Source organism: Rhinopithecus roxellana, chromosome 7, assembly GCF_007565055.1.
Source record: "Rhinopithecus roxellana isolate Shanxi Qingling chromosome 7, ASM756505v1, whole genome shotgun sequence".
Classification (NCBI taxonomy): domain Eukaryota; kingdom Metazoa; phylum Chordata; class Mammalia; order Primates; family Cercopithecidae; genus Rhinopithecus; species Rhinopithecus roxellana.
The window spans coordinates 96,212,342-96,284,430 of NC_044555.1; the positions used below are offsets into that span (position 1 = coordinate 96,212,342).

The 72,089-nt window shown below is 38.9% G+C and overlaps 2 pseudogenes; both read right to left on the reverse strand.

Moving 5' to 3' along the window:
• Positions 1-25,942: 25,942 nt before the first annotated feature.
• On the reverse strand, positions 25,943-26,242 carry LOC104662566 (annotated as a pseudogene).
• A 16,079-nt stretch (positions 26,243-42,321) lies between these two features.
• On the reverse strand, positions 42,322-42,488 carry LOC115898944 (annotated as a pseudogene).
• Between the last annotated feature and the right edge of the window lie 29,601 nt (positions 42,489-72,089).

A 72,089-nucleotide genomic window follows, 5' to 3' on the forward strand; every position in this document is an offset into this window, starting at 1 on the left:
ACTAGCCATCCTAGTTGTTGTTAAATGATATCTCATTGTGATTTTCATTTGCATCTCCCTAAACACATTTCTTGAGCTTTTTGGCCATTTGTATATAATTTTTGGAAAAAATCTCTATTCAGAACCTTTGTTCATTTTTTAAAAATTATTTTTAATTTTTCTGGGTCCATGGTGAGTGTCTATACTTATGGGGTACATGAGATATTTTGACACAGGCATGCAATGTGTGATAATCATATCATGGAAAATAGGGTATCCATCCCCTCAATCATTTATCCTTTCTGTTATAAACAGTCCAATTATATTCTTACAGTTATTTTTAAATGTACAATTACTTTTTTAAATTTTACTTTATGTTCTGGGATACATGTGCTGAACGTGCATGTTTGTTGCATATGTATACATGTACCATTGTGGTTTGCTGCACCTATCAACCCATCAACTAGGTTTTAAGTCCCGCATGCGTTATGTATTGGTCCCAATGCTTTCCCTCCCCTTTAACCCCACCCCCTGACAGGCCCTGGTGTATGATGTTCCCCTCCCTGTGTCCCTGTGTTCTTATTTTTCAGCTCCCACTTGTAAGTGAGAATGTGCACTGTTTGGTCTTCTGTTCCTGTCTTAGTTTGCTGAGGATGATGGTTTCCAGCTTCATCCATGTCCCTTCAAAGGAGATGAACTCATTCTTTTTTTATGGCTGCATAGTATTCCATGGTGTGTATGTGCCACATTTTCTTTATCCAGTCTATCATTGATGGGCATTTGGGTTGGTCCCAAGTCTTTGCTATTGTAAATACTGCTGCAATAAACATATGTGTGCATGTGTCTTTAGACAGAAATGGGATTGCTGGGTCAAATGGTATTTCTGGTTCTAGATCCTTGAGGAATCACCACACTGTATTCCACAATGATTGAACTAATTTACACTCCCACCAACAGTGTAAAAGCATTCCTATTTCTTCACATCCTCGCCAGAATCTGTTGTTTCCAGATTTTTTAATAATTGCCATTCTAACTGACATGAGATGGTATCTCATTGTAGTTTTGATTTGCATTTCTCTAATGAGCAGTGATGATGAGCTTTTTTCATACGTTTCTTGGCCGCATAAGTGTCTTCTTTTGATAAGTGTCTGTTCATATCCTTTGCCCACTTTTTGATTTTTTTAAAAATTATTATACTTAAAGTTCTAGGATACACGTGCAGAACATGCAGGTTTGTTACATAGGTATACACATGCCATGGTGGTTTGCTGCACCCATCAACCCATCATCTACATTAGTCATTTCTCCTAATGCTATTCCTCCCCTGGCCTGACACCCCCTGAGAAGTCCCAGTGTGTGATGTTCCCCTCGCTGTCTCCAGGTGTTCTCATTGTTCAACTTCCACTTATGAGTGAGAACATTCTGTGTTTGATTTTCTGTTCATGTGTTAGTTTGTTGAGAATAATGGTTTCCAGCTTCATCCATGTCCCTGCAAAGGACAGGAATTCATCCTTTTTTATGGCTGCATAGTATTCCATTGTGTATATGTGCCACATTTTCTTTATCCAGTCTATCATTGGTGGGCATTTGGGTTGGTACCAAGTCTTTGCTATTGTGAACATTGCTGCAAAAACATACATGTATGTGTCTTATAGTAGAATGATTTATAATCCTTTGGGTATATACCCAGTAATGGGATTGCTGGGTCAAATGGTATTTCTGGTTTTAGATCCTTGAGGAATGGCCACACTGTTTTCCACAATGGTTGCACTAATTTACACTCCCACCAACAGTGTAAAGCCATTCCTATTTCTTCACATTCTCTCCAGCTTCTGTTGTTACCTGGTTGGTTGCTTTTACTTGTAAATTTGTTTAAGTTCCTTGTAGATTCTGGATATTAGACATTCGTCAGATGGATAGATTGCAAAAATTTTCTCCCATTCTGTAGGTTGCTTGCTCACTCTGATGATATTTTCTTTTGCTAAGCAGAAGATCTTTACTTTAATTAGATCCCATTTGTCAATTTTGGATTTTGCTGCAATTGCATTTGGTGTTGTAGTCATAAACTCTTTGCCCATGCGTATGTTCTGAATGTTATTGCCTAGGTTTTCTTCAAGGATTTTTATCGTTTTAGGGTTTACATGTAAGTCTTCAATCCATCTTGAGTTAATTTGTGTATAAGGTGCTAAAGAGGATTCCAATTTCTGTTTTCTGCATATGGCTAGCCAGATTTCCCAGCATCATTTGTTAAATAGGGAATCCTTTCCCCATTTCTTGTTGTTGTCAGGTTTGCTAAAGATCACAAGGTTGTAGATGTGTGGCATTATTTCTGGGGCTTCTGTTCTGATGCATTGGTCTATATATCTGTTTTTGTACTAATACCATGATATTTTGGTTACTGTGGCTTTGTAGTATAGTCTGAAGTCCGATAGCGTGATGCCTCCAGCTTTGTTCCTTTGGCTTAGGATTGTCTTGGCTATACGGGCTCTTTTTTGGTTCCATATGAAATTAAAATCAGTTTTTTCTAGTTCTGTAAAGAAAGCCAATGGTAGCTTGATGGGAATAGCAATGAATCTATAAATTACCTTTGGTAGTATGGCCATTTTCAAGATATTGATTCTTCCTGTCTTTGGGGATGGAATGTTTTACCATTTATTTGTGTCCTCTCTTATTTTCTTGAGTAGTGGTTTGTAGTTCTCCTTGAAAAGTTCCTTCACATCACTTGTAAGTTGTATTCCTGGGTATTTTATTCTCTTTATAGCAATTGTGAATGGGCATTTACTCATGATTTGGCTCTCTGTTTGTCTGTTATTGGTGTATAGGACTGCTTGTGATTTTTGCACATTGATTTTCTAACCTGAGACGTTGCCAAAGTTGCTTATCAGCTTCAGGAGATTTTGCGCTGAGACAATAGGGTTTTCTAAATATACAGTCTTGTCATCGGCAAACAGAGACAATTTGACTTCCTGTTTTCCTATTTGAATGCCTTTATTTCTTTCTGTTGCTCTGGCCAGAACTTCCAATACTATGTTGAGTAGGAGTGGTGAGAGAGGGCATCCTTGTCTTGTGTCAGTTTTCAAAGGGAATACTTCCTGCTTTTGCCCATTCAGTATATTGGCTGTGGGTTTGTAATAAAGAGCTCTTATTATTTTGAGGTGTGTTCCGTTAATACCTAATGTATTAAGAATTTTTAGCATGAAGGAGTTTTGAATGTTATCAAAGGCATTTTCTGCATCTATTGACATAACCATGTGAATTTTGTCATTGGTTTTATTTCTGTGAAGGATTACATTTATTGATTTGTGTATGTTGAACCAGCATTGCATCCCAGGGATGAAGCTGATTTGATCATGGTGGATAAGCTTTTGGATGTGCTGCTGGATTTGGCTTGCCAGTATTTTATTGAGGATTTTTGCATTGATGTTCATGAGTAATTTGGGCCTGAAAGTTCCTTTTTATTGTTTGTCTCTGCCAGGTTTTGGTATCAGGATAATGAGTTATGAAGGAGTTCCTCTTTTTCTATTGTTTGGAATAGTTTCAGAAGGAATGGTACCAGCTCCTCTTTGCACATCTGGTAGAATTCAGCTGTGAGTCCATCTGCTCCTGGGCTTTTTTTTTTTTTTTTTTTGGTTGGTAAGCTATTAATTACTGCTTAAATTTCAGAACATGTTATTGGTCTTTTCAGGCATTTAATTTCTTTCTGGTTTAGTCTTGGGAGGGTGTATGTGTCCAGGAATTTATCCATTTCCTCTAGATTTTCTAGTTCATTTGTGTAGAGGTGTTTATATTATTCTCTGATGGTAGTTTGTATTTCTGTAAGATCAGTGGTGATATGCCCTTTATCATTTTTTATTGTGTCTATTTGATTCTTCTCTGTTTTATTCTTTATTAGTCTGGCTAGTGGTCTATCTATTGTGTTAATCTTGTCAAAAAACCAGGTCCTGAATTCATTGACGTTTTTGAAGAGTTTTTCATGTCTCTATCTCTTTCAGTTCTGCTCTGATCTTAGTGATTTCTTGTCTTCTGTTGGCTTTTGAATTTGTTTGCTCTTGCTTCTCTAGTTCTTTTAATTGTGATGTTAGGTTGTCAGTTTTAGATCTTTCCCACTTTCTGATGTGGGCATTTAGTGCTATAAATTTCCCTCTAAGCACTGCTTTGGCTGTGTCCCAGAAATTCTGGTACATTGTCTGTTTGTTCTCATTGGTTTCAAAAAACTTTGTTATTTCTCCCTTAATTTTGTTAGTTACCCAGTAGTTATTCAGAACAAGGTTGTTCAGTTTCCATGTAGTTGTGTGGTTTGAGTGAGTTTCTTAATTCTGAGTTCTAATTTTATTGCACTGTGATCTGAGAGGCTGTTTGTTATGACTTCCATTCTTTTGCATTTGCTGACAAGTGTTTTGCTTCCAATTGTGTGGTCGATTTTAGAATAAGTGCTATGTGGTGCTGAGAAGAATATATATTCTGTTGATTTGGGGTGGAGAGTTCTGTAGATATCTGTTAGGTCCTCTTGGTCCAGAGCTGAGTTCAAGTCCTGAATATCCTTGTTCATATTCTGTCTCCTTGATCTGTCTAATATTGACTTGACAGTGGGGTGTTAAAGCCTCCCTTTATTATTGTGTGGGAGTCTAAGTCCCTTTGTAGGTCTCCAAGAACTTGTTTTATGAATCTGGTTGCTCCTGTGTTGGGTGCATATATATTTAGGATCGTTAGCTCGTTGTACTGCATTGATCCCTCTACCATTATATAATGCCCTTCTTTGTCTTTTAAATATTTTAAATATTTAAAGCAGTGCCATAAAGATGTGCATCCCACAAAATTATTTATATGTTCAAAACAAATGAAAGCTTAGAGAGTCTTAGCAAAGAAATAGAAAGCCTCAGCAAGACACAGAAGATATAAAAAAGAACCAAATGGAAATTTGAAAACTGAAAAGTGTGATAATGTAAAAGAAACTACAGGTGACCTCAAGAGCAGAATGGAGGGGGCAGAGGAAGGAATTAGTGAACCTGAAGAGAGAAAAATAGCCTTTGATAAAATTCAACATCCCTTCATGTTAAAAACTCTCAATAAACTAGGTATTGAAGAAACATATCTCAAAAATAATAAGAGCTATTTATGAAAACACCACAGCCAATATCATACTAAATGGGAAACACTTGAAAGCATTCCCTTTGAAAACCAGCACATGACAAGGATGCCCTCTTCCACCACTCCTATTCAACATAGTATATTGGAAGTTCTAGCTAAGGCAATGAGGCAACATAAAGAAATAAAGCGTATTAAAATAGGAAGAGAGGAAGTCAAATTGTCTGTTTGCAGATGGCATAATTCTATATTTAGGAAACTGCATCGTCTCAGCCCTAAAACTTCTTAAGCTGATAAGCAACTTTAGCAAAGTCTCAGGATACAAAATCAATGTGCAAAAAACACAAGCATTCCTATACACCAACAATAGACAAGTGGAGGGCCAAATCATGAATGAACTCCCATTCACAATTGCTACAAAGAGAAAAAAATATCTAGGAATACAGCTAATGAGGGAAGTAAAGGAATGCTTCAAGGAGAACTACAAACCACTGCTCAAGAAAATAAGGAAGGACACAAACCAATGGAAAAACATTCCATCCTCATGAGTAGGAAGAATCAATATTGTTAAAATGGTCACATTGTCCAAAGTAATTTGTAGATTAAATGCTACTCCCATCAAACTACCATAGACATTCTTCACAGAATTGGAAAAAACTACTTTAAATTTTATATGAAACCAAAAAAGAGACCATATAGCCAAGACAATACTAAGCAAAAAGAACAAAGCTGGAGACATCATGCTACCTGACTTCAAACTATACTACAAGCTACAGTAACCAAAACAGCATGGTACTGGTATCAAAACAGGCATATAGACCCATGGGAAAGAACAGAGACCTCAGAAATAACACCATGTATCTACAACCACCTGAACTTCAAGAAACCAAACAAAAACAGGCAATATGGAAAGGGTTCCCAATTTAATTAATGTTGCTGGAAAAACTGGCTAGCCATATGCAGAAAACTGAAACTGGCCCCCTTCCTTACACCTTATGCAAAAATTAATTCAAGGTGGGTTAAAGACTTAAATGTAAAATGCAAAGACATAAAAACCCTAGAAGAGGCCAGGCGCGGTGGCTCAAGCCTGTAATCCCAGCACTTTGGGAAGCCGAGACGGGTGGATCATGAGGTCAGGAGATCGAGACCATCCTGGCTAACACAGTGAAACCCCGTCTCTACTAAAAAAAATACAAAAAACTAGCCAGGCGAGGTGGCGGGCGCCTGTAGTCCCAGATACTCAGGAGGCTGAGGCAGGAGAATGGTGTAAACCCAGGAGGCCGAGCTTGCAGTGAGCTGAGATCCAGCCACTGCACCCCAGCCTGGGCGACAGAGCGAAACTCCATCTCAAAAAAAAAAAACCCCTAGAAGAAAATCTAGGCAATACCATTCAGGACATAGGCATAGCAAAGACTTATTTCATGACAAAAATGTCAAAGGCAATGGCAACAAAAGCCAAAATTGACAAATAGGATCTAATTAAACTAAAGCGCTTCTGAACAGCAAAAGAAACTATCATCAGAGTGAATAGGCAACATACAGAATGGGAGAAAATTTTTGCAGTCTACCCATCTGACAAAGGTCTAATATCCAGACTACCCATCTGACAAAGTTCTAATATCCAGAATCTACAAGTAACTTTAACAAATTTACAAGGCAAAAACAATACAACCCCATCAATAAGTGGGCAAGGCATATGAACAGACACTTCTCAAAAGAGGACATTTACACAGTCAACAAACATATGAAAAAAAGCTCATCATCACTGATTATTAAAGAAATGTAAATCAAGAAACCAAAGTTTTTTTGATTTGAAGCCCTAAAACTTCTTAAGCTGATAAGCAACTTTAGCAAAGTCTCAGGATACAATGAGATACCGTCTCACACCAGTAAGCATGGCAAGCATTAAAAAGTCAAGAAACAATAGATCCTGACAAGGCTGTGGAGAGACTGGAATGTTTTTACACTGTTTGTAGGAATGTGAATTATTTGAACCATTATGGAAGACAGGTGGCAATTCCTCAAGGATCTAGAACCAGAAACACCATTTGACCTAGGAATCCCATTACTGGGTGTATACCCAAAAGAATATAAATCATTCTACTGTAAAGACACATGCACACATATGTTTACTGCAGCACTATTTACAATAGCAAAACCTGGAATCAACCCAAATGCCCATCAATGATAGACCTGATAAAGAAAATGTGGCACATACACACCATGGAATACTAGGCAGCCATAAAAAGGAATGAGATCATGTCCTTTGCAGGGACATGGATGAAGCTGGAAGCCATCATCCTCAGCAAACTAACACAGGAACAGAAAACCAAACACTGTGTGTTCTTACTAATAAGTGAGAGCCGAACAATGAGAACACATAGACACAGGGAGGGGAACAACACACACTGGCACCAGTTGGGGACTGGGGGATGAGGGGAGGGACAGCATTAGAAGAAATAGCTAATGCACGCAGGGCTTAAAAGCTAGATGACAGGTTGATAGGTGCAGCAAACCACCATGCCACAAGTATACCTATGTAACAAACCCACACATTCTGCGCCTGTATCCTGGAACTTAAAGTATAATTAAAAGAAAGAAAGAAATCTACTCTAGTTAACAGCATTCTGATCAAGTCTACAGATATGAATGAGGGCCATAAAATAAATTGTATTTGTCTATGAGAAAAAGAAGATGTAGAAAATATCACATCTAAACAACAGACAGAACACAGTCTAGAAAAAGGAAAGTGAATAGTCTCCAATCCAACATACATGTTACTGAAGTGTCAGAGGAAAGAATAAAGAGGTCAAGACAGAAAAAAAAGAACCTATAAATAATGGCTGAAAACTTGCCAGATTTGGCAAAAGACATAAAACTACAGATTCAAGAAACCAACCGAACTTCAAATAATAAAAAAAAAATAATCCCCAGTAAGACACATCATAATCACACTTCTGAAAAATAAAGACAATGAAAGCATATTGATAATAATGAGATGAATGACATCTTACTTGCAGGGACAAACAATTTGAATGATATGTATTTTTCATATAAATCATGGAGAGCAGAAGGAAGTGACAGTATTTTTCAAGTGCTAAAAGAAATGAACTGTCAATCCAGATTCCTGTATTCAGTGAAAATACACTTCAGAAATCAAGGGAAAATTGAGATTCTCATATGAAGGAAAACTAAGAGAATTTGTTGCCAGCAGACCTACCCTAAAAGAATGACTAAAGGAAGCTCTCTATACAGCAAGGAAACAATAAAAGAAATATTGAACTTCAGGAAGAATAAAAAATGGAGAAAAAATGGATAAATACAATAGACTTTCCTTCTCATTTTTATTTTTCTGATTATGTTTTATATTTGAAGCAAGAACTATGGCACTGTTTGATGTGGTTCTATATGTATACTGTAGTAATCCATAGTAGGGTGGGGACAAGAAAATAGAAGAAAAAAACAGAGAACAAACAAAACAAAAAGTAAATAAGCATACATAGCCCTAACATAACAATAATTACTTTAATTATAAATAATCTAAGTACACCAATTAAAAGACAGATAGTGAAAGGCTGGATTAATAAACACTACTTAACCATAAGCTATCTACAAAAACAACTCATGTAAATTAAAACACTATAATCAAGCTTAAAATAGAAGATTGGAAAAACATACATCATAGTACATCAATCTAAGGAAAACATGAATGGCTATATTAATATCAGACATATTAGACTTCAGAGTAAATACAATTACCAAAAACATACAGGGACACTATGTAATAACAGAAGGGTCCATCCACCAAGAAGACATGGATTTTAAATGTACATGCATTAAAAAACAGAGCTGCAAAATATGTAAAGCAAAATCTTTCAAAACTAAAATGAGAAATAGACCAATCCACAACTATACTTGTACACTTCTACACTCATCCTTCAACAATTGTTACAACAACTAGACTGAGAATCAGCAAGAATTTAGAATTTAACAACACAATCAATCAACAGTATCTAAAGGATATGTATAGAACACACCCCCCAGCAACAGTGGAATATATATTCCAAATACATATTATTTTTAAGGTCCCATGGAACATTCCTTAAATTAAACCATATCTAGGGCCATAAAGCAAACCTCAACAAATCTGAAAGAACTGAAATCATACAGAGTGTGCTCTCCAATGACAAGTGGAATCAAACTAGAAAATGAACAAGAACTTTTTCAAGCCCTTGGAATCTAAACAAGACACTTCAAAATATTAGTCAAAAAGGATGCTTGAAGGAAATCTAAAAATACATTGAACTGAATGAAAAGGAAAACACAATATATTTATATCTGTGAGATATGGCTAATGAAATACTGACAGATGAATGTACAGCAACAAATGCTTACATTTGCAAAAAGGCAGTCTCTAACCAATAATATAAGTCCTACCTCAAGAACCTAGAAAAAGAAGAGCAAAATAAACACAAGCTAAGCAGAAGGAAATAAACATAAAAGCAGAAATAAATAAAATTTAAAACAGAAAAACAATAGAAAAAATCTGTGAAAAAAAGTCCTGGTTCTTTGAACGATCAATAAAATTGACAAACCTCTAGCAAGGCTGAAAAAATAAAGGGAGAGAAGACATGACTTACAAATATCGGGAATGAAATACTGGATATCACTGTAGACTCTGCAGGCATCAAATGGATAATAAGAGAATGCTAAGAACAGCCTTACATACTTAGATGAAATGGACCAATTCCTCAAAAAATTAAACTACCACAACTCCTTCAATATGGAATAGAGAATTTGAATAGCCCTATAAACTGTCAAATAAATTGAATTCTTAGTTTTAAAGTGTCTAAAAAAGAAATATCCAGACCAAAATAGTTTTACTGCAGAATTCTACCAAACACTTGAAGAATTAACATGTTTCTACAATATCTTGCTGAAAATAGAGGCTATTATTCTGAAGCTACTATTACCCTGATACCCAAACCAGACAAAGGCAGTACAAAAATAAAAATTACAGAAAACATCCCTTATGAAAACAGAGGTGGAGGGCGTTCCAAGATGGCCAAATAGGAACAGCTCCGGGTTGCAGCTCCCAGCAGGATCGATGCAGAAGACAGGTGATTTCTGCATTTCCAACTGAGGTACCTGGTTCGTCTCATTGGGACTGGCTGGACAGTGGGTACAGCCTATGGAGGGCAAGCCAAAGCAGGATGAGGTGTCTCCTCACCAGGGAAGTGCAAGGTGTTAGGTGATTTCCCTTTCCTAGCCAAGGGAAGCCATGACAGACTACCTGGAAAAATGGGACACTCCCGCTCAAATATGGTGCTGTTTCCCAAGGTCTTAGCAACCGACAGACAAGGTGATTCTCTCCCTTGCCTAATGTGCCAGCTCCCATGCCCACAGAGCCTTACTACTGCTGGTGCAGCAGTCTGAGATGGATCTGTGAGACAGCAGCCTGTCTGGGGGAGGGGTGTCTGCCATTGATAAGGCTTGAGTAGGTAAACAAAGCAGCCAGGAAGCTCAAACTGGGTGGATCCCACCTCAGCTCAACAAGGCCTACTGCATCTAGACTCCACTTCTGTGGGCAGGGCATAGCTGAACAAAAGGCAGCAGACAACTTCTACAGACTTAAATGTCTCTGTCTGACAGCTCTGAAAAGAGCAGTGGTTCTCCCAGCATGGTGTTTGAGCTCTGAGAATGGAGAGAGACTGCCTCCTCAAGTAGGTCCCTGACTCCCATGTAGCCTAACTGGGAGACACCTCTCAGTAGGGGCTGACAGACACCTCATATAGGTGGCTGCCCCTCTGGGACAAAGCTTCCAGAGGAAGGATCAGGCAGCAATATTTCCTGTTCTGCAATATTTGCTGTTCGGCAGCCTCTGCTGGTAATACCCAGGCAAACAGGGTCTGGAGTGAAACTCCAGCAAACTCCAACAGACCTGCAGCTGAGGGACCTAACTGTTAGAAGGAAAACTAACAAACACAAAGGAATAGCATCAACATCAACAAAAAGTTCATCTACACCAAAACCCCATATGTAGGTCACCAACATCAAAGACCAAAGGTAGATAAAACCACAAAGATGTGGAGAAACCAGAGAAGAAAAGCTGAAAATTGTAAAAATCAAAGCACCTCTTCTCCTCCAAAGGATGGCAGCCCCTCACCAGCAATGGAACAAAGCTGGATGGAGGATGACTATGAAAAGTTGACAGAAGAAGATTTCAGAAGGTAGGTAATAATAAACCACTCCTAGCTAAACAAGCGTGCTCTAACCCATTGCAAGGAAGCTAAAAAACCTTGAAAAAAGATTAGACAAATGACTAACTAGGATAAACAGTGTACAGAAGACCTTAAATGATCTGTTAACAATATTAACCTTAAATGTAAATGGGCTAAATGCTCCAATTAAAATACACAAACTGGCAAATTGGTTAAATAATCAAGACCCATCAATGTGCTGTATTCAGAAGACACATCTCATGTGCAAAGGCACACATAGGCTCAAAATAAAGGGATGGAGGAAGATCTACCAAGCAAATGGAAAGCAAAACAATGCAGGGGTTGCAATCCTAGTCTCTGATAAAACAGACTTTAAACCAACAAAGATCAAAAGGGACAAAAAAGGCCATTACATAATGGTAAAGGGATCAATTCAACAAGAAGAGCTAACTATCCTAAATATAAATGCACCCAATACAGGAGTACACAGATTCATAAAGCAAGTTCTTAGAGACCTACCAAGAGACTTAGACTCCCACACAATAGTAATAGTAGACTTTATGCAGCCAACAGACACATGAAAAAATGCTCATCATCACTGGTATCAGAGAAATGCAAATCAAAACTATAATGAAATACCATCTCACACCAGATAGAATGGCAATCATTAAAAAGTCAGGAAACAGATGCTGGAGAGCATGTGGAGAAATAGGAACACTTTTACACTGTTGGTGGGAGTGTAAATTAGTTCAACCATTGTGGAAGACAGTGTGGTGATTCCTCAAGTTTCTAGAACTAGAATTACCATTTGACCCAGCAATCCCATTACTGGGTATATACCCAAACGATTATAAATCATGCTACTATAAAGACACATGCACACATTTGTTTATTGCAGCATTATGGATAATAGCAAAGACTTAGAACCAACCCAAATGTCCATCAGTGATAGACTAGATTAGGAAAATGTGGCACATATACACCATGGAATACTATGCAGCTATAAAAAGGGATGAGTTCACGTCCTTTGTAGGGACATGGATGAAGCTGGAAACCATCATTCTCAGGAAACTATCACAAGGACAGAAAAACCAAACACCGCATGTTCTCACTCATAGGTGGGAATTGAACAATGAGGTCACTTGGACAAAGGACAGGGAACATCACACACCAGGGCCTGTCACAGGGTGGAGGTCTGGGGGAGGGATAGCATTAGGAGAAATACCTAATGTAAATGATGAGTTAATGGGTGCAGCAAACCAACATGGCACATGTATACCTGTGCATCAAACCTGCATGTTGTGCACATGTACTCTAGAACTTAAAGTATAAAAAAAAAAGAAAAAGGAAAACAGAGGCAAAAATTCTTAACAAAATATTAAGAACAGAATTCAGCAATATATAATGAAAATTATACACTATAACCTAATGGAGTTTATTCCAGGGGTGCAAGTCTGATTCACATTTGAAAATCAATCGGTGGAATCTACCAGCCTAAATAAGAGAATTCACTAGACCATATTAATTTATGCAGTAAAATAATTTGACTAAATTCAACATCCATTCATGATATCTCTCAGGAAAATAGGAATAGAAAAGAACTTCCTCAACAGAAAGAGCATCTACAAAATACTGGAGCAAATAACACTGAATGGTAGGGAATGGCTGCTCTCACCCTAAGATCAAGGCCAGGATGTTCTTGATTCTCTTTTTCACTGTATGAACAGCAGTCTCAGTGGTTAGCAGCACAAGGTAGGGTCCTTCCCAGGCTGGCTCAAGTTTTTCTTTTTTCCACCCTTTGATGAGAAGGTGATCTTCGGGCTGGTACTGGTTTACCAGAAATTCTAGAGGTGGTACCTGTGCTAAAAGACTTTCAGTTTTGAGGGAAAGGAAAGTGGAAGATAAACCAAGTATATAATTTCTAAGAAATTGACCTTTTGTTTTAAATGTGGGGACATCAACAGTGGACTTTATAGTCTTTGGTGCCTTCTTACTGAGAAATTTTCTTTGGCACCTATTTTTATTAGTTTTTAGACCAAAGAAAGACAAACACCATTTCATATTTAACAGTGCTTTCTGTATGATTTTCATATGAGATAAGCTAAATTTCACCTTTATATTGTGTGTTATTGATGTTAAACTGAATTTTAATAAAACTTTGTAGACATATTTATTCAATTTTTAATGTCTGACCATAAGGTAAGATTTTTATAGACTCTTTTTAACCTTTCATAATTTTTGTTAAAGAGCAGGTTAGTGCTTTAAGAAAAACCTGTGGTGCTTTTATTTTAATGTCCAGTTCACAGAAAAACTAGATGATACCTTTTTAACTTTAGCCAATATGTTTAGACACAGAATTTACTTTACAATTAACATTTTAAAACTTGATTAAACCTTTAAAACAAAATATATATATTTTTAACCTTTTAATGTAGGTAAAAATTCACATTCTTATGCCTCCTTATAATCCTTTTGCCAAAGGTGTATTTTACTTTTCTTACACACCTTGCACATAAACTGTTTCTTCAATAGTTTTACATTTAGGAGGTGTAATTACTTTTAAATTATACAACATTTCTTGCATAAATTTCCTTTTATAACCTTTTCTCTTTTTTCTCCACGACTTTCACAGATAATTCTTCGAAATGCCTCAACTTTCTGACTTGTTGCAAACATCCCTTTAAAAACAAAACAAAAACAAAAACAAAAACAAAAACAAAAAAAAGCAACCAGTTAGTTATTCTAGGACAAGAATTTACCATACAACATTCTTTTTACATAAATTCTCCCCCACTTTTTTTAAAATTTTATTTTCCTAAAAATGTTAACCATTCTTTTCTAAAGTGAACTTCCTTCATGTCTGTGGACTAGACTGCTTAGGCCATAAGATTAGAAGTTAGGACAATACATGTTACACTGTTAACTTTTAGCAAACTTTGCTTTTGTTGAAAACCTTCTAAGTTTGGGATTTCAATTATTCTTAGCTATTGATAAGATCTTGTTTAGTTCAAATTAACTTAGAATTGGTATAGATGGTTCCTTCCTGGTTCTGTAGGTACTTTAAGGCTTTACTCAGTGCAAACCGGTCGCACATTTGAGCAGACCAGTTATTAGGCAATTTTCTTAACTCTGCCTCTACAAGAGTTTCCCTATCAATTATTGAATACACATTGCCTTTTCTTTTTTCCCCCCTCAGTCACCCGGGAGGAAGCATCTATTGTCCTGTCCTGAAGGGGGTTCCTCCTAGGTCTGGTCGGATCTTTGTATGGTAATTAGGATTTAAATCCCCTGTTAGGAAACCTGCTGGGTTAAGGGAATTTTCAGTGGTTGATGACAAATCATCTTTTTCTAACAGAATAGCCCTATACTTTAAGATTTTTGCTTTTTGACTTAGGATAGTTCTCAACTGGTGAGGTGTGCTTACAATAAGGCTTCCTCTAAGTTATATTTTTACTTTCTTCTGTTAGCAGAACAGTTGCCGCTACAGGTTGAATGCATTTGGGCCATCCGCGGGTTACTGGGTTAAGGATTTTTGAAAGCTACGGGTTGTCAGTAGCCTCAGTGCTTTTGGGCTATGCCCTTGTTTACACTGACAACAAAGTGGTATTGGAGTGTTAGTAGGGTCATGGAGAAGACCTTTAATTATCAATTACAGGTTCTAAATTTACCTTGGCGTTTAAAGGAATAGGGTACACTTTTTTTTCTCAACTACTTATATATCTCTTTTTTTCTCTTTGACTTTCTGTCTCTCTCTTTGACTCCCTTTTTGTCTGTCTCATCCTATCTCTCTGCCTCTCTTCCTCTCTCTCTCTCTGCCTCTCTTCCTCTCTCTCTCTCTCTCTGCCTTTCTCTCTCTCTCTTTGACTCCCTCTTTCTCTGTCTCTTCCTTTCCCTCTCTGCCTCTCTCCCTCTCTCTCTGCCTCTCCCCCCTCTCTCTCTGCCTCACTCCCTCTCTCTCTCTCTTCTCCTGCCTCTCTCCCTCTCTCCCCTCTAGGGTAGGGACCTGTGGGAATGGAGCTACTCTCTCTTTCCCCAAAAAGAAAGGAAAAGGGGGTGGGTTGTGTCAGGTTCAACCCTTTAAATTAGCAGAAGGCTTAACCCCTCAACACCAGGGATGTCTCGCCTTACCTGTCCCAGAAGGTCCAACCCCTCAACACTAGGAATGTCTCACCTTGCCTGTCCTGAAAGGCTCAACCCCCTCAAACCAGGGGACATCTTGCCTTGCTTGCCCTGGAAGGCTCAACTCCTCAAACCAGGGGGTGTCTTGCCTGTCCTGGAAGGTTGACCTGTTTCTCCTCTTTCCCCTTCTGAAGGTCCTTTGCACACTTCCTACTGGTGCTGTCCTCTCTGGCCGCTCCCCCAAGGTAGAGTCAGGCCCTTGTTAGTGTTGGCATGCCAGTATAAATCCTATGGCAGGATCCACCCTAAGCCATATGAGGTAGCTTCAGAACCGCAGAGAGGACCCACTCACTCCGTCCAGCAGCAGGACTTGTCACCATCCACACGAACAACACCACAAGTAGGGTCGTTTCTAGACAGTCATGCACATACACATTTAGCCCTCCAGAATTTGACCACCAAAGAAATACTTTACCAGCTCCCAAGGCTTCTCCTTCCATGGTCTGTGCACAGCATTGTCACCGCAGTATGTGAGAATCCTTTAAGCTAGGTTGCTGACCAGTTTTTTGTTTGTTTGTTTGTTTGTTTGATTGTTTGATTTTTGCATTGCTGAGAGCTCGGGTTATTCCTCGCACTGGGTGGGTCTTGATTTCTCACCCCTGAGGCTGCCACAATAGGGTGGGGTGCACCTCCTCATAAGAGAGAACCAGAGACTGTCCCTGGAGGGGAATGTAATCCCGGGTGAGACCCCAAATTGTTATATATAAAGGTTCGGTGCCGCAAAAGAAATAACACTCAAATATAAAATTTACTTTCTAATTCTCAGCAAGGCAAGTTACTTCTGTATAGAAGGGTGCACCCTTACAGACGGAAAAATGGCAAGCACACCTAATTTTTTAAATTATCTTTGTTGTTTTGTTATTGATCACTCTGATATTCAGGGTGTCACCTCTTATTTGATTAATCACCCTTATAAGTCTCTAAATTTTTTACCTTTAGGTCTTCGATTTATTGAAAAATAGCCAGATAACAGCAAAATTTTCCATAGAGTGCAGTAACAGGGATCAGAGCAGTATTCCCTTGAGAGCTAAACATAATGAAAAGAAAGGGCACACCCAGGGCTTAGTAAACTGCATCCAGTCCCATTTCTATCACTAATTAGGATAGTAATCTAGGAAAATCTACTTATTCTCTCTGGGTCTCAGTCACTTCATCCGAAAGAGGATAATCTCTAAGGAACACATTAGCTCTGACATTCTAGGAAATCGAAGGCAAGCTGCCCTAGGGAAAAGAATTATTCCTACCCTGAGATAATTGGAATGGCTGTGTGAATGCCATTCTGTTCTTATATGCCTGTAATAACTAGTTCCTCTCAAGGAGTCACTGTAGTTTCAGGGCCTGTCCTGTTTGCTGGAAACAGTGAAACTGAAGTTGCAGCTGTGTTATTTTGTATAAATGTTAGTGGAAAGAAAACTTGGACATCCCAGGAAATTCAGTGGGGTTAGTTAAGAATTTCTCTCTTTTTTAAAATTATTATACTTTAAGTTCTAGGGTACATGTGCACAATGTGCAGGCTTGATACACAGGTATACGTGTGCCATGTTGGTTTGCTGCACCCATCAACTCATCATTTACATTAGGTATTTCTCCTAATGCTATCCCTCCACCAGCCCTTCACCCCATGACAGGCCCTGGTGTGTGATATTCCCCACCCTGTGTTCAAGTGATCTCATTGTTCAATTCCCATCTATGAGTGAGAACACGCGGTGTTTGGTTTTCTGTCCTTGTGATGGTTTACTGAGAATGATGGTTTCCAGCTTCATCAATGTCCCTACAAAGGACATGAACTCATCCTTTTTTATGGCTGCATAGTATTACATGGTATATATGTGCCACATTTTCTTAATCCAGTCTATCATTGATGAACATTTGGGTTGGTTCCAAGTCTTTGCTATTATGAATAGTGCTGCAATAAACAAACGTGTGCATGTGTCTTTATAGTAGCATGATTTATAATCCTCTGGGTATATACTCAGTAATGAGATTGCTGGGTCAAATGGTAATTCTAGTTCTAGATCCTTCAGGAATCTCCACACTGTCTTCCACAATGGTTGAACTAATTTACACTCCCACCAACAGTGTAAAAGTGTTCCTATTTCTCCACATCCTCTCCAGCATCTGTTGTTTCCTGACTTTTTAATGATTGCTGTTCTAACTGGTGTGAGATGGTATTTCATTATAGTTTTGATTTGCATTTCTCTGATACCAGTGATGATGAGCATTTTTTCATGTGTCTGTTGGCTGCATAGATGTCTTCTTTTGTGAAGTGTCTGTTCATATCCTTTGTCCACTTTTTGATGTGGTTGTTTGATTTTTTCTTATAACTTTGTTTGAGTTCTTTGTAGATTCTGGATATTAGCCATTTGTCAGATGAGTAGATTGCAAAAATTTTCTCTCATTCTGTAGGTTGCCTGTTCACTCTGATGGTAGTTTCTTTTTCTGTGCAGAAGCTCTTTAGTTTAATTAGATCTCATTTGTCAATTTTGGCTTTTGTTGCCATTGCTTTTGGTGTTTTAGCCATGAAGACCTTTCCCATGCCTATGTCCTGAATGGTATTGCCTGGGTTTTCTTCTAGGGTTTTTATGGTTTTAGGTCTAACATTTAAGTCTTTAATCCATCTTGAATTAATTTTTGTATAAGGTGTAAGGAAGGGATCCAGTTTCAGCTTTCTACATATGGCTAGCCAGTTTTCCAAGCACCATTTATTAAGTAGGGAATGCTTTCCCCATTTCTGGTTTTTGTCAGGTTTGTCAAAGATCAGATGGTTGTAGATATGTGGTGTTATTTCTGAGGGCTCTGTTCTGTTCCATTGGTCTGTATATCTGTTTTGGTATGAGTACAATGCTGTTTTGGTTACTGTAGCCTTGTAGTATAGTTTGAAGTCAGGTAACATGATGCATACAACTTTGTTCTTTTTGCTTAGGATTGTCTTGGCTATGCAGGCTCTTTTTGGTTCCACAGGAACTTTGAAGAGTTTTTTTCCAGTTCCGTGAAGAAAGTCATTGGTAGCTTAACAGGGACAGCATTGAATCTATAAATTACCTTGGTCAGTATGGCCATTATCCTGATATTGATTCTTCTTATCCATGAGCATGGAATATTCTTCCATTTGTTTCTGTCCTCTTTTATTTCCTTGAGCAGTGATTTATAGTTCTCCTTGAAGAGGTCCTTCACATCCATTGTAAGTTGTATTCCTAGTTATTTTATTCTCTTTGTAGCAATTGTGAATGGGAGTTCACTCATGATTTGCTCTCTGTCTGTTAATGGTGTGTAGGAATGCTTGTGATTTTTGCACATTGATTTTGTATCCTGAGACTTTGCTGAAGTTGTTAATCAGCTTGAGATTTTGGGCTGAGACAATGGGGTTTTCTAAATATACAATCATATCATCTGCAAATAGGGACAATTTGACTTCCTGATTTCCTAATTGAATACCCTTTATTTCTTTCTATTGCCTGATTGTCCTGGCCAAACTTCCAACACTATGCTGAATAGGAATGGTGAGAAACAGCATCCCTGTCTTGTGCCAGTTTTCACAGGGAATGCTTCCGGATTTTGCCCATTCAGTACAATATTGGCTCTGGGTTTGTCATAAATAACTCTTATTATTTTTAGATATGTTCCATCAATACCTAGTTTATTGAGAGTTTTTAGCATGAAGAGCTGTTGAATTTTGTCAAAGGCCTTTTCTGCATCTACTGAGATAATCATGTGCTTTTTGTCTTTGGTTCTGTTTATGTGATGGGTTATGTTTATTGATTTGTGTATGTTGAATCAGCCTTGCATCCCAGGGATGAAGCTAACTTGATCATGTTGGATAAGCTTTTTGATGTGCTGCTGGATTTGGTTTGCCAGTATTTTATTGAGGATTTTCACATCAATGTTCATCAGGGATATTTGTCTGAAATTCTCTTTTTTGTTGTGTCTCCACCAGGCTTTGTTATCAGGATGATGCTGGCCTCATAAAATGAGTAAGGGAGGATTCCCTCTTTTTCTATTGATTGGAATAGTTTCAGAAGGAATGGTACCAGCTCCTCTTTGTGCCTCTGGTAGAATTCATCTGTGAATCCGTCTGGTCCTGGACGTTTTTTAAGTTGGTAGGCTACTAATTATTACCTCAATTTCAGAGCCTATTATTGGTTATTCAGAGATTCAACTTCTTCCTGGTTTAGTCTTGGGAGGGTATATGTGTTCAGGAATTTATCCATTTCTTCTAGATTTTCTAGTTTATTTGCATAGAGGTGTTTATAGTATTCTCTGATGGTAGTTTGTATTTCTATGGGATTGGTGGTGATGTCCCCTTTATCATTCTTTATTGCATCTATTTGATTCTTCTCTATTTTCTTTTTTATTAGTCTTGCTAGCAGTTTATCAATATGTTGATCTTTTCAAAAAACCAGCTCCCGGATTCATTGATTTTCTGATGGGTTTTTTTGTGTCTCCATTTCTTTCAGTTTTGCTCTGATCTTAGTTATTTCTTGCCTTCTGCTAGCTTTTGAATGTGTTTGCTCTTGCTTCTCTAGTGCTTTTAATTGTGATGTTAGGGTGTCAATTTTCGATCTTTCCTGCTTTCTCTTGTGGACATTTGGTGCTATACATTTCCCTCTACACACTGCTTTAAATGTGTCCGAGAGATTCTGGTACATTGTGTCTTTATTCTCATTGATTTCAAAGAATATCTTTCTTCTGCCTTCATTTCGTTATTTACCCAGTAGTCATCCAGGAGCAAGTTGTTCAGTTTCCATGTAGTTGTGTGATTTTGAGTGAATTTCTTAATCCTGAGTTCTAATTTGATTACACTGTGATCTGAGAGAGAGTTTGTTGTCATTTCTGTTCTTTTCATTTGCTGAGGAATGCTTTACTTCCAATTATGTGGTCAATTTTAGAATAAGTGTGATGTGGTGCTGAGAAGAATGTATATTCTGTTGATTTGGGTGGAGAGTTCTGTAGCTGTCAATTAGGTCTGCTTGGTGCAGAGCTGAGTTCAGGTCCTAGATATCCTTGTTAACCTTCTGTCTTGTTGATCTGTCTAAGATTGACAGTGGAGTGTTAAAGTCTCCCATTATTAATGTGTGGGAATCTAAGTCTCTTTGTAGGTCTCTAAGGACTTGCCTTATGAATCTGGGTGCTCCTGTATTGGGTGCATATATATTTAGGATATTTAGCTCTCCTTGTTGAATTGATCCCTTTACCATTATGTAATGGCTTTCTTTGTCTCCTTTGATCTTTGTTGGTTTAAAGTCTGTTTTATCGGAGATTAGGATTGCAACCCCTGCTTGTTTTGCTTTCCAGTTGCTTGGTAGATCTTCCTCCATTCCTTTATTTTGAGTTCATGTGCATCTTTGCACATGAGATGGGTCTCCCGAATACAGCACACTAATGGATCTTGACTTTTTATTGAATTTGCCAGTCTTTGTCTTTTAATTGGGGCATCTAACCCATTTACATTTAAGGTTAATATTGTTATGTTTGAATTTTATCCAGTCATTATGATGTTAGCTGGTTATTTTGCCTGTTAATCGATGCAGTTTCTTCATAGCATCAATGATCTTTACAATTTGGCCTGTTTTTGCATTGGCTGGTACCCATTGTTTCTTTCCATGTTTGGTGCTTCCTTCAGGAGCTCTTGTAAGGCAGGCCTGGTGGTGACAAAATCTCTCACCATTTACTTATCTGTAAAGGATTTTATTTCTCCTTCACTTATGAAGCTTAGTTTGGCTGGATATGAAATTCTGGGTTGAAAATTCTTTTCTTTAGAATGTTGAATATTGGCTCCCACTCTCTTCTGGCTTGTAGGGCTTCTGCTGAGAGATTCGCTGTTAGTCTGATGGGTTTCCCTTTGTGGGTAATCCGACCTTTCTCTCTGGTTGCCCTTAACACTTCTTCCTTCATTTCAACCTTGGTGAATCTGACAATTTTGTGTCTTGGGGTTGCTCTTCTCAAGGAGTATCTCTGTGGTATTCTCCACATTTCCTGAATTTACATGTTGGTCTGCATTGTTATTTTGGCAAGTTCTCCTCCTGAATAATATCCTGCAGTGTGTTTTCCAACTTGGTTCCATCCTCCCCATCACTTTCAGGTACATCAATTAAATGTAGATTTGGTCTTTTCACATACTCCCATATTTCTTGGAGGCTTTGTTCATTTCTTTTTACTCTTTTTTCTCTAACATTGTCTTCTTGCTTTATTTTATTAATTTGGCCTTCAATCACTAGTACCCTTTCTTCTAGTTGATCAAATTGGCTATTGAAGCTTGTACATGTGTCACAAAGTTTTCGTATCATGGTTTTCAGCTCCATCAGGTCATTTAAAGTCTTCTGTACACTGTTTATTCTAGTTAACCATTCGCCTAATCTTTTTTTAAGGTTTTTAGCTTCCTTGTGATGGGTTCAAACATCCTCCTTTAACTCAGAGAAGTTTGTTATTACCCACCTTCTGAATCCTACTTCTGTCACCTCGTCAAAGTCATTCTCCATCCTGCTTTGTTCTGTTGCTGGTGAGGAGCTGCAATCCTGTGGAAGAGAAGAGGTGCTTGTTTTTTTAGAATTTTCAGCTCTTCTGCTCTGGTTTCTCCCCATCTTTGTGGTTTTATCTACCTTTGGTCTTTGATGTTGGTGACTTACAGATGGAGTTTTGGTGTAGATGACCTTTTTGTTGATGTTGATGATGTTCCTTTGTGTTTGTTAGTTTTCCTTCTAACAGGTCCCTCAGCTGCCGGTCTGTTGGAGTTCGCTGGAGTTCCACTCCAGATGCTGTTTGCCTTGATATCACCAGCAGAGGCTGCAGAAAAGCAAATATTGCAGAACAGCAAATATTGCTGCCTGATCCTTCTTCTGGAAGCTTCTTCCCAGAGAGGCAGCCACCTATATGAGGTGTCTGTGGGCCCCTACTGGGAGATGTCTCCCAGTTAGGCTACATAGGTGTCAGGGACCCACTCGAGGAGGCAGTCTCTCCATTCTCAGTGCTCAAATGCCATGCTGGGAGAACCACTGCTCTCTTCAGAGCTGTCAGACAGGGATGTTTAAGTCTGCAGAAGTTGTCAGAACAAGGCAGCACCTATTGTTCAGCTATGCCCTGTCCACAGAGGTGGAGTCTAGAGGCAGTAGGCCTTGTTGAGCTGTGGTGGGCTCTGCCCAGTTCGAGTTTCCAGGCTGCTTTCTTTACCTACTCAAGCCTCAGCAATGGCAGACTCCCCTCCACCAGCCGGGCTGCTGCCTCACAGATTGATCTCAGACTGCTGCACTTGCAGTGTGCTAGTCTCTGTGGGTGTGGGACACACTGAACCAGGCACAGGAGAAAAATCACCTTGTCTGCCAGTTGCTAAGACCTTTGGAAAAGCACAGTATTTGGGTAGGAGTGTCCTGTTTTTCCAGGTAGTCTGTTCAGGCTTCCCTTGGCTAGGAAAGGGAAATCCAACCCCTTGCACTTCCTGGGTGAGGTGATGCCCTGCCCTGCTTCAGCTCCCCCTCTGTGGGCTGCACCCACTGTCCAATGAGTCTCAGTAACATGAACCAGGTACCTCAGTTGGAAAGGCAGAAATCACCCATCTTCTGCATTGATCACACTGGGAGCTGCACAATGGAGCTGTTCCTATTCAGCCACCTTGGAAAGCCCCTCTTGTAGTTAAGAATTTCATGCCAGGCAAATGTGTGATTGACTTAGAGCTCTGTGCGAATCACAGTGGGAAGCTCAACTCAATGAAACTTGGGGAAAGGCTGGGTGCCTAGAAGTAACACCAAGAGAAAAGTTATCTGAAATTTCTATTCAGTGGTGATATAAACCTTAGGCTGTTGAAATAGGACCTAGTACCCAGACAGATAAGGACATTTCTTCACCAGTTACCCAGGTAATAGAGAAATAAGTGGTGTGTGTCCGTGTGTGTGTGTGTGTGTGTGTGTGCGTGTGTGTATGTGTGTGTGTGTAGAAAGGGAAATCAACAGGGCAGAATGTATATATAATATACTCCAATAGCCTTCTAATTGGCCTCCCCAATTCCTCCTTACTTCAATCCAGCTTCCACACTACTGTTAAATTCATTTTCATTCATCGCTCAACAGACACAAGTTGATTCCAAATCTTGGCTATTTTGAATAATGCTGCAGTGAACATGGGAGCATTGATATATCTCCAGAATAGTGATATTATTCTCTTCAGATGCATACCTAGAAGCGAGACTGCTAAACCGTATAGTAGTTTTATTCTTAGTTTTTTGAAGAATCTCTGTACTGTTTTTGATAATGGCTGTACTTACATTTCTACCAACAGTGTGCAAGTGTGCCCATAGCTTTGCCAATATCTGTCATCCTTCTTTTGATAATAACCATTCTGAGAGGTGTGAGGTGATATTATGATTTTAATCTGCATTCTCCCGGTATTTAATGATGTTGAGCATTTTTTTCATATATCTATTGGCTATTTATATGTCTTCCTTTGATAAATGTCTATTGAAGTCCTTTGCCCATTTTTTAATCGGGTTATTTGTTTTCTTGGTATTGAGTTGTATGAGTTCCTGATAATTCTGGATACCAGATCTATGATTTGCAGATGTTTTCTCCTGATTCATAGATTGTCTCTTCACTCTTAACTGTTTTCTTTGCTGTGCAGAAGCTTTTTAGTTTGATGTGTTTCCATTTGCCCGTTTTTACTTTTGATGCCTGGATATTTGGAGCCAAATCCAAAGAATCATTGCCCAGACCAATGTTATATAGTTTTCCCTCTATGTTTTCTTCTGCAGTTTTATGGGCTTCAGGTCTTATGTTTAAGCCTTTAATCCATTTTGAGTTGATTCTCGTATATTGTGTGATATGAGTGTCCATTTTAATTCTTCTGCAAGTGGATATCCAGTTGTTCCAATAGTATTTATTGAACAAACTCCTCTTTTCCCATTATGTGTTCTTGGCACATTTGTTTGAAATCAATTGACCATAGATGCATGGATTTATTCCTGGTATCTCTATTCTGTTCTATTGGTCAGTGTGTCTATTTTTATGCCAGTACCATATTGTTTTAAATATTATACCTTTGTAATAAAATTTGAAATGAAGAAGTATGATGTCTTCAGCTTTCTTCTTGCTCAAGATTGCTTTAGCTATTTGGATCTTTTATGGTTCTATGCAAATTTTAGGATTTTCAGAAATTTCTGTGAAAGATGCCATGGAATTTTTATACAGATTGCATTAAATCTATAGATTGTTTTGGGTAGTATGGACATTTTGATAATGTTGATTGTTCTGATCAGCAATCATGGAATATCTTTTCACTGGTTTGTGTGTTCATAAATTTCTCACATTAATATTTTGTAGCTTTCAATTTACAGATTTTTTTACCTCCTGGTACAAATTTATTACTAAGTATTTTATTCTTTTTGATATATTATAAATGGGATTTCTGTTCTTAATTGCTTTTATGGACAGTTAATTAGTAAATAGAAAGATTACTAATATTTATGTGTTGATTTTGTATCCCAAAACTTCATTATATTTGTTTATTAATTCTAGCAATTTTTATTGGCATATGTGGAGTTATGCATATATATGATCATGTATCTGCAAACAGAGACAGGTTTGCTTCTTTTCTAATTTGGATGTCTTTTATCTCTTTTTCTTGTCTAATTGCTCTAGCTAGGACTTCCAGTACTATGTTGAATAGAGGCAGCAAAATAGGCATTCTTTTCTCTTTTTTTATTTTCATAATTCAGATTTTATTGGTTGAGGATCAGTACAGACATTTCAATTTGTACACAATTCTTAACATATGTAACAGCATTCTAAAAAGCCATGTATTATAATTCTTTTTTAAAGTTATTCCAGTGACTTTCCAGCTTAAAATTTGGAAGCAAATTTTCCTTAAGAGGCTATCAAGTACCAGTATCTTCACATGTTGGTCAACTGTTACATATGGCCCACCAGTTCACAACTAGATTAGCATGTACACTACATATTCAAATTTGTAATCTTTCACAGCACAGTAAAAAAGTTATTAGGAAAACAGGACTACCACAACCAAAGATGTTACAGAGTGCACACAATTCTGACAGGGGGTGCCATGATCAAGGAGTGGTTTTCTTTAGGAAACAATTCTACTAAAAAACAACATGAGAATAGAATTTAAAATGTTCAAGACATTAAATGCAGGACTGACTCCATATTGCCATTTAATATGCTTTGTATTATAGGATATAAAAACTAACCCCCCATCTATAGAATGTTAAGCTGACACTAGAGACAGTCAAAGCCTCCCATAATTCAATATCCCACACTTTTCTGGTTGTACCAAAAAATAAACAACCAGCAAATGATTTCACCTCTTAAAAAAAAGTATTTACACTTAAAAAATGGGATGAGGTGGGATTCCCTCCTTCTTAAAAATGTTTCTAGAGCTAGTAAAAAACTTGCATTTACAAAATAGTTGATAAAAATATTCCTCTGGATTGTACAAGAAGGGAGACAGGGACCACTGGTAAGACATGGTATATGGTATTAATCAGACTTGGCTTCTTTCTCTCCTGCTTCGTCAGAGACTGGACTCTCCTCAGTTTTTGTTTCCCCATTTTCTGCAGGTAAATCTTTAGTTTCTTGGTTTGCCACTTCGGCCTGTTTTCCCTTTGCTCCCCTTTTCCCTTTTGTTTGCACTTTTTTGTCTGAAGATTTATCCTTTGCTGCTGCCTTTTTTGGCTTTGCTTCCACTTTTGCAGGAGGTTTAGCTGACAACTGCACCAATCTCCTCTTGGGCTCTTCCTTGGCAGCCCCTTTGGCAGAGCTGACCTTCCTCTTGGGCATCCTGCTGGTGGGGAAGGCGCATGCTGGGTGCCTGTGGGCCACGACGCACCAAGAGCCTTCGCAAAAATGGGCTGACTGGCCACTGCCACTCCTTCCACCACCCGAGCTGCTGAGACCCACCGGACATTCTTTTCTTATTCCTGATCTTAAAGGAAAAGGTTTCAATATTTTATTTTTGAGTATAATGTTTGATGTGGACTAGTTTATGACCTTTGTTGCATTGAGGTACATTTCTTTTATACCTAACTTGTTGAGAGTTTTTATCATGAAAGGATATTAAATTTTGTGAAATACATTTTCTGCATCTAATGAGATGATCATATGGTTATTGGTTTTTGTTCTGTTAATATGATGTATTGCGTTTATTGATTTGCATATGTTGGACCATCTTGGCATCCCCAGGACAAACCCCACTTGATTGTGATGAAATATACTTTTAATGTGCTGTTGAACTTGGTTTGATAATGTTTTGTTGAGGACTTTTGTATCTATGGTTGTCAAGGATATTTCCCTGTATTTTTTATTCCTTGTAGTATCCCTATTTGGCTTTGGGGTGAGGGTAATGCTAGCCTCATAAGATGAATATAAGAAATGCTCCTTCCTCTTCAATTTTTTTGGAAGAGTTTGAGAAGGATTGTATTAATCATTCATTAAGTATTTGGTAGAATTAACAGTGAAACCATCAGGCCCTGGGCTTTTCTGTGTTGAAATATTTTTCATTACTGAGTCAGTATCCTTACATTTTATTCAACAGTTTGAATTTTCCATTTTCATGATTCAGTCTTGGTAGGTTCTAAGTTTCTAGAAGTCTATTGATTTCCTTTAGGTTACCTAATTTGTTGGCATATAATTGTTCATAGTGTTTTCTCTGACCCTTATTATTTATGTGGTATTATTTATAATGTCTCTTCTTTCATTTTTGATTTAATGTATTTGAGTCTTTTTCATTTTAGTCTAGCTAAAGTCTTGGCAATTTTATTCATCTTTTTAGATATCCAACTCTTAGTTTCATTCATCTTTTCTATTTTTCATTAATATTTTATTTATTTATGCTATTTGTCCTTAGTTTGTTTTTCTTTTCCTAGTTCCTTCAGTATAAACTTAAATTGTTTGTTTGACACCCTTCTTTTTTCTTTATGTGGGTATTTTATTGCTGTAATAGTTTTTATTTTAAACTGCTTTTGCTGTGTAAGTTTTGGTATGTCTTGTTTTCATTTTCACCTGTTGCATGGTATTTTTAAAATTTTCTCTTTGATTTCTTCTTTGACCCATTGTCTGCTCAGTTGTATGCTATTTAATTTGTAAATTTCCACATATTTGTAAATTTCTAGTTTTTCTTCTGTTGTTGATTTCTAGTTTTATACTGTTGTCAATGGCAGAGATAGTTAATATGATCTCAATATTATTAAATTTGTAAGATGATTCTGATGTAATACATGATTTATACTCAAGACTATCCCATGTGTACTTGAATGGAGTGTGTATTTATCCTGCTGTTGAATGGAATGTTGTCTATGTCTGTTAGATCCATTTTGTCTAAGATATAGTTGAAATGTGCTGTTTCCTTGATAATTTAATATCTGAATGATGTAGCCATTGTTGAAAGTGGAGTATTGAAGTACCCTAATATTATTGTATTGCTGTCAATTTCTGCCTTTAGATCTGTTAATATTTGTTTTATGTATTTAAGTGCTCCAATGTCAGGTGCATGTATATTTACAATTGCTATATTCTTTTAATCAGTCAACTTCTTGGTTTCTTGCCACAAATTTTTTGATATTCAGTCTATTTTGTCTGATATAAATATAGCTCCCAAGCTCTCTTTTGATTTTCATTTGTGTAACATGTTTCTGCATCCTCTCACTTTCATTCTATATGTCCTTAATGGTAAAGTGAGTCTCTTGTAAGCAGCATACAGTTGGGTCTTAAAAAAAAAGCATTCAGCCATTCTTGATTAGAAAGTTTAGTTCACTTCCATTTGAAGTAATTATTGATAGATAAAGATTTATGGTTGTTATTTTGTTTATTATTTTCTGTCTGTTTTATAGTTCATTTGTTCATTTATTCATCTCATCCTGTCTCCCTATGTGATTTGATAGTTTTCTGTAGTGGTATGATTTGATTCCTTTCTCTTTCTCTTTTGTGTATCATCTATAGATTTTGCTTTGTAGTTGCTATGATCCTTAAGCAAAACATTTTATAGTTTTAACAGCCTATTTTAAGCTGAAAGCAATTTAATTTTAATCACATTAGAAAACACTACACCTTTCCCCTCTCCCCTACTTTTAGGCATCTCCCAGTCATTCAACTGTGCTGATCCCCTTAGTATTCTGTGTAGGGCAAGAAAAAATGTGACTCATAGGCAGCATTCTACACAACTGGAAGTTCTGGGTGCTCACTTAAAATACACTCACTTTTCCCCACTGTATGAATCATGGGTTGATGGGGGTTTCTCTTAGCACTGAGTTATAGTGCGTTGGAGGCGGGGTTACATGGGTAAAGTGAAAATGTTCTTTTTACCTTTTTAATCTGTCTATCCTCTAATTTTTTTGCTCCAGAGGTATGCTGGAACTTCTCCACTGGAACTCTGGACTTACACAAAGGTACTCCAGTCCATGGCTGGTTATCAAATTTGGTGCACGACTGGGGGACGAAGGTAGAAAACTCCTATTCTGCCATCTTACTGGGAGTCATAACTATCTAGCACAGCTTTAGGCACATTCTTAGATTTTACTTCAACCTGTGTAATTCAACTTTATCTTCAATATAGCTTAATCGTCTATCCCACACTACTCTCACCCACCACATTCTATTCCACCAACAAACCACATGGCACTCCCAACCTATGCCTTGCTTTCTTTGCATATTTCTCCTTTTACCAGAGATATCCCAACCCCTTTCTCTATGAAGTTTGACTTTAGTGCTCCAGTTGGTGCGTATTTCTTTCCTCTTTTAACCCCTATGGTATTTAGCATCTACTATGGAAGGAGAATTAATTATCACAACTAGCTTGAAACAACTTTCCATATTACAAATTAGTTTTTCCAGACTCATTGTTCCACAGCAAAATGTTTGTTTCTCATGACTTTTTCCAAGAGAGGATGTACTGTCTTCTATAACTGTGAAGACATAGGCAGGCCCTCATACTATTTTACATGCCCCACAGTGGTAACAATGCAAAGCATTTAAGAGGCCCAGACATTTTACTGATTTGACATTGTTGAATAACTTCATGGGCCCCTTCATCTCCAGTCTCTTTAGCTCAAGCTCTCCTCACTTCTGCCAGGTACCATTGCAGCAGCCTCTTCAGTCATTTCCACTGAATTGATCTGCCTTTCTAAATGTAGGTAAGATTTTACTCCTTCTTCAAAATACAAATACACACAATGACTCTCATCCCCTGAAGAAAAGGTTTAGGGACTTTAAGATACCATGGAAATAAAGCCCACTAGAGATTTTTAAGGGCTGGGACCATGTCTTACTCATTCCTGTATCTGATGCCCCCACCACTTCCCTATTTAATGTAGTTTCTGGCACATAGCACATGCTCACGAAATATTTGACTACTGATTGAATATGAAAATGAATTGAAAAAATCACTGAATGCCAGAAATAAAAGGAACTTTAGAGATTGTGGTTTTAGAGATGTAGTTCTGCCTTATTGATTTACAGATTAGGAAAATGAGGTTTGGGGAGTTTAACTCTAAGTCAATGTTCGTCTTAATACTATATTGCAGTGAAGTTAGATACAGAAAAGAATCAGTCTTCTAAAGTAGAATGTGATGCTCATTCTCTGGACAACTTTAAATATACGAGGCATTAATTAACCAGGGATGGAATTCATTGGTCTTGGATAATTCTAGAAAATGTTACAACTTGGCACATCACAGTATGGGAAACTGACAGGAGTTTCTTGCTTCAGCATCAACAGGGTGTGACATCACGTCCCTGTGTCATGAAGAAACATGTTCTAAAGTGGTTGCAGAGAAGAAACCACTTTGGAGCTTGAGTATTTATGAACAGAATTTGACGTTGTGATCAAATACAGCTTATAACTAAATTTTTCTGATATACATTGGATAATTTGCATAGAAATAACTGTGCCTTTTGGTTAATGGGTGGCATACATTGGGAAGTCAATATAAATGACTAATTCCTCAATCTTTGACACATAGCTAGATGAAATGCTTATTTTTAATTTTTGTCCAAAGACTCTAGGTTGAAGCACCTGGCACTTCCTGCCGAGACCAGCTAGGTTGGAGAGACCCTAACCCAGCAGCACTAGAGGAATTAAAGACACACACACATAAATATAGAGGTGTGAAGTGGGAAATCAGGGGTCTCACAGCCTTCAGACCTGATAGCCCCAGAGATTTACCCACGTATTTTTTAACAGCAAGCCAGTCATTAGCATTGTTTCTATAGATATTAAATTAACTAAAAGTATCCCTTATGGGAAACAAAGGGATGGGCCAAATTAAAGGAATAGGTTGGGCTAGTTAACTGCAGCAGTAGCATGTCCTTAAGGCACAGATCGCTCATGCTATTATTTGTGGCTTAAGAATGCCTTTAAGCGTTTTCTGCCCTGGGTGGGCCAGATGTTCGTTGCCCTCATTCCCATAAACCCACAACTTTCCAGCGTGGGCGTTATGGCCATGATGAACATGTCACAGTGCTGCAGAGATTTTGTTTATGGCCAGTTTTGGGGCCAGTTTATGGCCAGATTTTGGGGGGCTTGTTCCCAACAACTTCAAACCTATTTTTCATGTTATCACATAACCCTGGGCTTCCCAATCCAATGACACTCTGGAGTTCATTTCTTCTCACAGACCAGCCCTGGACATCCAAACGACCCCTAGAAGCACAAACTGTAGGCCATATTGTTCAGTTGGATTGGTTGAGGGGCGGGGATGTGTGGTTCATAAATGGAGATAAGAGGAGCTGGATAGCTGTGGAGATAAAAACCCAGATGGAGTTTTTAATAGACTCTGGATTCTCTGGGACTTCATTCATGTTTTCAGGCAGATTGAGAGCCAGAGCTCTGATAAAGCTTGTGAATTCAGGCAACAGCCAGAGAGACAGGAAAGGCTCCAGTTTCCCAGACATTTTGGCTCCCAGCAACTCCAGGGATCATGTAGGCAGGCACTGCTATAGTCCTTCTAGAGATTTATTGACACCAATGGATTGCAAACCTGAATCTGATCAACCTTTCTTCTAAGAGGAAGAATAAGGTAGAGAGCAGAAAGACACTGGAGCATGGAAAACAAACTGCTCTTTACACTTGGGTGGCATTTTGTCCTTTTTACCACTGTAGTGTTTTAAGGGCTGGAACCATGTCTTATTCACTTTTGCATCTGACACCTTGGCCTTCACCCCTGCCTAATACGGTGCCTGATATATTGTAGATGCTCAGTAAATATTTCCATACAAACAAAAGCTAAGGTTGTATAAAACTGGGCAGGGGAGTAGTGATGGGGAAAGTGTTTGTGGTTGTGTCTAGCCACAGAAAACATGACTGAGTCATAACATTTACTTGTTATGTGTTCCCAGAGGGAAAGAGCAGCAGTGGTTTAAGACTTTTAAAAGACTGCTTGCTAACTAATGCTTAAACTGTATGGGTAAGTGCTTCAATCAGACTATGGACTTTGTACAGATTCCAACTATATATCAGCAATTTAACTACCTTCTTCTGATGTTACTTTAAATTTCTGTTTTATCTTTTTAATAATTTTTTCAGATATCACTGATATAAAATAAAGTAACACATTTAAATATATAAACATATATATGTATAATATTCATAAAAGCATTACAACAGTAAGGATAGTAAACATATCTATCATTCATCCCCAGATGTTCTTCTTGCCCCTTTGTAATTACTCATTCTTGCTCCTCCCCCGCAAACAGCCATTTATCTTCTTTCACTCACAGCATATTAGTTGTAATTTTCTAGAGTTTTATATAAATTGAATCACACAGTGCTATGGTTTGAATGCCTTTTCAAAAACCCATGTTGAAAATTTAATTGCCATTGTGACAGCGTTAAGAAGTGGGACTGTTAAAAGATGATTAGACCATGAGGGCTCTGCTCTCATGAATGTATTAATGTTTTTATCTTAGGAGTGGGTTTGTTATCTCAGAAGAAGATTCATGATTAAAGTATGAGCTTACCCCCTTCTCTCTTTCCTTATCTGGCTCATTCTCACCCTCTTACCCTTCCACATTCTGCCATGAGATGACATAGCAATAAGGCCATCACCAGATGAGTGCCCCTTGACCTTGAACTTCCTAACCTCCAGAACTGTAAGAAATAAATTTTTTCCTTACAATTTACACAGAGCATATCCTTTTATAGCAATATAAAATGGATTTGTACATATAGTATGCATGCTTTTGGGTCTGGCTTCTTTAATGCACTATAATTATTTTGAGGCTCAAACAAACATGTTATATCAGGTGTCAATCATTTATTCATTTTTATTGTTATGTGATGTTCCATTATATAGATATACCAGATTTTCTTTTTTCATTCACCTGCTCATAACACTTGAAATATTTCTGGGTTTTGGGCTATTACCAATGATGCTGCTGTAAACATATCCATATATAAGTCTTTGCATGGACATAGGCTTTCATTTCTCATGGGTAAATGCTGAGGAAGAGAATGACTGCATCATAAGGTATGTGTAGACTTAACTTTTTAAGAAATTGCCAAATTGTTTTCCAAAGTGGGTGGAGTATTTTATATTCCCACGAGGAATATATGATTTCCAGTTCCTCCACATCCCTGTCAACACTTGTAGTCCATTACAAAAAAAAAAAAAAAAAAAAAAAAAAAAAAAAAAAAAAAAAAAACTCTGTTAATTTATCATTGTGGTAATTCATTATTTTACTGATTTCATTAAGTTGTTTATCTGTCTTTTATTGAAGTTCACTGTGCTTCCATAAAACAGTTACTTTGAATATTTTGCCAAGGAGTTCATAAATATCTACTTCTTAGGGATGGTTTCTGGTGCTTTATTTTATTCTTTTGGCAGTGTAATGTTGCTGTTGTCATGTTTCCCTGATTCTTCCTTAAAAATTTTTTTAAATTCTTGACTTTTGTGGGTAAATAGGTGTATACATTCATGGTATACATGAGATATCTTCATACAGGCATACAGTGTGTAATAATCCCATCATAAAGAATGGTGTATCCATCCCCTCAAGCATTTATCTTTTGTGATACAAATAATCAAATTATATTTAGTTATTTAAAAATACACAATTAAATTAGTATTGATTATAGTCATCCTGTTGTGCTGTCAAATAGTAAGTCTTATTTTTTCTTTCTAATTTTTTTAACCCATTAATCATCCCTACTTCCCCTATGTCCTCCCACTCCCCTTACCATCCTCTGATAGCCAGCATTCTACTCTTTATGTCTACAAGTTCAATTGTTTTGATTTTTAGGCCCCACAAATAAATGAGAATATGTGAAGTTTGTCTTACTGTTACTGGCTTATTTCACTTAACATAATGATCTCCAGTTCCATCCATGTTGTTGCAAATGACAGGGTCCCATTCTTTCTTGTAGCTGACTAGTACTCCTTTGTGAATAAGTACATTTTCTTTATCCATTCATCTATTGATAGACACTCAAGTTACTTCTAAATTTTGGCTATTGTGAATTTTGGCTTTAACAAACATGGGAATAAAGATATGTCTTCATTACACTGATTTCTTTTCTTTTAGGTATATAATCAGTAGTAGGATTGCTAGATCATATGGTAGTTCTACTTTTAGTTTTTTTGAAGAACCTCCGAACTGTTCTCCATAAACAGCATACAAGGGTTCCCTTATCTCTGCATTCTCACCAGCATTTGTTATTGCCTGTCTTTTGGATATAAGCCATTTTAACTGAGGTGAGATGACAGCTCATTGTAGTTTTGATTTCCATTTCTCTGATGATCACTAACGTTGCCCACCTTTTCATGTGCCTGCTTGACATTTGTATATATCTTCTTTTGAGTAAAATGCCTTTTCAAATATTTTGCTCATCTCTTGATCAGATTATTAGATTTTTCCTATAGAGTTGTTTGAGCTCCTTATATATTCTAGTTATTCATCTCTTGTTAGATGGATAGTTTGCAAATATTTGCTCCCATTCTGTGAGTTATCTCTTCAATTAGTTTATTGTATCATTTGCTATGCAGAAGTTTTTTAACTTGATATGATCCCATCTGTCCATTTTTGGTTTGGTTATCTGTGCTTGTGGGATATTACTCAGAAAAGGTTTGCCCAGACCAATATCCTAGAGAGATTTCCCAATGTTTTCTTTCAGTAGTTTCATAGTTTGAGGTCTTAAGTCTTTAACCCATATTGATCTGACTTTTGTATATGGCAAGACATTGGCGTCCAGTTCATTCTTGTACATATGAATATCCTATTTTTTCCCAGCACCATTTATTTAAGACATTGTCTTTTCCCAGGGTATGTTCTTGGCATCATTGTTAGAAATGAGTTCACTGTCAGTGTGTGGATTTTTTTCTGGGTTCTCTATTCTGTTTCATTGGTGTACATGCCTGTTTTTATGCCAGTAACATACAGTATTGGTTACTAAAGTTCTGTAGTATAATTTGAAGTCAGGTAATGTGATTCTTTATTGGGAGAACCCGCTCGCAATGTTTAATGTGGGTTCTTTCTATTTCCTAAGTGTCTTGACTGGTTTGAAAAATAAAGGGAAAGAGCACAAGTGAGAGACATTTAAAGCTGGGTGTCCGGGGGAGACATCACATGTTGGCAGGATCCGTGATGTTCCCCAAGCCAAAAAACCAGCAAGTTTTTATTAGCAATTTTCAAAAGGGGAGGGAGTGCATGAATAGGGTGTGGGTCACAGAGATCACATACTTCACAAGGTAATATAATATCACAAAGCAAATGGAGGCAGGGCGAGATCACAGGACCACAGGATGGGGCAAAATTAAAATTGTTAATGAAGTTTCGGGCATGCATTGTCATTGATAACATCTTATCAGGAAACAGGGTTTAAGAGCAGGCAACCTGTCTGACCAAAATTTATTAGGTAGGAATTTTCCTCATCCTAATAAACCTGAGAGCGCTACGGGAGACTGGAGCTTATTTCATCCCTTTGACTTCGACCATAAAAGACAGCACGCTTCTAAGGGGGCCGTTTATAGGCCTACCTTCAGGGCACATTCTCTTTCTCAGGGATGTTCCTTGCTGAGAAAAAGAATTCAGCGATATTTCTCCTATTTGCTTTTGAAAGAAGAGAAATTTAGCTCTGTTCCATATGGCTCACCGGCGGCCAGATCAAAGTTACCTCCCTTATTCCCTGAACATCACTGTTATCCTGTTCTTTTTTCAAGATGTCCAGATTTCATATTGTTCAAACACACATGCTCTACAAACAATTTGTGCAGTTGACACAATCATCACAGGGGCCTGAGGAGACATTCATCCTCCTCAGCTTACGAAGAAGATGATGGGATTAAGAGATTAAAGTAAAGACAGGCATAGGAAATCACAAGGGTATTGATTGGGGAAGTGATAAGTGTCCATGAAATCTTCACAATTTATGTTCAGAGATTGCAGTAAAGACAGACATAAGAAATTATACAAGTGTTAATTTGGGGAACTAATAAATGTCCATGAAATCTTCACAATTTATGTTCTTCTGCCGTGGCTTCAGCTGGACCCTCCATTTGGGGTTCCTGACTTCCCGCAACAATTCTTCCAGTTTTGTTCTTTTTGCTTAGAATAGTTTTGACTACTCTGGATTTCTTGAGGCTCCACATACATTTTAGGATTGTTTTTTCTATTACCGTGAAGAACATCATTGGTATTTTGATAGAGATTGCATTGAATCTGTAGATTGCTTTATGTAGTGTGGATATTATAAAAACATTGATCCTTCCAATCTGTGAACATAGAATGTTTTTCCATTTTTGGTGTCCTCTTAAATTCTTTTCAAATTGTTTTATAGTTTTCATTAAGGAGACCTTTCACTTCCTTGGTTAAGTTAAATCCGGATTATTTAATTTTACTTATGAATATTGTAAATGGGATTACTTTTATTATTTCTTTTTCAGGTTGTTCACCATTGACATATTTAAATGCTACCGACTTGTATGTTGATTTTGTATCCTGCAGTTTTACTGAATTTGCTTATCAGTTCTAGTAGTTCTATTGTGAATCTTCATGTTTCTGCAAATATAAGATGATATCATATGCAAACAAGGATAATTTGGTTTCTTACATTCTAATTTGGATGTCCTTTATTCCCCTATATTATCTGATTGCTCTAGCTAGGATTTTCAGTACTATGTGGAATAACAGTGGACAAAGTGGGCATCCTTGTCATGTTCCAGATGTTAGAGAAAATGTTTTCAGTTTTCTCTCATTCAGTGTAATACTAGCTGTGGATCTGTCATATATGATTTTTATTATCTTGAGGTATGTTCTTTCTATACTCAGTGTTTTCAAAGTTTTTATCATGAGGTATGTTAAATTTTATCAAATGCTTTTTTAGCATCAATTGAAATGATTATATGGTTTTTGACCTTCATTCAATTGACATTATGTATCAAATTCATTGATTTGCCTATGTTGGGGCATCCTTGCATCCCAGGGATAAACCCCACATAGTTATGATGAATGATCTTTTTAATGTATTATTGCATTTGGTTTGCTAGTATTTTTGAGGATCTTTGCCTCAATATTCATCAGGGATATTGGCCTGTAATTTTCTTTTTTTTATGTATATTTGTCTGGTTTTGCTGTCAAGGTAATACTGGTCTTATAAAATGAGTTTGGAAGTATTCAATTCTCATCGACTTTTTAGAATAGTTGAAGGATTGACATTAATTCTTTCTTAAATGTTTGGTAGAATTCAGCAATGAAGCCATTAGGTACCAGGCTTTTCTTTACTGGGACATGTTTTATTACAACTTCCATTTCCTTACTTGTTATTGCACTGTTCAGATATTTGATTTCTTCATAATTCAATACTGGTATGTTGCATGTGTCTAGGAATTTGTTAATTTCTTCTAGATTTTCCAATTTACTGGTATATAGCTGCTCATAGGAGCCACTAATGATCCTTTCAATTTTTTCAGTATTAGCTGGAATGTCTCTTTTTCATTTCTAATTTTATTTATTTGTATATTCTCTCATTTTTTCTTAGTCTGGCTAAAGGTATGTCAATTTTGTTTAACTTTTCAAAAAAGCAACTTTTGTTTCATTGATCTTTTGTATTGTTTCCTTCATTTTAATTTTATTTATTTCTGCTCTGATCTTTATTATTTCTTTTCTACTAATTTTGGGTTTGATTTGACCTTGATTTTCTAGTTCTTCAAGATCCATCATTAGAATGTTTATTGAAGATTTTTTCTCTTTTTTTGATGTAGACACAGCTATAAACTTCCCTCTTAGTACTGCTTTTGCTGTACTAGGTTTTGGTATGTTGTGTTTCCATTATCATTTCTTTCAAGAAATTTTTCAATTTTCTTCTTAATATCTGCACTGACCCACTGGTCATTCAGGAACATATTGTTTAATTTCCATGTATTTGTATAGTTTACAACATTCTTCTTATATTAATTTCTAGTTTTATTCCCTTGTGGTCAGAAAAGGTGCTTGATATTATTTCAATTTTTTGAATGTTTTAAGACTTGCTTTGTTACCTATCCATGTGTTGAGGAAAAGAATGTTTAGTTTCTTTAGCTCTTGGATGAAATTTTCTGTAAATGTCTATTAGATCCGTTTGTTCTATAGTGCAGACTTAGTCCAATGTTTCTTTGTTGATTTTCTGTCTGGATGATCTGTCCAATGCTGAAAGTTGAGTGTTGAAGTCTCCATCTATTATTGTATTGGAGCCTGTCTTTTTAGCTCTAATGATATTTGCTTTATACATCTGGGTGCTTCATGGTTGGGTGCAAATATACTTAAAGTTGTTATATTCTCTTTCTAAATAGACCCCTTTATCATTATATAGTGACCTTCTTTGTCTCTTCTTAAAGTTTTTTCTCAAAATCTATTTTGTCTGATATAAGTGTACTGTTCTTTTTTGATTTCCATTGACATGGAATATCTTTTTCCATCCCTTAATTTTCAGTCTGTGTGTGTGTCTTTATACGTTAAGTGTATTTCTTGTAGGCAACAACTCATTGGGTCTTGTTTTTTTAATCCATTCAGCCATTCTCTGGCTTTTGATTAGTTTAGTTCATTTACATTCAATATTATTGTTGACAAGCAAAGACTTACTCCTGCCATTTTGTTATTGGTTTCCTGGTTGTTTTGTGGTTTTTCTTTCCTTCCTGTGTTCCTTCAATGAAGGTGATTTTCTGTGGTGTTATGATTTAGTTTCTTGATTTTTATATTTTGTGTATCCATTGTATGTGTTTTTGGTTTGAGGTGACCATGAGGCATGCAAATATTGTCTTAGAACCACCAATAACAACTTAACACTGCATAAACAAGCAAACAAACAAACAGGAGCAAAAGGAATAAAGTCTCTAAGCCTTGTGTTCATCTTCCTGCTTTTCAACATCTTGCTGTTTCTATTTTTATCTTATTGTACTTTGTAGGTCTTGAAAAGTTTTTGTAGTTATTATATTATTTTTGACTCATTCACATTTAGTCTTTCTGCTTAAGATAAAGTGAACTTACACACCACAGCTACATTTTAGTAATATCCTGTGTTTCCTGTGTACTTAGTATTACTAGTGAATTTTTTACCTTGAGATGATTTCTTATTGTTCATCAATGTCCTTTTCATCCTGATTGAAGTACTCTCTTTGGCATTTCTTGTATGACACGTGTAGTGTTGATTAAATGTTTCAGCTTTTCTTTGTTGGGGAAAGTCTTTATTTCTCCTCCATGCATGAAGGGTATTTTTTTGGAATATACTATTCTAGGGTGAAAGATATTTTTCCTTCAGCACTTTAAATATGTCATGCCACTTTCTCCTGACTTGTAAGGTTACCATTGAAAAGTCTCCTGCCAGATGTATTGGAACTCCATTGTATGTTATTTGTTTCTTTTCTCTTACTGCTTTTAGGGCTTTTTCTTTATCCTTGATATTTGGGAGTTTGATTATTAAATGCCTTGAAGTAATCTTCTTTAGGTTAAATGAGCTTGGTGTTTTAGAACCTTCTTGTACTTGAATATTGATATCTGTATCTAAATTTGGGATGTTTTCAGTTATATCCTGTTGAATAATCTTTCTTCCCCTATCTCTTTCTCTATCTCCTCTTTAAGATGAATAACTCTTAGATTGGCCCTTTTCAGGCTATTTTTCTAGATCCTATAGACATGCTTCATTTTTTTTTGTTCTATTTATTTTTTCTGTTGTCTCCTCTGACTGTCAAATAGCCTATCTTCAAGCTCATTAATTTTTTTTCTCCCTGATACATTCTGCTATTTAAAGTCTCTGATGCATTCTTCAGTATGCCAGTTGCATTTTTCAGCTCCAGAATTTCTGATTGATTATTTTTAGCTATTTTGATCTCCTTGTTAAATTTGTCTGTTAGAATTCTGAATTCCTTCTGTGTTATATTGAATTCTTTGAGTTTCTTCAAAACAGCTATTGTGAAGTCTGTCTGAAAGGTCACATATCTCTGTTTCTCCAGAATTGGTCCCTGGTGGTTTATTTGGTTCATTTGGGAGGCCATATTTTCCTGGATGGTTCTGATACTTGTAAATGTTTGTCTGTATCTAGGGATTGGAGAGTTAGGTATTTATTGTCTTCCACTCAGCCTGGGTTTATTTGTACTCATTCTTCTTGGGAACACTTTCCAGATATTCAAAATGACTTGCATATTATGATTTAAGCTTTATCTACTTTAGAGGGCACCCCAAGCCCAATAATGCTGTGGTTCTTACAGACTCATAGAGGTACCACCTTGATGGCCTTGGACAAGACCCAGGATAATTCTCTGTATAACCAGGCAGAGACACTTGTTCTCTTCCCTTACTTTCTCTCAAACGAATGTAGTTTCTCTCTCCGTTTGGAGCCACCTGGAACTGAAGGTGGAGTGACACCAGCAACACTGTGGCCACCACCACTAGTGCTGTGCTGAGTCAGACCTTAAGTCAGTGCAGCATGGGGTCTTCCCCAAGATGTGCTGTAATCATTCCCTGACTATTGCCTATGTTAGCTCAAGGCCCTGGGTCTCTAATATCAACAGATGGCAAATACAGTCAGACCTGTGTTGTTCCCTTCAGGACAGTGTGTTCCCCAGACACTGGGTTGGTCCAAGGGTGCCATCTAGGAGTCAGGGACCAGAGTCAAAAACCATAGTTGTTTACCTAGAGTTTTATTGCACTGTGGCTGAGCTGGCACTCAAACCACAAAACACAGTCCTTCTCACTCTTCCCTCCTTTTTTCAAAGGCAGAGCTGCCTTACCCCATGACCACCACCACCTCAGGCCCATGGAGAGTGCTGCCAGACTACCACTGATGTTCTGTTAATGTCTCAGGGCTCTTCAGTCAGGTTTTGGTAAATGCTGCATAGCCTGGGACTCACACTTCAGGGTAGCAGGCTCTATTCTGGCCCAGGGCAAGTCCAAAAATACTGTTCAAGGACCTAGTCCTGGAATTGGGGACCACAAGAGCATGCTTTGTGCCCTACTCCCCTGTGGCCAAGCTGATACCTGACTTTGCAAGACAAAATGTCCTTTACTTTTCCCTCCAGTTTTCTCAAGCAGAAGGAATTTTGCCCCATAGCCACCACAGTTGATTATGTTTTGAGTCTCTCTTTAAGTCAGCAAATCTCAAGAGGCTCACACAAGGCCCTCTGGGTAGTTCCTGGATATTACTGCTGGTAATAACCAGCTCTTCAGTTAGCTGGTGATGAATCCTGCCGGGACTGGGTTCTCCCTTTGAGGCAGTGTGTTCCCTTCTGGCACTGGGTGTGTCTAGAAATGTCAACCAAGAACTAAGGCCCGGAAAGGGGGCCTCATGACTCTGGCTGGTGGTTTTTCCTGCTGTGGCTGAGGTGGTATCCAAGATGCAAGAAAAGTTATCCCGACTCTTCCCTGTTCTCTTTTCATGCAAAAAGAAGGGTTTTTTTTGGAACCATGAGCTATGCAGCCTCGGGTTAGGGAAGGGATGATATCAGTATTCCTTTAACAATTCCCACTGGTTTCTCAGTAGGTCTTGGGTCCCACCAGTCCACTGTCTTTGGGCCCAGTCAGTACCAGAACTTGACTAGGAGTTGCAGTGTTTGTGGGCTAGACTGCATTTCAAGTTTATTCAGAGCCCCAGAACACTTTAGTCCATGGTGGTGAGTCTTGTCAGAACTCGAGTTCAGACTGCTGGGATGGGCAATTGCCCTTCTGGCTAGGGCTGGTTTAAATGCTCCCCCCATGGTTGGGCATCAGTTGAGTTTGGTTCGGTTTTGTTTTCTATTATAACAGGTCAGCACTGAGTTCAGTCCTTCACAACTGCTATGCCCTCACACTCCCTAGAACATGGAAACACTCACTACACCACCCCACCCCTGCTGGAGGTTGGGGGCAGGATGGCATTGGTGATTCAAGACTGTTTTTCCTATCTCTTCATTGCCTCCTTAAGTGGTATGAAGTTAAAACCAGGTATGTTGAGGGCTTGCCTGATTTTTGGTTCTTGTGAAGGTGCTTTTTTATGTGTAGATAGTTGTTAAATTGGTGTCCTTGTAGGGGGATGATTAGTGGAGCCTTCTATTCCACCATCTTGCTCATCCTGCTCCAACCCAAGTTTTTCTAATTTTTTTAACTTTTAAACTTTTGTGTTTAAAAGGAAGACATAAACACACATATTTGCCTAGGCATACACAGGGCCAGCATCATCAATATCACTGTTTTCCACCTCCATATCTTGTCATACTAGAAGGTATTCAGGGGCAATAGCATGCATGGAACTGTCATTTCCTATAATAACAATACCTTCTTCTGGAATACCTCCTGAAAGACCTTCCTGAGATTTCTTCAGTTATTTTTATAGTAGAAGGAATACACTCTAAAATAACAATAAAAAGCATGGTATAGTATAATAAATACATCAACTAGCAACATAGTCATTTATTATCATTATGAAGTATTATTTAATATGCATAAGTGTATGTGCTATACTTTTATATGACTGGCAACACAGTAGGTTTGTTCACACTAGCATCATTACAAACATACGAATAATGTGTTGTTCTATGATGTTATGATGGCTATGATCTCACACTTGATCTTAGCCAAAAGGCCGAGAAGCGATGATGGCTATGATCTCACAATGCCTACAACATCATGATTGCTGCACTATCACTAGGTGATAAAAGTTTTTTTGCTCCATCACAATCTTATGAGAGCACTGTCATCTATGTGGTCCTTCAATGACTGAAATGTCATTAGTATGGTACATGATCATACCACAAACATAGTGGCTTAAAATAATACAAATTTATTGCTTACAATTCTGGAGATCACAATTCTGAAATGGGGTTCACTGAACTAACATCAAGGTGGCATCAGAGCTGTGTTCCTTTTCTAGCTTCTAAGTGCCACCTACATTTCTTGGCTCATGGACTCCTTTATGTTATCTTTAATGGCAGCAATGGTCAGTTGAGTCATTCTCATGACACATCATTTTGACTCATTTTGCCTGCCTCCCTCCTCCACATTTAAGGACCCTTGAAATTACACTGGACCTATCTAGATACTTCAAGATAATATCCCCACTTTCAGGTTAACCTTAATTCCATATATTATTGTAATTCCCCTTTTCCATATAAAGTAACATATTCACAGGTTCTGAGCATTAGCATGAAAAGCACCTCAGGAGGCCATTATTTTGCCTACCATAAAGTCCAACTGAAGCTGCTCTTGAATGACAACCAATACACTGAAGAGTGACATCAAGGTCCTTCATGAATAGTGTATATTTCTCTTTATCACTGTACCATCACTACCCAGTTAAGGTTCCTTTCTGGACCCTTTACCTCTACACTCTTGTGAGGTTACTCAATAATGCATGATTTCAACTGCTCAGTATTCCTGCCCCAACTCTCTAACATCTACTGGGCGTCCCCAAATTCGATCCAATTCTGACAATAACCACCTGTGATTAGTACAGATTCCACAGATTAAGGGCAAAGTCTTTCAATTCTGACACCAACAATCTGGAGTTAGAGTAGACGCTCACAAGTTAAGGGCTGTGTCCCAAAAGACTGTCCCCACTTCAGATACCGGCCACAACTGTCAGTTTCCCCAGGCTACTCACACTACTGCCTGGCCAGCTACAAATACATGGGTTCCCATGATCCCCTTCTGGGCTAAATAATTTGCTAGGAAGTGGTATACTTATGACTACGATTTTATTATAAATAATACAGATGTATAGCCAAATGAAGAAATACATAGGGCAAGATCTTGGGGAGGGGAGTGGTGCAGAGCTTTCATGTCCTTTCCTTATGGAATCCAGGCATGTCATCCTTCTGAGCACATTGATGTATTCACCAACCTTGAAGGTCTCTAAGCCTCATGGTTTCAGGATTTTTATATGAGATTTCATTAGTAGGCATGATTGATTAAATCATTGACCACATGATTGAACTCAATTTGTAGCCTCCTTGAATATCTCCGTCGTTCAGTCCCAATTTTCTAATAATAAAGCTGATTTTTTGGCAACCAACCATCATCCTGAAGCTACCTAGTTCTACTCCCTGTGAGTCACCTCATTATTGTAACAAAGACAGTCCTATCACTTGGGAAATTCCAAGCCCAAATATATTTTTTATTTTACCACACCCTCTATGCTAGTGACACCAAAAGATTTTATTTTCCCTGGAAGTCACTAAGATAGCTTCACATAAGACATCCAATCAATTTCCAAACCCTGTGTCACCAGAATCATGTGGAATATCTGTCCCAAGTTCTTTCTTAATTTCCTTGCACTGTAGCAAGTATTCAAGAAATATTTGGTGAAAAGAAAGAAAGAAGAAAGAAAGAAAGAAAGAAAGAAAGAAAGAAAGAAAGAAAGAAAGAAAGAAAGAAAGAAAGAAAGAAAGAGACAAATTACCCTTAAAAAACTCTAGATATTGTAGACAAAATATATACATGAATAAGTCACTTTCATACAATCTGGGAGACCACGGAAACTTTCACAGAGAATGGATTAAGTTTAGAAGGATGAGTGTTAGTCAAGTGAAGGAACGTAAGAAGTGGGTTCTAGACAGAGGACTTATCTTGAATAAAGATGTAACTGAATAAGCAGTTTTGCATGGTGTCAACCACTTCTTTTCTTATCCCTTCTTTCCAGTTATTTTCCTGTGGCTTCCATCCCCTTACCATCTCGTTCCCTTTAGATTGGGCTATTGCACAGCCTCTCAAAGACCTTTCTATCTTCAAATCTCCTTGAACTGCTGTCTCAGATCACTGTACTGCAATGTGCATAGGTCAGCCAGAATCTTCCTGGAGTATTTGGATGTCATTCCACTGCTCAGATACTCAAGGTAGTTAGTGTTCAAATTGGACTGAATCGTAGGACACCCAGTTGATGTCAGAGAATGGGTGCAGAAATAGAAGATCCAAAGTTATGTGTCAAAGTCCTCTCTAGCTAACAACTCCTTACTGAACTTCCTTCAGTTCTTGCTAGTGTCTTCCCTCAGCTTTTGCTACTGTCTGACATGAACTCTTTGTTCCAGCCACTTTACTTCCTGAGTGAGAAAATATGACTTGCTTACTCCCATTTCTGAACCATTCCACAGGCCAGGAATCCCCTCTCCTCTCTTCCCTCTCCTCCATGAACACATCTCTGGCAAGAGATCAAACTGATACTGAAATAGAGCCCATTGTAGTAAGCAAAATGTGAGTCAGCTCCCTACAGACCTGGAACAGGCAGAACAATTTTGTGTGGACACTTGTGTCTCTAATTGGCAATTCTGGGCCAGCTCTAATCTCGAAATCCCCTGAGGACTCCTGGAAGAGAGAGCTCAGGCAGTTCAGATCTCATGTGGTTAGGTTCAATATACTGAGGCTACCCCCCAAAAAATGTGAGTTGATAAAGTTTGTCTGTCAAAGTGCCACTGGCCCTACTGTCTTCTTTTATATTTTTCCCCTTTTAAATCTTACACCTCTAACCCAGTACTCACCATCACTTCCTTTCATCCTGACAAGAAGAAGAGGGAAGCCAATAATCTTTTTCATATTAGAGTCTTGGAGACTGAATCTACTATGTTTCACAAGAGGATGTCAGGGGGTTGAAAAGGACCTTTGCTACTTAGTGGCTATGTGGTCTCAGGCAAAGGACTTGAGTGCTCTGTGCCTCAGTTTCCTTATCCATAAAACGGGGATACTAGGAGTACCTATATTACTGTTAGCTATCATTGTTAGTATTGTCTGTCAGTATCCTATACAGCAACCCTGCCTAGCAGTTAGCCAGCTTGTGCTTTAGTGCCTGCTATGATGGGAGCACTATGCCTCCTAGGACAATTCATTTATTTTGCAGTTTTAGAAATACAGAAAGAAGAAGTTGTATTTGTAGAAGAATGGGTCTTTCTCAGATTTCTAGAATAAAGGTTGTCTACCATAGGTTTGTGAGGCTAGTTAACTCCTCCTGAGGCCAATGCTTACCTAATTGTTATTGCTGTACAGTATTTATAGTAATAGTAATAATAATTCATCTGTTGAGCACTTACCATGTGCAGGTATTGTGGTAAGTATTTTATATGCATTATCTAAACTAGTCCTTGTTATTGCTCTAATTATTATCATTTTATTAATTAGAAAAATTTAGATAGTGCCCATTATGAGCCAGGTACTTTTCTAAGTGCTTTATTAATTAGATCACATAAAAATAATAAGAGGTAGGTACTACCATTTGTTCACATTACAGATGAGAAAGCTGTGGCTCTGAGAGATTAAGTAACTTGCTCATACAGTTGGTCATACAACTGGTAAATGCAGGAGCCAGATTTGGGGTCTAAGCAATATGGCTCCAGAAACACTCCTTAACTACTAAATCATACTGCATTCTTTATAATGTAGCAATTCTAATACACACAGTCTCAGAGAGAGTAACAACTGCCTACATTCCCTTTTACTCATGGCTCCTGCCCCCATGCCACCCCTGCCACCATGGGGAAACTTTGCTTTACTGTTCATTTTACCTCAGATGTTCTCTTAGGGATTATTCCCACATTCCCACCTTTGCTAATGATTAATTGTGCTATGTAAGACAAATTGTTTGATGCCTTTAATTCTAAGTTTTCTCCACTGTAAAACAGAAATTATATCCACCTGGCAGTAATATTGTTATTACTGTTTGCCACAGTCCATACCAACCAGCCCAAGCCACCCCACCCACACACTACTGAGTTGGCAGCCAATAAAGCCAAATACCAGCCCTAGGGCCCCTTTTATGGCAGTCACAGTGAACCTACTCAAATTGCTGCTGCTCTAGCTCCTCATTCCCTCTGGATTGGTCCCTGTAGGTACCTGCCTTCTGACCTTGGCTATGCATCCTGTGTCTGTCCTCACACTGCTATCCCAGACATGATCATCTCAAGTCTTCTCATTTGTTTCGTCAGTGCTTCTCATGCAAAGGTTTGCATTCCTCCTCTGGTTCTGCCTGTTCTTGGCTGTTCCAGCTATCCCCTGCCCAGCCAAGTCCCAGACCTACCTATCAATGAGCCAACCCTGGGCTACTGCCAAGGGCCATCAGACTAAACCTCTGCTAGTACATGTTATGCAACAACATGACTGCTTTCCCTGGTTTATCTCTGCTGGGTTCCCATTCAGGAGTTTCCTACATCTAGAATGCACATTTAACCCAACAATTTGAATAACATTTTCCATCCTTGCCATTTTTCTGAATTACTAAACACCATCCAAACCCCTGTAGATTTCAAGTACTTGGAGAGATCACTGAGACAGGAGATTCTATCCAGCTTTCTTCCCAGTAAAAATAACCATTACTACTTATTAAACATTTACTATATGCCAGACACAGTGCTAAGCAGTTTACATGCATTCCTTCACTTAAACTGTCCAACAATCTTAGGTGACAAGTATTATTATCCTCATTTTCCAATTGTAGAAAAAATGAGACACAGAAAGGTTGAGTGACTCACCTAAGATCACACAGCCATCATGTGGCAGAGCTGGCATCCGAATTCAGATTGTATGCTTTTAAGATTAACACTTTTAATCACTGAATACTTTTGCCTCCCAACTTACATCCACCCTACTGAGTACTTGAAGACTTTACTGAGCCTCTTTACAGTTCAAGGAATTGTGAAACTCTTTGCCTTCTCTTTTATACTAATCCTTCCCACACAGGAGGTAGGTGGCTTCCAGTATTTTGGTTAAGCCCAGGCTACTCATATCCTTCCTCATGGCCCCATGCCAACCAGAGGCTGGGGGAAGAGCAGATGCTGAAACTTTCAGTTCCACTTTGGCCAGTTTCAGGAGCTGGTGTAAGAGAAACATTGTGAATTAGCAAAGTACTGGAGAGAACCAGCCTTCTACCTCGAGAATGCTCCCAGGCAAGTCATAACTTCTCCCTGAGCAAACTGGGGAAGTCCCAGACCCATGCCATTATACTGGGCCAACTCACCCACACACTACATGGCAGACAGCCAAAGAAAATGAGTCCCAGCCTTCAGGGCCTCATTTGAGGTAATTGCCCTGAACCCTCTCACTTCACTCCTACTCTTGCTCTTCACTTCCTTCTCTGTTCCTTTGCACACCTGACTCCGGTCCTTCTTGGAACTGTCTCCTGTTTGTTTGTGACCCTGCTTTCACCCCTTAGGCTTGCCACACTCAGCTTTTGACCCTTAGTGCTTTCTAAGAACAGACTTGCCATCATCCCCTGGCTCTTCTTGCTCTTTAAAGTTCTAACTCATTACCCTGACTAATTTAAGCTCCCACTCATGGAAATCCTACCCTGATGCTGGCCCACCTGACCGGCACTCCAGTCTTCAAGGAGGTGGGGCTTTGGGGAAATAGAGAAGGGAGTCAGAAAGTGATGAGGAATCAATGAGAAAGATGCCTAGCCAGTGCCACCACCTAGTGTAACTGCCTCTTCCCTGGTATACTGAGTCTTAGTACCCCTTCACTATTTTGAAATTTCTTGTGGCCCACCCATTGGTTCCACAAAATAGATATCCCAGGGAGCTGAGAATGCATACAGTCACTCTATTTTCTCAGCTCTAAATTAGAACACACAAACTGATATTATGAATGTGCTTATGGCAACAACACTATGGAATTTGAATTCATGACTGTTCTAGAAAATCTTTGATGTACCACCTCCATGCTTATATAGTATGATGGAAGAGTGCCACACATACCTGAGTCCTCAAAGAGATACCTGCTAGCCTGACATATTGACAGTACCCTACCACATACTGCTCATTCCTTGAACTCTGGCCATACTCACCTGTCTCCAGTTTGTATCTGCTACACTTCCTCTTACTACAAGGTGCAAGCTATTTTCTTTTCTGGCAAGCTCTTTCTCTCTCCTTAAGAATCAATTACCTCTCTTTCTCCAGAAGTTACCTCCATCATCACTTTTTAAAGGAAGTTTTCCATATTTCCCTCAGCTATTTACTATTTTCCTGCCCATTGGATCCATTGTAGCACTTGCTGTAATTAAAATTTTGTGTTTATTTATGTGGTAATGTGATTATTGTCTACCTCCATCATTAGAAGGAAAGTTCCATAAGAACAAGGACCATGTATTGTCGTTCACTACTGTCTTCTCAGTGTTTTGCATGATTCACAAGTAGTTGTTTTTTAGTTTAATTGTGCAATGAATGAGTGGCCTGAAATGCCCACCAACCAAGTCTTCCAAACATCTTTGTCCACATGCACAAACCATGTGGGAAGAGAAGAAGTGTCCTGAAGTGCATCTGGGATGGTTCCCTTCTATCCACAGGATGGTGCGTAGAAGTTTAACAGATGAACAATGTATGAGTTCCTAGCAAGGATGACACATGCTATGTACCTTTCTAGAGTAGAGTAGTTGTGACAACTGGGACACAGAGAGAAAATCAACAGCTCATTTAGCTGGTAGATAGCAGAGCCAGGATTCAAATCTTAGTGGTTCAACTCCATTTGATTCACCTTGCTGAACCTTTGTAGTTTTCTCATCTGTAAAATGGGAGCAATGTTATCAGCTTGCAGAGTCATTATAAAAACTAAATCAGATGGTATATTGAAACCACTTGCACATATTAAGCATTCATTGTATGGTACCTATTAGTATTTCTCTGAAGATGAAGGAAAGTCAGAGAAGATGCATGCTACAACAGAGAGGAATGCCTGCCTTTCCATAGGCTCCACCCATCTTTGGCCCATTTCTCTTTCTCTCTCTTTCTTTCTCCCTCTGTCTTCCTCTAGCATCCCACCACCCAGCTATCATCTCCAGAAAGAGATGTTTTTAGGGGTTAGGAAACAAATATAGAGAACAGGCTGAAACAGAGATAAATTAGGAATAAAAGGGCTGAAAAGGACACCAGAAGGAGGAAGAAATAGAAGAGTGGCAGGAGAGAAGGGATAGCACATGTAAAATGCTTACATCTTTGCCTCTACTAAATAAAATTGTAAAAATACAGCAGCACACGGCTTTCCTACAGGACTTTCTTTTCCTTTTTAAAAAAGAGATAAGGGAGGAGGAAGCATAAAGACATGGGCCTAGAAGGGTGCTGGCTAAGAGTCAATTTGAAGTAATGTCCATCCCTGCCCTAATTCTTCTAGAAAAAACTAGAAGGCCTAGAAAGAAAATCTCAATTTATATAGCTTTAAAACACACACACACACACACACACACACACACACACACAACCACCATCACCACCACCAGTTAATGCTGTCCATTTTGGCATTTTCCAGTCATTTGTTGGTGTCAGTGTGTCTGTCAGTTGAGTGTGTCCCTGGCTTTTATAGAACAGAAGCCACAGGAGTCCAGGCAATATGTCTCTCTGCAACCAGGTGCTTAATGTTTTCTTGGAACTGTGATGAGAGATGGATGAGGGGAACCACTCTTCTTATGGTGGTAACCCAGGCAGCTCCCCATCCCCTACTGGATTTGTTTAGTTATGCCTCAGATATCAGCATACCTGGGCCTCTTAGAACACAAGGGCCCAATTGAATAAATCCTCTGGAAGTCCACAGGGCAGAACACAGCAGGACAAGTGATTCTTGGGAGTTTTCTAGGCCAACTTGGCAGAATGGAGACTTGGGAAACTTCTAGTGTACATGTCTAAACCAAATTTGTGAAATACTGGCTCATCCCCAGGTCCTCTGCTAGGGCCTTTGGGGAAAGTCCTAAATGCAAGCCAGTCTAGTTTAACATTTCACTGTTTATAATTACAAGACAGAAAAAAGTGGGAGGAGGGACAGAAACAAGGAACACAGTTAAGGCTTGGTTAGCAACATCTTGGATACAATGTCATTAAAAGTAAAGCATGCTTCTATAACTTAATGAATACAAGCTTTTAAAAAATTATTTTCAAGAAAAGAAATGTGCAAAAGAAACCATTGTAGTACTTAACATTCATAAGGTGAAAAATATATTTGTATTAAAAAAGAAATGTGCCTTGGAAACATATGAGGGATGAGATGCTGCAGAATCTTAATCATATACATATGCAGAGTATTATTATAACTAACATTGTTACAATTCTACATGAAATTCCTCATTTGTGGGCACAGGGGAGAATTTTGCATGTGATGAGCAAGCCTAATGCTACTTTTCCTTATTCCTGCTTACTGTGAACTGACCACCTGTAGATTAGTAATATCCAAAGCTGTCAAACAAGTGGAATTTCCATTCTCATCATTATTGCCAGAAGCATAAAAGTTATTCTCATGGAGAAACAGGAGTTAGAATACTCAAATTATGTTCTCACCCTCCTCTTCCCACTATAGAAGCTCAAAAAGTCACTTCACCTCTCTAGATCTCAAACACACCATTGGTCATTTAGGGTCTTATGGATATTACAGATGGTGCTTGCTTTGTTGAAATGGAATTTTCTCTCTACATATATAAAGGCCGTAGCCCAGATACAATGATGTTTTGGAAATTCTGAAGATCAATACAGATCTATTTTTTAGCCTCCTCTATAAGAAATCTGTATGGGATGAGTGGAAACTAGACAATGGTTCTCAGAGAGTGTAACTTCCTTCTCCCTTTCAATTCAGTAAGCATATCTTGGGCACTTACTCTTTGTGCTGTCTTACAGGAAACTAAACTAGCACAAGTAGAATTTGGAGACCACTGAACTTCCTGAAGAACTTGCACAAGGGTCTCTTATTCTTTAATTTCATGCACTGATTTCCACCACCTTTCTCACTCCTCCAACCATTAGCACTCTGCTTTATTCACAAGGTCCGACAGACTCATTGGCCCTTTCCTGCTGGTCATGCCAGATGTGAGTTTCAGCAGCAGCAGAATTCTTGGGTGAAAGAAGCCAACTGAGACTAGAAGACCCAGAGTATATTTGAGTGTCAGGGAAATGTCTGACTTAAAAATCTATGGAAAAGTGTTTTCTGCCTGTTACTCCAAACTCTAGGAGGGAAAAGAAGAGACTAGAGACACAGAGTCCTGCTCTCCACGTCTCTTTTCCACTGGTCCTTCAGGTACAAAGGACAACATGGCTCCCCTAATCTCCTATAATTCATAAAGAGGTGACTTCTTGTGCAAAAACACCACTCTATCATTACTGCACACCAGCCAGCACATGCAATTGGGACAAAATCTGTTCTCTCTCCTTTCTCCCTCAAGTCACAGCCACTCCTAACTTTCTTACACATATACAATAAAAAAGTAGATTGAGAATGTTGAGGCCCTAGTATGACTTCTTATTTCAGTTCACTCCACATAAGGGCTTGAGGTCTGAATTCCCTAAGACAGGTCTTGGGTGCTTACATTCTCTTGATCTAGTATTACAGAGAATGGGAGGAAAAGGTTAATGCTAAGGAGTTGGAAGGGACTGCTGGGTAAAGTGAGATTTTTTGTGTGCTTCCATCCTTTTTTGTGGGATTGCTGTCAAAGCTGCATCCTATGATGGAAAAGTCTTTATAAACTACCAGAGGGAGTTACAGAAAATAGTCTGGACACCAAGGAGAATCACAGAAATTCTAACAGATAATTCAGAGCCATACAAATTTTTCCTTCCAACTCCACCGGCACCAGAGCCCAAGCCACTGATCAGCTACCAGGGCTCCCTGACCAGCTCTGGAAACACATACAAAGCATATAGCTACTTACCATTAATTGATGAGCTGATAACACTGTGTATGTAGACTTTGAACCTGATATGTGACTTGATTAGTAAAAACAATATCTGCCAACAATCTCTTGGGTCCCAAGGAACACCAGCTGGGACTAGGATGGGGCCAGAGGCAAAGCCAGATTAAAGAGGACCACTGGCATCCTCAAAACCCAGGTTGAGAAGAAGTCAGTAAGAGGGAGGAAGTCCTAGGATAACAGAAACAAGAAAAGAGGGAAAGATGGGGCAGAGGAAAGAAGGAAAGAACAAAGGAGGAGAGGAAACAAGGAAAGCATTTCTCAGAGGGCTTGAAACAAAGGCTTTATATGTCATGGAACTTGCCATTCCCTCCAATCCCCACTCCTCACTCACACTCACTGTATCTTTATTCTTGTTCCCTCAGCCCTACTCTTTCCCCAAACCCAATGTCAGAGTAATCAAGCCCACACATCCACAAACAACAAGACATGTCAAATCTCTCTGTGGTTAAAAACTGTCACCTATTGTATAGTGGATGACAAAGATGCCTTGTTGCAAGTATATCTCTTGCTGCCATGCTGTTCTTTGTAGTCAATGTCACTCAACTTTATTGGGTGAACTAAGAGGGAAGAACTGTTCCTTTTTAAAGATTCTCCTTTGAGCTCAAGTACTACTACAGCAGAGATGACTGTCTTTGGCATCCTTCTACCTGTCCTTTTAGCACCATCATCTTCTATGATCTTAATTCCATCTGGCAAGCCTCCTGCCCAAGATTTCTCTACCATGTTCTATTATCTTAGTTCCTCAGGGACCTGCTTTTCCTTCTGCTGTACAGCAAATAAACTCTCCCAAAGGTAATAAATATAGTTGGTAGCTTAATGTATGTGGTGGTTAATAAATTAAGTGTCATCTTGATTGGATTGAAGGATGCAAAAGTATTGTTTCTGGGTGTATCTGGGTGTTTCTGAGTGTTGCCAAAAGAGATTAACATTTGAGTCAGTGGACTGAGAGGACTAACACAATGTGGGTGGGCACTATCCAATCAACTGCCAGCATGGCTAGAAAAAGCAGGCAGAAGAAGGTGGAAGAAGCTGACTAGCTGAGTCTTCCAGCCTTCATCTATCTCCCATGCTGCATGCTTCCTGCCCTTGAACATCAGACTCCAGGATTTTTGGCCTTTGGATGCTTTGACTTACGCCAGTGGTTTGCCAGGGACTCTCAGGCCTTTGGCCACAAACTGAAGGCTGCACTGTTGGCTTCCCTACTTTTGAGGCTTTGGGACTCGGATTGAGCCACTACTGGCTTTCTTGCTCCTCATCTTGCAGAAGGCCTATCATGGGACTTCACCTTGTGATTCTGTGAGTCAATTCTCCTCAATAAACTCCCTTTCATATATGCATATAGCCCGTTAGTTCTGTTCCTCTAGAGAACCCTGACTAATACAACGTGCCACTTTTTTATTCGACCATTGTTGCATTTTCACAGAGGTTAACCCAGAGGAATAGTCCTCAGATGATAGAAAAACAAACATGACTGTAAATAAAATAAATTTTGGGACAGTAGACCTGCTTATTCTGCTTCCGGTGAAGGCTAATCTTTGGGATATGCACAGTGTGTCCAGAATTTATTCCTTCTGCTGGGTTCTTGGTCTCGCTGACTTCAAGAATTAAACCATGGACCCTTGCAATGAGTGTTATAGCTCTTAAAAATGGTGTGTCTGGAGTTTGTTCCTTCAGATGCTTAGATGTGTCCGCAGTTTCCTCCTTCCAGAGGGTTTGTGGTCTCACTGACTTCAGGAGTGAAGCCGCAGACCTGCGCAGTGAGTGTGACAGCTCTTAAAGGTGGCACGTCCAGAGTTTTTTCCTCCCGGTGGGTTTGTGGTCTCGCTGACTTCAGGAATTAAGCCACAGATCCTCGCAGTGAGTGTTACAGCTCATAAAGGTAGTGCAGACCCAAAGAGTGAGCAGTAGCAAGATTTATTGTGAAGAACAAAAGAAAAAAGCTTCTACGGTGTGAAAGGGGATCCCAGTGGGTTGCCACTGCTGTCTTGGGTGGCCAGCTTTTATTCCCTTATTTGGCTTCACCCACATCCTGCTGATTGGTCCATTTTACAGGGTGCTGATTGATCTATTTTACAGAGTGCTGATTGGTCCATTTTACAGAGTGCTGATTGGTCCATTTTACAGAGCACCGATTGGTGCATTTACAATCCTTTAGCTAGACAGAGTGCTGATTGGTGCATTTACAATCCTTTAGCTGACACAAAAGTTCTCCAAGTCCCCATCTGACCCAGAAGCTCAGCTGGCTTCTCCTCTCAATCCCCCCTCTAAACAGGACACCCCAACTGCTGTTGGGAATTTGGTGATGACGCTACTTCCTGCTGGATAAGGGCAAAGAAGGGGCCCTGCAGTTGTAGTGTCCTCCAGAGGGGAACTCTTTAGGTCAGTGAAAGGGCCAATGGGTCAGTCCAGGAGTCCTTGGTAGAAGCTTTTAGTTGAGCTCATTTGGAGTTCCATTTGTAAGACCATTGGTAGCTTGATGACCTCGATCCTAGAGGAAACAAATTTGACAAGGAGTTTAAAAATACAGGGCCCAAAGGCGAGTAATAGCAAGATGGCTGCATGGGACCTAGAAAAGGGAGAAGCCATGTCACCCAACTCCAGAGGTTGGTATAAGAGTTTGAAAGGCATTGTCTGATTTCAGAAGCCTTTTCCTGTAAATGCTGGGTGGCATCTCGTGCTATCCCTGACTGGTTAGTGCAAAAACAACACTCTTTCCCTAAGAAGGTGCAGAGTCCTCCTTTCTCAGCAGTGAGGAGCTCTAGGCCTCAGCAGTTCTAGAGAGTCACTGCTGCCAAAGAGTCTATTTGGGATTGTAGAGTAAGGATAGATTTTGTTATTTCTTGCAAACTCCCTGAGAAATCCTTTGAGAGTTTGTGGCAGTAGGATAATACATGTTAACACTGTTAACTTTTTGCAAACTTTACTTTTGTTGAAAACCTTGTACGTTTGGGATTTCAATTATTCTTTGCTATTAATAAGACTTCATCCAGTCCATATTAACTTAGAATTGGGATAGATGGCTCCTTCCTGATAGTGTAAGTACTTTAAGGTTTGGCTGAGTGCCAACACCTGGCATGTTTGAGCAGACCAATTATTAGGCTATTTTCCTATCTCTGCTTCTACAAGAGTTTCCTTATCACTTACTGAAAACCCATTGTGTCTTTTTCCCTTAATCGCCTGGGAGGAACCATCTATCATCCTGTCCTGAAAGGAGTTCCTCTTAGGTCTGGTCGGACCTTTGAATGGTAATTAATTAAGATTAAATCCCCCGTTAGGAAACCTGCTGGGTTAAGGATTTTTGATAGGAGGGATATGGGTTGTCAGTGGCCTCAGTGCTTTTGGGCTACGCCCTTGTTTCCACTGACAACAAGGTGGTACTGGAGTGTTATAGGGTCATGGAGAAGACCTTCAATTATCAATTATAGGTTTTGAATTTACCCTGGCTTTTAAAGGAATAGGGTACACTGTTTTTTCTTTACTACTTCCATCTGTCTTTCTTTCTCTTCTTCTTTCTCTCCTTCTGTCTTTCCCCTCTCTTTCTCTGACTTTCCGTCTCTCTGTCTTTTCCTCTCTCTCTCTCTGTCTCTCTTTGACTTGATGTCTCTTTTTCTCTCTTCCTCTCTCTTTGATTCCTTCTTTGTCTCTGTCTCTTCCTCTCTCTCTCTGACCTTCTGTCTCTGCCAGCCACTTATGCTGCTGTTGCCACCTCCTTGGGTTTTTACACTGTATGCAATAGCTCCATGGTTTCCTTGTGATATTTAATGGGGGTTCCCCCAGAGGTTAGGAACTCCCTTTCTTTCCATATTGCAGCATAGGCATGTAGGATTAGATAAGCATACTTGCTATCTGTATACACATTTATTCTTTTTCCCTGTCCCAGTTTTAAGGCTTGGGTAAGTGCCACTAGTTCTGCTAACTAGGCACTGGTCCCTGGGGGAAGGGGCTTACTTTCAAGTACGGTTACATCACTAACTATGGCATAACCTGCCCTTTGTATCCCACTCTCCACAAATGAACTTCCATCAGTATATAAGTTAAGGTCAGGATTAGCTAAGGGGACTTCTAAGAGATCATCTCGGGCAGCATAAGTCTGGATTATAATTTGCTGGCAGTCATGCTCTATTGGTTCCCCATTCTCTGGGAGAAAAGTGGCAGGGTTGAGGGCTATGCATGTCATATTTGAAACACCAGTCCCTCAAGGAGTAGTGCCTGGTATCTAAGTAGGTGATTGTCTGATAGCCATAAACTTCCTTTGGCACCTAATATGCCATTTACATCATGAGTAGTCCAGACAGTGAGATCCTTTCCTTGTATTATTTTTATAGCCTCTGACATTAAGACAGCCACGGCTGCAACTACCCATAAACAGTGAGGCCAGCCTTTTGCTACTATATCAGTTTCCTTACTTAGGTATGTCACTGGTTGTGGGGCTGTCCCATGAGTCTGAGCAAGGACTCGAAGAGCTATCCCTGCTCTCTCTGTGACATATAAAGAGAAGTTTTGTCCTGTGGGAAGGCTTAAGGATGGAGCTTGAGTTTGTTCCTTCCAGTGCCCAGACTTCAGGGTTGATTCCCTCCTCAAGTAGGGGACAACAAATAGGTAACTTGTTCCCCATATTCATGTAGATAATAGCTCCAACTTTGGCTAACATATCCCTCCCTAATAAGGGTGTGGGACTTTCAGGCATAACAAGAAAGGCATGTGAAAAGAGCGAAGTCTCCCAATTACAACTGAGGAGGTGGGAGAAATACCACCTCCTCAGGCTGTCCCAGGATTCCTCAGATGGTAACGGACCTTGAGGACAGCTGTCCAGCACAGAAGATTAACACTGAGAAAGCCACACCAGTGTCCAGGAGGAAGTCAATTTTCCTGGCTCTCAATGGTGATGACATGAGCCATCGCTTGCCCCAGGCACCCTCAGTCCTGTTGTTAGATCATCTGGTTGGGGGTTTCTGACCCAGAGAACCTTTGCCCTCAGGGGCAGTGTGCCTTCCAGTGATTGCCTCGGCATAGTGGACATGGATGAGGGGGCGGCTTGTTTCTCATTGGACAATCTTTTTTAAAGTATCTTTGTAAAACACACTGATAACAAGCCCTACTGGGTAATTGGCCTGCTCCATTTTCTGTCCTCTCTGAACCACCAAAGTTTGTTTGTCTGAGAGCCATGACTAAGGCTGCAGCCTTTCTCTGATCTTGCTTTTTCTTTTGGGCCTGTTTCTCTTGGTCCCTATTATAGAATACTGAGGTTGCCAGGTTTAATAATGCCTCCAGATTTTGTTCTGGGTTGAGGGCTAGCTTTTGGAGCTTTCTCCTAATATCTGCAGATGATTGGGATATAAACTTATCTTTTAGGACCAATTAACCCTTGAGTGAGTCAGGTGATAGGGGAGTATATTTTCTTTTTTTTTTTTTTTTTTTTTTTTTTTTTTTTTTTTTTTGAGACGGAGTCTTGCTCTGCCGCCCAGGCTGGAGTGCAGTGGCCAGCTCTCAGCTCACTGCAAGCTCCGCCTCCCGGGTTCACGCCATTCTCCTGCCTCAGCCTCCCGAGTAGCTGGGACTACAGGCGCCCGCCTCGTCGCCCGGCTAGTTTTTTGTATTTTTTTAGTAGAGACGGGGTTTCGCCGTATTAGCCAGGATGGTCTCGATCTCCTGACCTCGTGATCCGCCCGTCTCGGCCTCCCAAAGTGCTGGGATTACAGGCTTGAGCCACCGCGCCCGGCCAGGGGAGTATATTTTCTTAAGGCCTCCCATAGCTGCTCGAGGAAAGCAGAAGGATTTTCTTCCTTTCCCTGAGTTATGGTGGACATCATTGAATAATTCATGGGCTTTTTCATAATTCTCCTTAGTCCTTCTGGAACACAGGTCAACAGATGTTTGTGGCTCCAGTCCCCATGATCTGAGTCGAGGTCCCCGTGGGTATCCATACTGGGGATGGCTTGCTGACTGGTAGGGAATTTGTCCTTTTCTTCAGCTGTCATTCTATCATTTACTTGACTAAGATACCAGGTATCTCCAAACTCTCAGGCTGCAGCTAAAGACACATTCTTTTCATTAAAGGCCAGGGTTTGATCTAACAATAGCATGACATCTCTCTGAGTGAGACTGAAGGTTTGCCCTAGACCCTGTAGGACATCTATGTACTTATCAGGATCAACTGAAAGCTTCTCCAAGTCTGCCTTGATCTGCTTTAAATCAGAGAGGGAGAAAGGGACATGTACCCAGGTTGGGCCAAATTCCCCTCCCCCTACAGCTTGAAGGGGACATAACCGATAGCCTGGGGGTTTTTGTGGTCCTTTGGAGATTTATTTGCTTATTTCCTTCTGGGAGGGGGAGATTAGAGGAGGTTTATCATTAATAGGAAGGGGAGCTATAGGGAGGCTAGGATATGGGGGTAAGCCTAAAGGTCCTCCTGTGGGATGTAAATTGCAAGCTTTGCATAGTTGTGTATTCTCCTTCAATGAAAAGAAAGCTTGAATATAAGGTATTTCACTCTATTTGCCTTCCCTCTTATAGAAAAGGTCAAGCTGCAGGATAGTATCGTAATTTATACTTCCCTCAGGTGGCCATTTTCCCCATCAGAGAGAAAATATTGGGGCCAAGCCATAGTGCAGGAAAAAATGAGCCACCTCTTTTTCAGGATTTGCAGGTCAAATTGGTCCCAATGGCTTAGGATGCATTTCAAGGGTGAGCCTGTTGACGCCTGAGTGCTTCCCATCTGACAGACAAAATCACCCATGGTTTTGGTTTGTTTGTTTGTTTCTCCCCCTGCCCAAGAACCTGCAATGGTCCCTGGACCCTGCTGATCAGAATAGTTGTGCTCACCAATGCAGTAGCAGAAACACTAGTTTTCCTCCTAGACCACAAGGAGGACTGAGGAATGTTGGATTTAGTGGCCCTCACCAATACATTCTCGAAAATCTGCACCCTTGCCTGTCTTCCTAGACCACAAAGAGGATTGAGAAAAATCGGATTTAGTGACCCTTACTGATGCATTTTTGAAAACCTGTTAGAGTCCTAAGCATTCTCCTGTTTGTATTGGGACCTTACCACTGTCCTATAAAGATGTCATGCCCCAAAAATGAAGTGGAGGGCCATACCCTCAGGGAGGGAAGGAATCTCCAGAGTTGGAAGATTGATGCCTTTTGTCCTCACTTATATGAATAGGAAAGATGTCATTTCTGAAGCTCCCCATATCCTAGCTTCAGGAATAGCTTTCATTAAGCCTGCTTGTCTGAGGAGGGATCCTAAAATTCCAGATAGTCCCCTGCCCCAATGGGGCTTTGGGCAAAAATTACATCTTTCTGATTGGTGAGACTGGGTGCCTAAAGAAGGTAACAAAGTCCTGGAGTTTATACTAGAAATCATTCTTATAGGAGAAACTAGAAAAGCACCAGAGACAGGGAGTGGTTTTTAGAAGCAGGACTAGCCTCAGAGAAGAGAGGCGGGAGGAAGCTTGTCTGACAAGCATTAGGACCCAGGAGATAAGAGTCAGGATATATAGGATAGATGGATGAGTCTCGCTTGGTTGACATGACTTTGAGAGTTCCACTCATGGCCGCAGGGTCAACCAATTTGTGATCAGGACCCTGGAGCTGAATGGCTTTCCTTTCTGTCAACCTTCAGCTCATCCCAGAAGTATAAGAAAAGTGGAAGCTGGTTCCAGGCAAACCAACACTCCCAACTCTGAAGAGTTGGGGGTTGTTAGAGAGCCCTTTCCCAGAAAGCCTGACACCTGTGTCTTTAGTACGGAGGCCGCACTAGTCACTTTTAACTGGCTGACAGGTGCCTGGTATTTAGACCCTGAATTCTAAGGAAAAATAGAACAGAATAGCAAGTGAAAGGGCTCCAATGGTACTCACTGCTTGGCAATAGGCAATAGTCCCTTTGCAGTGGCCAAAATGTGTCCAAAAATTATTCCTTCTGGTGGGTACTTGGTCTCGCTGACTTCAAGAATGAAGCCACAGACTCTTGTGGTGAGTGTTACAGCTCTTAAAGATGGTGTGTCTGGAGTTTGTTCCTTCAGATGTTCAGATGCGTCTGGAGTTTCTTCCTTCTGGTAGGTTCGCGGTCTCACTGACTTCAGGATTGAAGCCACAGACCTTCACAGTGAGTGTTACAGCTCTTAAAGGTGGCGCATCTGGAGTTGTTTGTTCCTCCTGGTGGGTTTGTGGTCTCGCTGACTTAAGGAATGAAGCCACAGACCCTCACGGTGAGTGTTACAGCTCATAAAGGCAGTGTGGATCCAAAGAGTGAGCAGCAGCAAGATTTATTGTGAAGAGGGAAAGAACAAAGCTTCCACAGCATGGAAGGGGACCCAAGAGGGTTGCTGCTGCTGGCTTGGGTGGCCAGCTTTTATTCCCTTATTTGGTTTTGCCCACATCCTGCTGATTGGTCCATTTTACAGAGGACTGATTGGTCTACTTTACAGAGTGCTGATTGGTCCATTTTACAGAGTGCTGATGGGTGCATTTACAATCCTTTAGCTAGACAGAAAATTCTCCAAGTCCCCATCTGAACCAGAAGCTCAGCTGGCTTCACCTCTCCATAGCATCATCAGGTCACCAGGGGTATTTGCCAAAACTGAAAGGTTGTCCTGTAATTTTCTTAAGTTGGTTGGCAAAAGGGGAAAACAGAGCCACTGGAAGCAAGTTGTACTTTCACACCCAATTGTTCAAATTCTCAAGAGCCTTTTCCTTCAAAATCTCCATACAATGGCAATCTTATGCCATGACATTTGCTTAGTTAAATAACTTTTCTGGAGGTATAATAATGAAAATGCCAACAACAGAAAAGACAGTAACCCATTGTTACTTCCAAACTGCTATGGTCTAAGTTGTCCCCCAAAACTCATGTGTTGAAACTTAATCCTCATTGTCGTGATAGTAAGAGATAGCCTTTTGGGAAGTGATAAAGTCATGAGGGCAGAGCCCTCATTAATGGGTTAGTGCCTATTAAAAGGGCTGAAAGAAACTAACATAGGTCCTCTTGCTCTTCTGCCATGTGAGGACATAGCATTCTCTTCATTTTATAAAGGTCCATGGGTAATTCCAGTGCACATTAACATTGGAGAAACATGGGTGCTATGGTTTAAATGTTTTTGTCCCCTCCAGAATTTGTGCTGAAATTTAATCCCCAATGTAATAGCATTGAGAGGTGAGACCATTGGGAGGTGATTGAATCATGAGCACTCTGCCCTCGTGAATGGGATGAGATATTCTTAATAAAAAGCTTGACAGAGAGAATTAATCTTTTTTTTTTTCCCTTCTGCTTTTTACTATGTGAGAACACAGCATTCCTCCCCTCTAGAGAATATAGCAACAAGGCACCATCTTAGAAGTGAAGACTGGGCCCTCACCAGAAACCAAACCTGCCAGTGCATTGATCTTGGACTTTCCAATCTCTAAAAGTGAGAAATACATTTCTGTTGCTTAGAAATTATCTAGTTTTAAACATTTTATTAATATTATAGCAGCACAAATAGGCTAAGACAGAAAATGGTACCAGAGAATTGGAAGTGTTGCTATAACAAGTACCTGAAAACGTGGAAGCAGCTTTGGAACTGGGTAATGGGTAGAGACTGTAACAGTCTTGAAACACAGGCTAGAAAAGGTCTCGATTACTTTGAACAGAACACAAAGGGCAATTCTAGTGAAGGCTCAAAAGAAGAGGAAAACTGTAGAGAAAGTCTATCTAAATAGTCATAAACAGAATTTTGGTAGATACATGCACAGTAAAGGACGTTCTGTTGAGTTATCAGATGGAAATGAGGAACAAGGTATTGAAAAGTGTAGAAAAGGCTATCCCTGTTTTAAAGTGACAGTGGACTTGTTTGAATTGCGTTCTACACCCTAGAACGTTTGAAAGGTCAAACAGTATGGCGTGATGAGCTAGGATATTTGTCAAAAGAAATCTCCAAGGACCAAAGTGTTAAGGGTGCTACATAACTTCTCTTAACCGATTATAGTTAAATGCAAGAAGAGAGATATGATTTAAAGATAGAATTTGTAATTCAAATGGGAACAGATTATAAAGATTTGGAAAATTTTCACACTTGCTGTATAAAGAACTAAAAAGCATGCTTAGGAGAGAAAACCAAAGGAGTCACCACCAAGCAACCTTTTGGTAATGAGATAAGTATGGATAGAAGGAAGACAGAAGCTATTCATCTAGACAATGGAAGAATGACCCCAAAGACATTTTGGAGATCTTTGGGGTTGCTACTCTCATCACAAGCCCAGAATGCTAGGGCCTTGAGGGCAGAATGGTTTCAAGGAAGAGATCTGAAAAGTCCATGGAACCTCAAGTCTCTCTGCTCAAGACTGCCTTAAGTCTCTGCTCCCCAGGGTCACCTCAAGTCTCTGCTCCCTGAATTCTGATACAGTACTCCTTGGTTATCCAAGCTGTGGCTCAAGTAGGCCCACCACTTGGGTTTGAGCCACTGCTCTGGAGGACACAAGCAGTAAGCATTAATAGAGTCCACATGGTGCTAACTCTGCAGACACACAGAGTGCATGAGCTGTGGAGGGATGGCTGCTTCCACCTAGATTTCAAAGGATGTCACAGAGAGCCCCCACTAGGGAAATGCCCAGCAGAGCCATGGGGTGGAGGCCACCAGAGAGTTATCACTAGCACAATGCCTAGTGGAAACCTAGAGGGAAGGCCATTGCAGAGAACCCCTACTAGGGCTATTCTTAATGAATCTATGGTGGTGGGGACATCCCAGAGACCCCAGAATTGTAGAGGTACTGACATGCAACTCAAGCCTGGGAGAGCTGCAAGCACTGGACTCCAACATGAGTTGGAGTATGCTGTGAGAACTGCTGTGTGAGTTGTGCTCAGCAAAGCTGTGAAGATGAAGCCCTCTTGAGGCTTTATAACCCAAACCCTTCCCTGGTGTATCTAGAAGGCAGGACATGTAGTCGAAGACTATCCTCAAGCATCACAATTTAACTTTGTTTGCTTTGTTGGGTTTTTTAGTTATGTGGCACTTGTTACCCACTTCTTGGTTATTTCTCCCTTTTGGAATGGGAATTTCTGTCCTACGCCTGTCCCACCATTTTAATTTGGAAGCACATAATTTGTTTGAATTCACAGGCACACAGCTGGAGGGGAAATTTACTTCAGGATGTAACTCACCTTTGAGCCTCACCTATATCTGATTCATATGAGACTTTGGACTTTAGATTTTTAATTGATGCTGGAGCAAGTTATGATTTTGGGGGCTGTTATGATGGAATGAATGTGTTTTGTATGTGAGAAGGACATGGATTTTGGGGGTCAGGTGCAGAAAGCTAGACTTTGAATGTCCTCCAAAATTCATATGTTGAAAGTTAATCCCCACTGTGGCAGTACTAAGAGGTGTGGCCTTTAGAAGGTGATCAAGTCATGAGGGGTCCACCTTCGTGAATGGGAGTAGGTGCCCTTAAAAGAGAGCTTGACAAAGGGAGTTTGCCCCTATTATTCCCACCCATACCTTCCACTGTATGACAACACAACATTACTACTCTTCAGATAATCTAACAACAATTTTTCATCTTGGAAGCAGAGCGCAGACTCTCAACAGACACCAAATCTGCCACATTGATCTTGGACTCCCAGCCTCCAAAAGTGTGAGAAATAAACGTCTGTTCCTTATAAATTACCCAGTCTACAGTATTTTACTATAGAAGCACAAATATACTAAGACTCAAATTATGCTCCTTCTTCAAATTGCAGTCTAACTGGGCAAAGCAACGTGATTTGCAAGATGATAAACATTCACATAGAGATAAAGGACTCCAGTCAAAGTCTACTGCAGCACACCCTGGGCTAGTTACATTGGCCTGCCTCTGCATTCTGCGTTCTCACATCTCATGTGCCTTTTGTTCCACTGAGCTCTGAGCCAGGCTAGAAAGGCAAGTCTATTACTCCTTCCAAGTGAGATGGCAGAGTTCCAAGTGCAGGAAAGAAACAATCTTATCAGACCTCTAGCCCATTGATAAAACCACAGAAGGAAATCATTGAGTTTTAAATTGAGAAAAGGAAGTCTGAGATAAAAACAAGAATTGCCTGGGAGTTTCCACTTTAAAGTAACTTTTTCCACATCAATAGAACAACTTTTTATCATAGCAAGAGTAATTTATTTGTGTTCTTAGAGCTGAAATGCTGTTTGCTTGTTTAGAGCTGTTTATAAGGTCTACAGTAATAAATAATCCCTCCCACTCCCAAAAGATAGCCATGCTTTTCTCTATCCCACTTCCTTTTTTGATTCAAGTCTTGTCCTAAAGGCCCAGAGTTCTTCTTTCAGATACTCTCTGAGTTTTCTCAGTACTGTATTTAGGTTTCATAATAGAAGAAACTGCCAGATGGGGAAAGGAGATTGCCTGGACAACATATCAAAAGGAATTATGAAATTGCTTTCATTATAGATACTACCTGTCTGAATCTGTGTAGAATATATCCCTCCATTAGAAGGTTTTTTCCAATGCTAGAGTTTTAGAATTCTATGTGGTGTTTTGGGTTTTTTAGTTAGTCAGTTAGTTAGCTTGCTTATTTATTTTCATATTCAATAATGTTATTCTTCGACCACACTCAGAAAGAGACCAGATACATTGAGGAGAATGAACTATAGTAGGTAAATATACAAATATGCAAATGAACACTGAAGCCACAGAAATTTTCAAACACCCACAATTTCAATAGAATCTTCATGATGAGGAATTATCTTCAGCCTTCTCCATTAACTTAAAGACTTAAACTAAATTTCTGTGGGACAGTGACCTAAGCACCTTTACAGGAGTTAAGAAAGAGTGGAAAATCCAACAAAAAACAAAAATCTCTTGAATTTTTCTCTCATTTTTCAAGTTTGACCAACAACACAATGCAGACAGTTATATCTTTTATATATTTATTTTAATAGCTTTTTGGAGATATAATTTACATACTATGTAATTCACTCATTTAACATGTAGATTTCAATGGCTTTTCATATATTCACAGAGATGTGCAATCATCAACCTATTTAATTTTAGAATATTCTAATCACATCCAAATGAAATCCCATATCTATTAATAGTCACTCCCCATTCCCAGTAACTAAAAGCTGTTTACAATTTAACCCTAAATTACAAACAAACAAGAAAAAAATACAGTAACCCTCACTCCAGTACCCAAATGACTGAACAATCAAAGAACATGCCAACTTTCAGCTAGGCTGATGGCTGACATCACAATCATTCAATTCCCTCCAAACTCTTCACCTAATCCTTGGGCAACCACTAATGTACTTTCTGTCACTACAGATTTGCCTATTCTGGGCATTTAATATACATAAATCCATACAGCATGTTTTTGTCTGGCTTCTTTTACCTAGAATAAAATTTTCAAGGATCATCTGTGTTGTAGCATGTATCAGTACTTCATTCCTTTTTATGGCTGAATGATATTCCATTGTATGGATATACCACATTTTGTTTATCTGTTTGTCTGTTGATGGACACTGGCATCATTTTCACTGTTTGGCTAATATGAATAATGCTGCTATAAATATTCAGGTATGCATTTTTATATGGACATGTGTTTTCATTTTTCTTAAGTATACCTAGGAATGAAATTGCTGGGTCATATAGTAGTTGTATATGGCAGACTGTTCTCCAAGCTGCTACATCATTATACATGCCCATCAGCAATGAATGAAAATTCCAATTTCTCCATATCCTCAGCAACACTGGATATTCTCTTTTTTATTATAGCCATCCTATAGTTTTGAGTGTGAAGTGGTATCTCATTCTGGTTTTGGTTAGCATTTCCTTGATGACTGACAATGTTGAGTGTCTTTCTATGTGTTTATTAGCCATTTGAGTATCTTCTTTGGAGAAATGTCTATTCAAATTATTGATCCATTTTTAAATTGGGTTATTTTTCTTTTTATTATTGAGTTGCAATAGTTCTAGATACAAGTTCCTCAGTAAATTCACTTTAAAAAAAAAATAAACAAGCTTCCTGCTGGATCACTGCTTTATTTTCCACATTACCTCCCAACACCTAACATAGTTTTGCAATCTTCCTCCTAATACTTTTATTACTGCTAGGCTACTTACTCCCTTTGAGGACACAGTAACACCTCTAACTACAACAGATTCTTTGAAGTGGATGACAGGCCCTACTGTTGGTACCTTGAGGTCTACCTTACTTCAGACACTGGATGTCTTCCCTGTCTTCTCTACTTAGCAACTAAAAGCTGGTTACAATTTAACCCTCAATTATGAATAAACAAGAAAAAAATACAGTGCCCCCCACTCCAGTACCCAAATGACTGAAGAATCAAAGAACACGCCAACCTTCAGCTAGGCTCATGGCTGACATCACAATGGCTCCAATTCCTTTCAAATATCACTCAAATGAACCACTAGACATTTCAGCACTTTGAGTTACCTTATGAAAAATGTCTTTCCTTATTTTCTCTGCCATCTCCCCAGGAAGATAGCATCTTCTTCAAGGAAAACAAAAAGTCATTCACTGTAATCATCTAAACTATCAGTCATAAATGACAATGTTTACAGGGGCTAGTCAGGTAACCTGATGAGTGAAGCTGCCCAAGTGTAGGATGTACTGGAGACTCTGGGAAACTGGAAAGCAAATACCCAATGTATGGAGCAACTTGGCTTCAGTTGAATTTGCCATACAAGATTGCAGGTCCCGTGTTGCCATATTGTATTTTGGTAGGGGGAGAAGCTGAAACCAGACTTTTTATGTGAAAAATTCTCTTTTTAAATACTGGGAATTAACTTGATATTTTAAAAAATACTGTACAGGCCAAACAAAATGTGTGCCACCTGGATCTGACCAACCAGTCACAAGTTTACAATCATTGTTCAAAATATTACTTAATTCTTTCCCTTATGTTCCCTGTCATTAGCAGCATCAACCTGGGATCTCATTGCTGCTCACATTCTTAAGTCTTAATTATTCAGAGTGTTAACGTTTTAAACACCATTTTCTTCTAGCTCTTTCTTCTCTGTGTGCACACCCAAATGCACTCATCCTTAAAGAGTCACTAAATATACTAAAGAAGAGCATGAACTTTGGAGTCAGTGAGTTCTATCTTCAAACCTGGGTTTGCCAATTACCACTCTGTATCTTTGGGCAATTTACCCCTCTGATCTTTGGTTTCTCCATCATTAAAATGGATACAATAACCTCTAACTCATAGGCTTATTTTGAAGCAATATATTTGAAGAATTTAGCATATTTATTAAGAGTCCTTAATGAATATATGTCATTCTTCCTCCTTAATTTTTAACTAACATTAACATCTGAGTCATTGGCATCCCTAACTCATCTTTTTTTATCCTTTTAACTTTAAGTTCCTGTAGCAACATTGTTTATGCTCACAAAGTATAAATTCACAAGCCCCAGCATCCTGGATTCTGTTCTACATCATTTGAGTACCCCCGATCCCTTACCCATGATCCATCCCAGACTATGCGTAATTTTCCCATATACTTTTTTATTGTTAAATCTGAATTACAGTTGTTTTTTTTATACCTGTTAATCTCTCTGAGACTTCTGATAGAACAGATCCCATATACCTTACCAAGCTATTTGAATGGCCTTCCAAGATAGCGGTTCTGACCCAATTTGCCTCAGACATATTGGACCACCCAAGAACATCTATCTATTCAGTTTTGTATCATACCTCCTCTGACATGTCTCTTGCTTTTTCTGTGTATCCATTAAGACCTAGATTGAATTCATCTGGTCATATGGAGTCCATTTCGTTAATGATAGAAAGCGTAAATCCTTTTTAGCTAACTCCATTTATTTCTCCATATGCAAACTAACTCTGGTAGGATGGTTCACCAACAACTCAAGTTAAACATGGAAAAGAGGGAGTTAGACCTGGGAGATCCCAGGGCCCTGTAAGTCTCACCACTTTTAAACAAGTAAGATGGCTTCATTTACCTTATTGTTATAGAGAGAACCTCTGTAGCTTCCCAGGCAATCCTCAGAGGTGACAGCAAAGAAGCTGTGAGTCTTATTCCAGGCTTCAGGCCTCTCCTACATCCCAGCTAGTTCTTTCCACTTTCTGTCAAATTAATGCACGTAGTTTTCACATTTGTGTCTGAAGGCTAGGCCAGAAAGAATTTTCAAAGCTATGTTTCAAAAGTGAATATTAGGAATCTAAGTCTGTTTCTAAGAGAACACTTATTGTGATATAAAGTTCTGATACATTTATATCAAAAGAAGTTATATTAATCACTTTATGGTTACACCTCATGCGTGAAGACACACCTGCTTTAGATTCCTTGCAGGCACATCACACTTTGACTTCTGAACTTTTTCCAAAACAGTATATTCTGCCTGGAATGCTTTTTTTCAGGCAGCCAAATGGTCTTTCCCATCATTTAAACAACTTCTAGAATTCTATCAATCCTCCAGCATTCTAAGATTGATTGGCCAACTGACACATTATTTTGGCTCAGCCTGGACATAGAACACCTACAGCTATTCTTCGCTTCCTGATCATGTATTTAGTCCTCACTATCTAACCCCTACTAAAGTACATTTACCCTTTCTTTACATTGGCAGATATAATTTGTTTCCATCACAAATTAAGCAGAGAATAATGTCTGCTGCTAAAGGAATAGTTTGTAAACCCAAGACTCAGAATTGTAGACATAATGTTATTGTATGATGTATTAATTTAGTAGCATAAGAAAAATCCTAGCTTTCAGTTACAGGTATTAGGGTACAAAAGTTGGCAAACCCTAGACCTCTATTATGAAATACAAATGCAAAATTAAATGCATATGTATAAATTAGAGTGTAGTAACATTTACTGATATTTACTAATGACCTCAATGAAGGTAGAATAGTGTTGTAAAAATTACTAAGACATTGAACCTGACAATAACAAGTGATGTTACACCTAACAGTAATAAGTGTGGCTAGGGTTCATGTATTAATTACTGTTTCTTTTCTCTGTCATATACTTTAAATAGAGAGTAGCAAATTAGTTCAATGAGAGTACTGGAGTCACATGGACCTGAGTTTGAGCATTAGTTCTACCACTTAGTATCTGTTTGATCTTGGTCAAATCAATTAACTTCTCTGAAACTCAGTTTCATAATCTTCAAAATGAAGGTAGTAACAGTATCTACCTCACAGAGTAGTGACAGAATCGTGAACAACAGATAACATTTATTAACTAATTACTTGGATTCAGGCATTGTTTTAGCCCTTTAAATGGATTAGCTCATATAATTGTCTCCACCAACCTATGGGACAGGTACTATTATTATATTCAGCTTATAGGACTCCCTAAGCGAAAAGATGTTAAGTAACTTACCCAAAGTCAAACAGCTTGTAAGTGGTAGCACTAGAATGTGAATCTAGGCTCTCTGTTTTTTAATCATAATCCAGCAATACTTCCAAAGAGTGGAAAGTATAGTGCCTGCAAAGCACATAATACAGTGCCAAGCACATAGTAAGTGCTCAATAAATGCTAACTACTATTAGTATTGTATACTATGATGTACTAAGAATAACCTCTCACATTTTGGATCAGTGTATTCACCCAGGCACACAATTCATTCATATGAATACATGCTCCTCAGAGTTTTCCACCTTAGGGTCATCTCTCAGAAGCCATATCCTGTGGTGATATGGCTGTCATTGTAGATCACCATATGGAAATAGTTCCTTAGCACCTTTCTGAAGTAGAAGTAGGAGGAAAAGAGGAAGAAAGAGAAGGGGCAGAAGTTCTTATCATTTGTGGAAATGGCTTCAACGATCACATGGGGGTCTGTGGGGCTTAAGTTAGAATTCTGCTATGGCAGTTTCAGAGTTCAGCTTGGTTGCTGTGGATAGAATGGGGGTGATTTCCTGCCATCCCACTCAAGCATGCCTCCAGGGTGATCCATACACTTCTATGGAACTTAGAAGATCTTTCTGTTCAGGGAAAACCTATGCCATCTTGCACCATTAACTATGGTAATGAGGCTTGCTGAAAAACAAAGGGCATACCAGAAGAATTGGGTGAATTTTAGCATTATGATCATTTAGAAGAAAACATCACTTACCTATATACTGTACCTTGAGAGACCTAAAAGGCCCTATGGGCCTCAAGTTTCTGCTAAAATTTTATCATTTGAGGGTTATATATTTTTAAAATTTTATTTTTAATTTTTGTGGCTACATATATATATATACATACATATATATATATACACACACACACATAATGCATATATATATTATTGGGTATATGAGATATTTTGATCAGGCATGCAATGTGAAATTATCACATCATGGAGAATGGGGTATCCATCCCCTCAAGCATTTATCCTTTGTATTACAAACAATCCAATTACACTCTTTTAGTTATTTTAAAATGTGCAAATAAGTTATGATTGACTATAGTCGCCCTGTTGTGCTATTGAATAGCAGGTCTTATTCATTCTTTGTAACTAGTGTTTCTTTACCCATTAACCATCTCCACATCCTAGACATCACTTTGCTACCTTTCCCAGCCTCTGGTAACCATCCTTCTACTCTCCATGTCCTTGAGTTCAATTGTTTTGATTTTTAGAACCCACAAATAAGTGAGAATATGGGATGTTTTTCTTTCTGTGCTTGGCATATTTCACTTAACAAAACAATCTCCAGTTCCTTCCACGTTCTTGTAAATGACAGGATCTCATTCTTTTTATGGCTGAATAGTACTCTGTTTTATATATTTAGCACATTTTCTTTACCCATTTATGTTAATGGACTCTTGCGTTGTTTCAAAATCTTAGCTATTGGGAATGCCACTGCAACAAAAATAAGAGTGTAGATATCTCTTTGATAAACTGATTTCCCTTCTTTTGGGTATATACCCAGCAGTGGGATTGCTAGATCATATGGTAGCTATGTTTTCAGTATTTTTGAGGAAAGTCAAAACTGTTCTCCATAGTGGCTACAATAATTTACATTCCCACCTACACTATACGAGAGTTCCCTTTTCTCCACATCCTCACCAGCATTTGTTATTGCCTATCTTCTGGATATAAGCCATTTTAACTGGGATGAGATAATATCTCGTTGTAGTTTTGATTTTCATTTCTCTGATGATCAGTGATGTTGAACACATTTTCATATGCTTGTCAGCCATTTGCGTGTCTTCTTTTGAGAAATGTCTATTCAAATATTTTGCCCGGTTTAAAATTAGACTAATTTTTTTTTGCTATAGAGATGTTTGACCTCCTTATACAGTCTGATTACTAATCCTTTGCCAGATGGGTAGTTTGCAAATATTTTCTACCACTCTATGGATTGTCACTTCACTTTGTTGATTGTTTCTTTCACTATGCAGAGGCTTTTTAACTTGATGTGATCCCATTTGTCTATTTTTGCTTTGGTCACCTGCACTTGTGGGGCATTACTCAAGAAACTTTTGCCCAGACCAATGTCCTAGAGATTTGCCCCAATGTTTTCTTGTGGTCGTTTTCTAGTTTGCAGCCTTAGATTTAAGTCTTTAATCCATTTTGATTTATTTTTGTATATGGTGAGAGATAGGGTTATAGGTTCATTCTTCTG